This window comes from Tamandua tetradactyla, chromosome 1 (assembly GCF_023851605.1).
Source record: "Tamandua tetradactyla isolate mTamTet1 chromosome 1, mTamTet1.pri, whole genome shotgun sequence".
Lineage (NCBI taxonomy): Eukaryota > Metazoa > Chordata > Mammalia > Pilosa > Myrmecophagidae > Tamandua > Tamandua tetradactyla.
Genome location: NC_135327.1, coordinates 58,557,076 through 58,628,725, shown reverse-complemented (window position 1 = coordinate 58,628,725; position 71,650 = coordinate 58,557,076). Strand labels below are relative to the sequence as shown.

At 47.7% G+C, this 71,650-nt stretch overlaps 2 long non-coding RNA genes across 2 annotated transcripts; one reads left to right on the top strand and one right to left on the bottom strand.

Moving 5' to 3' along the window:
* Positions 1-14,978: 14,978 nt before the first annotated feature.
* On the bottom strand, positions 14,979-40,325 carry LOC143647198 (uncharacterized). Its single transcript, XR_013157909.1, has 3 exons — positions 39,211-40,325; positions 38,032-38,419; positions 14,979-15,236 (listed from the first exon to the last, which is right to left on the bottom strand). It is a non-coding gene; the product is annotated as an uncharacterized LOC143647198 (long non-coding RNA).
* Positions 40,326-47,115: 6,790 nt separating this feature from the next.
* Positions 47,116-53,331, top strand: LOC143684491 (uncharacterized). The gene is made up of 5 exons (XR_013176048.1): positions 47,116-48,255; positions 48,397-48,497; positions 48,614-48,717; positions 51,560-51,716; positions 52,450-53,331. It is a non-coding gene; the product is annotated as an uncharacterized LOC143684491 (long non-coding RNA).
* The last annotated feature ends 18,319 nt before the right edge of the window (positions 53,332-71,650 follow it).

Here is a 71,650-nt window from a genome sequence, read left to right as displayed (position 1 = left end):
CTGGCCCCTCGCTCCCAGGTGGCCCCTTGGGGAGATGATGGATGGCTCCATGATGGGCCCACTTGGGTCCCCAGCCATCTCCCCACGAGCAGCAGCGGCTGAGCTGGCCTGGGGTCCATGGCCTGCGGTGGGCAAGCGAGAAGCACGTCTGGAGAATAGCCGGGCGCATAGAGGCTTGTCTATGGTTTTGAAATTTGTTGATTCTGAACAAGGATTACCAAGCTGGGATTGTGGATTTTGGGGCCAAACAAGTTATCTGTCCCCAGCTTTTCATGGTGAGCTCACAGCAGGTTCCAATCTCTCGATGGCAAGCCCCATGGCACTGAGTTGACAGTGAGACTGTTTTTATTTACTTGAAAAATTTGACTTTTTTTCTGATTTTGAAAATCACTTGTGTTTATAGAAATTTTGGGAAATGCAGGAAATTATTGAGAAGAAATTAAAATCTCCTGTGATGCCAGTGCCCCCGTCCGCCCCCTCTCAGCTTCTCCTGCCACCTAAGTTGCGTAAGTGTGCACATACATCACACATTTCTTCACAATTTCACCTCTGCTTTGTTCTTCTGCTCATATGCCATGAGCGTTTCCAACATCCGCAAAACACCTTTGAGAATGAACTTCTTAGCAGTTCATGTCCCATCAGGGGGTGGTTGCATAGTTTTTGATAACTGGCTCTTTTTGTAGAACATTTCAGCTGCTTTAAAATTCTCACACTAACCAACGACACTGTAATGAGTGTCCTTGTCCATGATGCTCTGGATAGGGCCAGTAACGGGTCACGTGGGGCCACACTGGCGGCGACTCCAGGCTCAGACTGGGAGGGGGGGACACCACTGAACTCCACATTAGGGCAGATGTCACTGCCCTTGTAGGTAGGCTCTGATCCCTGGTAAAGCTGGACGGAGAAGAAAGGCCTCCAAGAGCCCAGGCTACCTGGAATAGTATCTGAGAGCCCCAGCCTGCCTGGAAGGGCATCTGAGAAGCTCACCCTGCCTGGAAGGGCATCTGAGAAGTTCACCCTGCCTGGAAGGGCATCTGAGAGGCCCAGCCTGCTTTTGGTTTCTGACAGTCCCAACAGGATGAGTATGATGCTGGCGTCCACATTAACAGAAGCTTCTTCACAGATGTAAAAACTTAGAACAGGTTAAGGGTGGCACTGTCAATTTTTAAGTAAAAGGCAAAAAGGTGACCCAAAATAAGAAGCATGTCATTCGAAAGATGAGAACTTTTTCTTCACTCTTTGCAGTGTGTCTAGCTTTCAGGGTCACTTAATTTCCATCCTGAAAGGGTTCATGGTACGGCCAAGCTCCAGGGCAGACCACGGAGCCTGTGCAGAGTGAGAGGTAGCCAGACCTGCCAATCCAGCCACAGGAAAACCAGCAGTTTTCAAGTCAAACAAGACACTGCACCAAGGCAGAAGTTGAGTCCTTGCTCAAGAACAGAGTTCTGGGTGGAGTGGGCTTGGTGGAGAGGTTCTGGGGACCCAACGTTGGCAAGGTTGCCAGGTGGGTGTGGGCAGAGGCTCGGCAAGAAGGAGTGCCTGGGACAAGGGCCTAGGAACAAAGGGCCTCGGGAGTGCAAGGACAAGAAGAGAGCAGCGCCTTGTTAGGTGGCAGGGCCAGGGGAGCTCAGGGCCTCGAGACCAGTTAGGACTCCCCGAGGCTCTCCCTTGCCCTGCCACCAGGTGAAGTTACCTGCAGGGACTCCTTCTGGCTCAGTCACCTGTGCTCCTGAGAGACCCACAGAGGGGCTTACCTGACTGGGGCATGCCTCAGGCTTCCAGCCCCCAGCAGGGTCCACCCCTGTGCCCACTCATGGGTGCCCAGGCCAGGCCTGGATGCCACCATCCACTCCTCTTTACCTCTTCCTACTTTAAGAAAAGCTTAACTTGCATCAGGCATGAGAGTCACTTATGGGGCTTGGATTTGGTCCACCACTGGGGCTTCCTTTCGGTCTCCTAAAAAAATTGCATCAAAGTGGGGATAAAGTACAGACCGTGGGCAACACGAGCTTTGCAGACACCCCAGAATCATCTGAGTTGCCACGGCCACAGTGACCAAGACTTTTAGTTACGGCTCTTGCCAAGTGAAGAGTTGCCATGGCTTCTCTTGGAGCTGTGCCCACTGAGGCTGTCCCACCTGCACCCTGCCCACCTCCCCACCTTCGGGCCCTCCACTTGTGATAGCCTGTTGGAAGGAACATGTTGTTGTATTCGGATGCTGGTTACACAAAAGCTATCATTAAGTGTGATTGAAAATCAAACTGCTATTTCATTAATGGACCCATTATCAGGAACTACAGTGGCATTCAAATGCCTGCATGCGGTGGCCATAGATGCTTCTCTCTCACTGCCACTTCAAAACAAATAGTCAGCCGAGCTCTCCCAGCTTTGTGCAGCGGTGAGTGTTCTTTGATGGAAATAATTACATTAGGTGTGCTGGATGATCTTTATTTGAATGCTCTGAATTGATGAAAAGATGTTGTAAATGCAAATTGTAGAGAAAAATAAACCCACATGTAATTTATATCCTACCAGGTATTACTTTTCCTTAAAAAATATCTTATAATCAACCGGTACGGTATCAGTCCCTGATTCATGGAATAATTGTGTAATTCTCATTTGGAATGAGTTACATGGGGAACCTTTCCCTCAGCTTCTCCATAAACACCAGAGAGTCACAATAATCTGAAATGGGCAGCCAGTGTTAGGAGGGGCCATGGAGAAGTGGGGACCTACCAAGGCAGGTGGTAAAATAAGAACAAAAAGCCTAAAACAAGACGCTGCCCCTCCACAGAGCCAGACTGATGTGAAATATTTGTGGAATTCCTTCTCAATGTTCTCTTTTTGAGTCCACAGGAAATAAGCATCGCAAGGGGGACTGTAAGGCAGGTCCCAGCAAAGCAGGTCCCCAAAGGGCCGGCTTCACAGGGCCTCTCACTCGCGCCCTGTGTCAGGTACACGGCCAACGGCAGTGGGGAAAGGCAGGCAGAGAGTCACTCTTGCTCTTTGTTTTGAAGTCAGAGCCACGTGGCCCAAAAGGTAGTGGTTCTTCAGCCCAGGCGAGCCCCCAAAGGGCAGCAGGTTGCCCCAACGTGGCAATGGGCGGCCAGGCCCTAACCGGGTCTCGCAGAAAAGGGGTGGTCACCTCGCATCTCCTGGGGAAGACTTCCCAGTGGAGCCCCCTGTCAGGGCTGCAGGTGAGCTCGCACGTCCACCCTTGGAGGCTTGGACGAGAACGCTGGCTGCCAAGCATGCGCCAGCACATGCCTTTGGGACTACGATGAAGTCTGAAAGTCCTATTTGGGGCATTTTCTTCAAGCAGGCAGTGTGCTGGTTCACACAGACAGCAACATTTGAACCCAATGGCAGACTGAGTCAGGACAGAGCCAAAGGTCTGGCCTGTGCATGAAGACGCCGAGGGGCTCTGGCTGAGGAGGGGGCACCCAGGCCCACATCCTTGGCAGCGGACGTGTCCTCAGAGTGGTCGGGCCCGGGCGCGTCAGCCCTCAGCCTCGTCAGCCCTGCAACCCTTTCTGGGTCTCAGGCCCAGCAGGCGCTAGGGAGAAGGCCCATCCCTGTCTCCACAGTCTGCTCACAACCGGGCCTGGAAGTCATGCAACTCAGCAGCTCCAGTGCTGTGGCCTTGGCCTATGGCTGTCCTGCACAAGGACCCACCCCACACCTCCGTGCAGGGGCAGCAGTGTCTATTCCGAGGCGAGGCGGCCCTCCTGCACGGCCCGGCCCTCAGGCCGCAGCGTGGAAGTGGTCACAGCATCCGTGTGTGGGTGTGGCTGACAAAACCAGGGCAGACCATGTCGCTGACCCCTATTGTGGGCAGCCATGCAGGTCATCAGTTTGAAACTTCCCTCCCTGGCGTTCAATAAGACTTTTACTTTTGCATTTTGAATGGCAACGAGGGAGACTTCCCCCACCCCCGAAATTTCTCCCTGTGCCTGCCAGATACCAAAGTGGCTGCTAGTGCAGCCACAGCCCCTCTCATACCCACACGTGACTGGACCCTCTGACCACCTAGTTAACACACACCTAGCGAGTGCCCTGCTCTGTGGGGCGCGCACCAGGCTCCGAGGCTGTGGTAGCCAGCAGGGCAACGTGGCTCTCACTATGCGCCACTTTAGAGAGGGTCAGGGGAAGTCCCTGCTGGAAGGGGCAGCCGAGCAGACGCTGAGACGAAGTGAAGATGTGAGTTCTGAGCCTGCATGGACACAGCAGGGCTGGGGCAAGTTAACTCTCTCACCAAGTGCAAAATCAGTGTCTCCCCAAACAGAGGGGGTGCAGGAGCAGGGGCACGCATTGCTTCCGGCTACCAGGGCGCTCGGCTCTGCACGAGCCTCTGTTCTTCCTGGAGCCTGGTTGTTCAGCTTTTCCCTTCCACTCTCTGAGTCACCATGTCACCTGCCGTGCATTCCATCGCTATCATAATCTGGATTCCAGCAGGCAGAGCCCATGGCTGGGATTTGCTTTGCAGCCCCAGGGCCCCATGGTACCGAGGCTGAACATCAAAAATATTTTTCACACGTGCTGCACCCGGCGCATAGCATCTGCTCACTCAATGCCTTCACAAGGACTGATAATTATTAAATATAGACTATCAGGAGCAGCAGAAAGAATAAAATGAAGTATTCCAAAATCCAGAGCTCCTGGGATAGCAAAGTGCCACTTTTTTTCCTTTTTATGAGCTCTTCCAGTAGGTTGCCCGCACCCTGGCTTGATTCCTGGGGTGAAGGTGCTTGCACGCCAATCCTGGGGCTGCTGCCTGCGGGTCACCGTTTATTCCCCACTGACAACTTAGGGGAGCTGTTTTGTGAAACTCATGAACTAACTACCAATTTCCAGGCAGACCACCTCTGGGGTGTAAACTGGGGTGGCTCTCTGATGGATGCATCAGAAAGGAGCAGGGACAAGTCTCTTTCGACATGCTTTACGGGAAGGGCTGGTTTGAGCTTCTGCAGGATAGACCTGCTGAGGACAGAAGTCATATGCTTTAGTCTGGAAGCTGCCGGAACGTGATATACCAGAAATGGAACAGGTTTTAAAAAGGGAATTTATTAAGCAGCAAGTTTACAGTTCTAAAGCCATGAAAATGTCCAATTAAGGCATCTAGAGAAAGATATCTTAACTCCAAAGAAAGGGCCAGCGACGTTCGGGGTTTCTTTCCTAGCTGGGAGGGCACATGGCGAAGCTGCTAGCTTTCTTCCTCATTTCATAAGGCTTTCCTAGGGGCATTTTCCTTCTTCATCTTCAAAGGTCTCTGTCTGCGTGGGCTCTAAGCTTTTTCCTAAATGGCTCCCTCTTCCAGGGTTCCAGTGAGCAGCCCCACCTTCAATGGGTGGAGACACATCTCCACAGAAAACAACTAATCAACAGTTACCACCCACAATTGGGTGGGTCACATCTCCATGGGAACAATCAATATGTTCCCACCCAGCCATATTGAATGAGGATTAAAGAACTTGGCTTTTCTGGAGTACATGACAATTTCAAACTGGTACACCTTGTTTGACTCTCAGAAATCACCAAATCGCCAGGCCTGGGGCAGCTCCAGGTTGCTTTTGAAAGTAAGGCTGGGGTTGGGGAGGCGAATGTGGCATGGAATGAGGTGGGGGCTGCCTTGGAGATGCCGAAGGCAGGGATGCTGGATGCTGGGTCCGTGGCTCAGACTCAGCATCAGAAGGTAGTTTCTTGAGGAAGTGGGGAAAGACTTCTGGTCACATCTTCTACCAGCTTGGGACAGCGTGGGGTACTGGGGAGAAGGTGGATGCATGGGATTCTGCAGACCTTACCAAGCCAAATCCATGGCCGGGGCTGGCTGCTGGCCTTATCTGTCTCCTGCCCACCACGTGCTGGGTTCTGTCATCGCAAGTCCAGGCTAGTGTATTTCCCAGCTCTGCAGCAGCCTGGTCTTCCCTCTTCCGTGCCTACCTCTCCACAGTCCCACTGCCATTCCTAGCTCAGACATTCTTCCTAAGTTGCTGAAACCGACCACTCATCTATCTGGTCAACCCTAAACCTAGAATCATCTTCCAAAGGCTGTCGACTGGGCCATGACATGCCCTCACTTAAAACTTCCCACTGGGACCCCTGGTTGGCCAAATGCCCCAGCCCCTGTCTCTTCCAGGTTACCACCTAGCATCTTCTCTCCCCTTCCTCTGCTTTTACCTTTGCCTGAGTGAGTCCACACCCCTGCAGTTTCCTGCATCAGCCTCCTCTGTCTGCCCTCTAGCCCCTGGCAACATCCCCTTCTCTCCTGCTCTGGGTAGCTCTGCCTCATTTTCCCTGGCTTAGGATGAGGGAGGAGCCCCTGCTCTGCATTCCCATTATGCCCCCCAAACCCGGGTCCACTGTGGTGATGGTGACAGATGCTGCAGCCGTACCCCTCCATGCCGGGCACAGTGGTGGTTGACACCTCTTCCTCGGTGGGCTTTCTCTGTCCTTCAGTCCTACTGCAGGCCACAGAGCCAGGAAATTCATGCCACCCAGCAGCACCCGCCATCAATGGGCCTTGGGAGTCGGGGTATCAATACCTCATCTCCCTCTCTCGGGGCAGGACGGCACCACGGTGCCTGATCCACCCTGGCCTCTGGAGTTCCTCAGCATGAATGAGCTTCAGTTGCCAGCGTGGTAGCTGGTTACTTCCCCTTTCCCGTACAGGTGGGTCCTGGGACCCCTCCCAGTGCACACTCCCATTTGAAGCTTTGTCTGAGAATTTGCTTCTGGGGGGCCACAGATTAAGACACTGATCTTTTCACTCCATTGTGGTCCCCACTCTAAGCCCATGGGTGGATGGGCTCTACGAAGGCATGGGGCCCCGAACACAGTGCTGAGCTGATACACCCATTCCACAGCAGGCACATGGCGAGGCCTCTGTAAATAGGGCGTGCAGGAAGGAAGGAGCACGTGACATTCTCATTTCAGTGTCCTGTCAGCCCAAAGAGAGAAGGGTGTTTTTTTGCCTCCGGGGTCCATAAGTTATGGGGTCCAAATGTGCCTGATTGTTTGAGTCCCACAGAAACAGTGGGCAGTCTTTGCTGAAGACGCTGTGTGTTTTCTTTTTCCTTCCTTTCCGTTGTGGGTTTTGCACCAAACCTTTCACAGGATTTGCAAAGTGGAGGCGGCTGGCTGGGGACAGAGGTGGGTACTTGTTAAAACCCATGGGTGAGCTCTACTCTTCTCTCGTTAGAGAAATTCACAAGCTCCTTGGCATTTGGGATTGCTGCCAGGAATACAGCCCCGTGGCCAGTTATTCTGACTTTAATTAAATTGAGAATGATATTTCACCTCAAGGTAAGCCTGAAACAAAAAATTAAGACCACAAGAAGTCTTTTTCTTGCATCTTTCTGCTTTAGATCTCTATTGCGAGCATTTTAAAAATGGATTTTATTTATTGACTGAAATCACTAGCACAACTTCCTCCATTTATTAATAATTATTTCTTATTACTACAGAAAAGGCGCCCAAGCTAACAGAAATTATCCATAATTTTCCATTGTCAAAGTTCACTCATAAGATTGGACTGCTGAAGTGAATCCCCAGGAATACTTGAAAAATTATATAATTATCTACAAAGTGTGCTGACACCGCGAAAGTAAATGGTTTTCCATTGCACTTGTCAGTCTTGACCTCTGAGCACAAGTAATTGTGGAGAAGGAGGCGGCAGCCACTTCCTCTCTAATGGCAGGGGTAGCTGCTGCGAGACTGGAGGGCGCTTCTGCTAATTCCAGATGATTAATTCTCTGAAACAGAAGAAGGACTAGCACGTGGAGAGATGGGTCAACAGACAACACCGCAACGGAAAGAGGACACGGGACAGTCCGCGCTGGGCTTGAGGCAGTGGTGGCGGGGGCAGCGTGCAGAGCACCCCAGGGCCGCTATTTGCACCACTCCCCTTCCGTTGCCTTGGAATTGGGCTGTGGGAATTGGAGAGGAAGGTCCCTCTGCCAGAAGGCTGGCGCAGGGGGTGTCTGAGGGTCCCTGAAGGCCCTGTGGCTGGAAGATGGTGGGATGTGATGGAACCCAGCAAACATCAACAAGCAAAGGGACACACTTAGGGGTAAGCCTAGGGAGAAGAGGTTTGGTAGGCATAAGCAAAGAGGGGAGAATTCATATACGTTTATCTATTTTTTTAAAGACAGAACTTAGTAAACTTTTATTTAAAAACACCTTTCCACTCATGACGACATCTGCAACTCACACTGAGTTCAGTAATTTCCATGGTCAGTTGGGTGATTATAATGTTCCAGAAACTGAGGGCTAACGAGCGCCATTCTACACCATTAATAATAATGAGAAGGAAAACAATAACCACTGTGGATGTACAGCTGCACAGTTCACAGGGCACTTTTATGTTAGGTCTATCATTTGAGTCACAATAATCAGTGAAGAAAATCAGTTTAGAAATGAGGAAATGGTATGAGTTGCTAAAGGTCAGTGCAGACTTTAATCAAATCGATCACATTTGGTTTTTTACTATTAAGACCTAGAAAGTTTCCTTTCACCTCACACAATGCCTTTTTAGAAAAACCATTTTGAAATAATTTCATGCTTACAGTAAGTTAAAAAAAAAATAAGATTAAACCAATACAGAGAACTCCAATCTCCCCCTACCCACTTACCCAGATTTATCAACTTCTAACATTTTGCCACATTTGTTATATCATCCAGTCTATATTTATCTGTCATTTATCTACTTATCCATCTAATTTCTAAACATCTGAGAGTAGGTGGCATACAGCATGCTGCCTGAACAGTTAGTACTTTCACGTACATTTCTAAGAATAAGGATATTCACTTCTGGAACTTTACGAAGTGCAGTTACCAAATTCAAGTGCTTTAAAATTGATATAAAGCAACCAGCCTACACTCCATTTTTTCCCAATTCTCCCAGTAATGTCCTTTTGGGCTTTTCCTCTTCCATTATTAGATCCAGTCCAGATTCTGTACTGCATTCAATTGTCCTTGTCTCTTTGTCTGCGCAGGCATATACTCCACCTAGCCTTGCCCCTCCCCACCCCTCCTGGGCACCTAACAGGGACAGAGAGGCTGCACCCCTCCAAGGGCTCACTGCAGAGCCTGGGGGAGGGAGGGGCCCCATAGGCAGCAGACACCAGAGCCCAGGCTTAGGCAGGAACACCCCCCACGTGGACTATGGAGAGCCTCACCATGCTTTTATTAATGTCATTTATAAATTTATAAACTTTTTGGATTATTTGTCAAATTTGGGAAGTCTTTTATTGAGTTGCTTTCATATACGAGCGGTAAGATTAGGAGGAATTTTCCACAGGCTGGCTTCTGGATGCTTGTGTTTCCCCTCCAGTAGCCCTGCACTTCTGGTGTTGGCATCATGGCAGATGTCGGTTGTCACCCAATCAGCTCTGGCTTTGCCATGCTGTGTCCTAGTGATGTGTGAGCTGGTGTAGTCAACCAGGGTGAGGGGCTGGACATGGGGAGTATTCCTGGAGGCGACTCCTAGGCTGGCATGTCAGCAGTCATTTCACTGGAGGGGAAGTTGGGGTGGAAAGATAGAACAGTCTTAATCAATGCCAGTCAAATTTTAGGAAATTTTAGGAAATTTCTTGGGGATTTTAGGAAAATGTTTGTCCAGATGAACACATGGGGAGTAATCTTCACAAGGTCTTGGAAGAGGCCCATGTAAGTAAGTGTGATTAAAGCTTCCCCTGTAAGATCCACTGGAAATCCATCTAGGTCATAAAGGAATGGTACTGAAGAGAGTGGCAAATGACATGGGGAGGTGGGTCTTTGCCTTTGACCCAAACAAGGTATACTTTTTCTTCTTAAATAGAAGTAGGATCCAAAGAAAACAACAGAAAAGCAAATGCTTTATTGGTCCCTGTTTTAAAAGTGGCAGCAATTCTTGGCAGTCCATATAAACACAGATGCACCTGGGCCTGTCCCCAAGTATATGCACATGAACTCTCTGCAACGTTCTTTCTTTCTTTTTATTGTAAGAACTTGAGGAGACACCTAGGGCTGGGAAAGCCTGCAAGTGGGCATGAGGGCTCTTTCCAGGGCTGATGGAAATGTTCTAAAGTTGGATTATGCTGATGGTTGCACAACTCTGTAAATTTATTAACAATCATTGAACACTTAAATGGGTGAATTTTATGATGTGAAAGTTACACCTCAATAAAGCTCAGTAAAGCTGTTAATTGAGGAGATGGTTATTCCAATGCCACCATTCAGCGCTTCTCTTAGTGTAGCTCAGGAACCCCAGGGGCTGACATGTGGAAACGCAGTTCCCATGGTCCTCCTGCCTTGCTGAACCAGACCCCCAGCAGGCACGGCTCCAAGGGCCCCAGGAGCCCCTCCACATGCCTACACATGCACTAGCATCTGAGAACTGGCTGTGTCTTGGCTAGTTGGCCAAGGTGGCTGCCAACCAGCAGGCCCGGGGCTGCGTTTGGCACCAAGGTCATTCCAGCATCTTGGTCCCCATCCGATTCCCAGACTTTTATGGGAGCAGTGCTAGAACGAGGCAAACCAGGTGCCTGCCCCCACAGGTAAGGAGGTGTTCCTTTTGCTGGTGAGTGGGAGGCTCCTTAAATTTTGCATGAGAGGCAGTCGCTCTTGCTGGTCTTCAGCCCTCGGTTGTGTCTGCACAGCCGTGTTCCCACTGCACCTACCCTCCTTCATGGCTATCCTGATAGGGCCTGGTCAAGAGCTAAATGCTTCCTGGGCAATGTGGGTCTGCCACAGGAGGCACAAACAAGGACCTGTCCTATTATTATTATTTTTTTTTTGTATGCTATATAGCAGGGTCACATTTCATTATTTTTCCAGGTGAGTATCTCATTATTGTAGCATCACTTATTGAATTTGTTTTTTGCTTGTTTTGCTTATTTGTTTTGTTTTTGGGGAAGTGCATGGACTGGGAATCGAATTCCGGTCTCCGGCATGGCAGGCGAGAATTCTACCACTGAACTACCCCTGCACCCCCGGAGCCATCGCATTTTAATTACTATTACCAATTTACCAACATTTGCCTTTCAAAATTAGAAAGGAGGAAGAGGAGCCAATCCCGTTGGGAAGAGTTTCAGGGCATCCAGCACTTTCTCCCAGACTCTGGAGGCTGCTGGCCCCTGCCAAGCTGACACTGTCAGCTCCAATTGACTGAATAGTTTACAATAAAGAGTTTGGACAAGACGGAGGGGAAGTTAATTTATCCTCTTGCTGGAACATTTCATTAGATCAGGGGTCTCCTTTTCTCTCACCCTGCCAAGAAACTGAAGTGAGTTGGCCATGACAGGAGGAGACCTCTAGTGGGCCAGATGCCATCAGCCTCTCTGCACCCAGGGTGGCAGGAGACAGGTGGCCAGACAGGTCCTGCCGGCCTGCCCCCCTCCCCCACCACCTCTGCCCACAGCTCCCCTGATAGCCAGGCACGTCTGTGCTATCGCCCCTGTCTTTGCTGGCTTGGAACTCTAAGGTACTCAGTGGACGAAGTGCAGCTTGGGGAGCGTTAGATGAAACAGGGAATGGGGTGGGACAAGGGAGGGGGAGTGCATTTACTTCTCCCTGGGAGCCTCGGCAGCTGCTCCCTCTGCATCCTGATGAAGCCACTGGCCGCCGGCTAAAGTCCCTGTGGCAAAGGCTCTGACGTCCTCAGACGCGGGTTCAAAGCCCCCCGCCCATGGCATGGGTGGCCCCTGAGAACACCGTGGAGTGAAATAAGTCAGACAGGGAAGGGCAGATGCTGTGTGAGCTCACTGATATGAACTAGCTGCAATGTGTAAACTCACAGACATATAATCTAGAATACAGGCTACCAGGATATAGAATGAGGCTAAAGAATGGGGAGTGGTCACTTAATGTGTGCCGAATGTTTAACGAGGGTGAACTTGACCGTTTGGCAATGGGCGGAAGTGATGGCTGCAGGTGATTGTGAGAATAATGAACAGTGCTGAGCGGTGGGTGCGTGCAGTGGAAGGGGGCTCAGAGTCATGCATGTTGCAGAAAAGCTGGAGGCTGAGACATGGGAATGGATAACACGGTGAATCGTGTGGTTGGCGACGCCCGTGGTCAACTGTACAAGTATGAAAAGCTCTTTCATGATCTAACACAAGTGTATGACACTATTAGGGGTTAATAATAGAAGGGCGTATGGGACAAAATTGCCCATTGCCAACTATGGACTATAGTTAACTAATATCTTCATTTTCTCTCAACAGTAACCAATGTGCCACCCCAATGCTATGCGTCAACAATAGTGGGGGATAAGGGGCATGGGAAGATTTGGGTTTTCTTTTTATGTTTTTCAGAAGTAAAGTTCCTAAAATTGATCCTGGGGATGTCTGCACAACCTTGTGACGACACCGTGAGTCAATGACTATATACTTCAGATGGTTTGTGGGGTGTGTGACTATATCTCAATAAAATAGCCAAATAACCCCTTCTGCCACCAGTGGTGAGCAGTGACCTCAGGCTGGCTCTCCTGCTGAGCAGGGTGGAACCCGCTGCCCCTTGCTCAGGTGAGCCTCTGCGAAGCATGTAAAAGGTCTCGTCCCTGGGGACAGAGGGCCCAGGCGGGGGCCGCGTCCTCTCCTTCAGGTTTGGGTGTGATCTGGGGGGTGGCTTGGCCTCTCGGGTCCCTGGTGTAAGGCAGGGACAGTGACTCCCAGTCGGCTGGCCGATCAGCAAGAGGACACATGCGGCCACCCAGGGGTCTCCTTCCGAGTCCCTGCCCAGGGATGTAGGCACAGGCTTGGCTGTGAAGTCAGAAACCCGTGGACTGGAATTTCATCTCTGGCTGTCACTGGCAGCGCTGCCTGCTGCCTGTCATTTAAACTCCCCAGCCTTCCTCTTCCCGCCAGACACACGGGGAGGCACCGTGACAGCACAGTCAGGCAGCACCCACTGGGCAGCAGGGGCGATAAACGGCCTAAGTCGTGAGTTTTCTTTGTGTTGCCACCACTACTCCTGCATTCCCGTTCTGAGTGGGCGCTGAGGCCTCGGCGTGCACCAGCAATACCGTCATTAGCAATGATGAGTTCTCTGTGCCGCACACACGCAGACAAGGGCACAGAGGTGAGGACCCCGTGTTCCAAGGAGACACAGGGACCACACCACCAGGGCACCCCTGCGAAACGCAGACCTCACTCCAGACCCTGAACCAGGAGCGCAGGGCAGGGTCCAGTGTCTGGAGACTGGACATCCCCCAGGGCCTAGCCCCCTGCTCCGCCTGCCTCTCTGCCTCTGGCACATGATGCACAGGCGCCCGGGGATCACGGGAGAGTCGGGTGATGTGCTGACCAGCGTGTGCCCGGCTCCCAGGGAGGGAGGACCAGCCTGCATGGTAGAAGTGGCACCTTCAGCTATATAAAGACCAGTTAGGACCCTGCAGGAGATGGACAGAATGGAAGGGAGAGGAGGGGAAGGGGAAGGAGGAGGAGTAGGAGAAGGGGAAAGGGGAGGGGGGAAGAGAAGGAGAAAGAGAAGGAGAAGGAGAAAGAGAAAGAGAAGGAGAAGGAGAAGGAGAAGACAAGGGGAAGGATGAGAAGAAGGAGGGGGAGGAGGAGAGCTTCTCTGCCTCACCCCAGTGTTCAGTGAAATGCGAGCACACAGAGGTCCCCCTGCCCTGGCGGTGCAGCAGCATTCCCGAAGGTGAGGCGAGGTGCCAGCCGAGCACTGGAAAACCACCATGGGGTCTCCATGTAGGAACCACAGATGCACCTCTTGCCTTTTTTGCCCTTTCTTTCATTCATTTTTTTCTTCTGCCAGCAGGTGAATGTCTGAGATTGTTAATAACAGAGAAATAATGGGAAAAGCCAAAATATTCAACATTAGGGGAATAAATAAACTCTGGATAGCAATTAATACGAACAGACTAGATCTATATATAGAAATACAGATGAACCTCAAAAACTTAACAGTTTACTGAATAAATCAAGGTACAGATGGCTTCAGGCAGCATAATAGAATTTGTGTAAATTACAACACACACACACACACACAACAATACCAAATAAAAATCATGGTTTGGAAACACATCAAAATTATTATACCAGCTTCCACTGCAGAGGGAGGGTGGAAAAAGAAAATAAGATCTAGCAATAAAAAGAACTTAACCTTGACATATTTGCAATGTTTTGTTTTATTAAAAATCTTTGAAGCTTGTCTTGCTCTGATCAAGATGGCGGGGTGAAATGCTTCAGGGCTCCGTCCCCCACGGAAGTTTTGAACAACTAGCAACAACTAGCAGAAACATCTTTCTCAAAGTCCCAGAAAACAGTTAAAGGCCTGCAGTCACAGGGTGGACACCAAATCAAGTAAAAGGCTACCTAAAAGTGGTAGGATCTCAGGGCACCCTGGCTGGTCCCATCCATAGTTCAGTGCAGAGCTGGCCCCATCCCAGAACAGATCCCTGGTCCCAATTCAGAGAGATTAGAGCAACCCTGTGCACATACTGGGAACGAGTATGTCTTGCTGATCTTCTGGGGGAGGTCTGAGGGATTCACCATCCTGAATTTATCACTGCATATAGAAGGGTCACGGACCTCTCCTACAGAACACTGTTGGGGAGCAGTCAAATTGTGTTGCCTGGGGCAAGATGTTTCCAACTATGGGACATACAGCGCAGTGCCCAGGATCATGAGGAAGCTGTTTCCTAAGGAAAAGTGAACACTCTTATCTCAGTAAACGGAAGAATTTTCTAGGCAACACGTGCATCCCCAAGGCAAGACAGATATGCAGAAAGGATCAGGGAAGCTCCTATGCTTTGGCCTGGAGCCATTCTATAAACTCATTGTATGGATAAGCCCTGAAAGAGAGCTCACATAGGTCAGTCTGCAAGGACTGGGAAAAGTGTTTTTGTTTTTGCTTGTTTGTTGTGACATTCAAGTAAAGCCCTGTCACCACAGTGGGTTTACTTGATGCAAGATTAAGGGATAGAAGCCTAAGAGTCTAAATTCCAGCAATAACATATTAAAATACCAAAATGTCCAGGTTTCAACAAAAGAATATAAAACATGAAAAGAAACAGGAAATTATGGCCCAGGCAAAAGAGAACTGAGTTTGTCACCACTAGACTGGCCCTACAAAAGAGGCTAAAGAGAGTCCTGCGGATTGAAAAGAAAGGACAATATACAATAGATCAAAGCTGCCTGAAGAAATAAAGATTTCTGGTAAGTGTAGCATAGGGGTAAGTGTAGATGCAAGTACTGTATTTTTTGTTTGCAATTCCACTTTTTTACTTCCTGCAGGACCTAAAAGGCAATACATAAAATATAATGATAAATCAGTGGTTTTAGACTCACAATGTATAAAGATGTAATTTGTGACAAGAACTATTTGACGGTTGGGGGGGTGGGATAATAGGGGTAAAAGAATATTGTGTACACTGCTGAAATTAACTTGGTATCAAAGCAAACAGGAATGTTACATATTCAGGATGCTAAATTTAAGCCCCATGGTAAATACAAAGAAAATATTAGAGAATATGCAAACTTAGAGCGACAGATATGAGAGTACAGGCTACCAAGGGGGAATGGGGAGTTAGGGCAAAACGGGTTTCAGCTGCAGAGATGGGGAAGTCTTAGTAATGGAAGGTGGTGAGGGGACTGCTCCCCTGACTGTGATTAATCCCTGAATGCACAGGCTTGAGTGTGCCTGAGACAGAAAGGTTCAGGTTGTTCACATGTCCCTACAATAACAAATAGAAAGTGCAAGTAAAGAGATAATCGTAATTAAAAGCAGGACATGATCCTGCACGGGTTCTAACAAGGAAGGAGAGAAGGCTCAAAAGGACATTACGAGACAACTGTGACATGGACTATAAGCTTTATATCAATGTTAAATTTCTTGAGCTTGATAATTTCATTTAAGGTTACTACATAAATGAATACATTTGTCCTTAGACTTTTGCACGGCAGTGTTAAGTGTTCAAAGAGCATGATGCATACGACCTACACGCAGGTATTCAGAAAGTGGACTGATAAATAAATAAACAGATAGATGGCTGCTTAGGTAGATGGACTGATGCAGTGATGCACAGATAGAATGAGAGGGCAAATGTGTCAAAATTCAAAATTGGTGGATCTGGGTATGAGGGGGACAGGAGTACGTTGGAGTTCTCTGTATGTCATTTGTATTATTTTCTAAATTGTCCGGTAGGTTTGATAAGTATTTCAAATGAACAACTTTGATGCTAACTAAGTAAATGACACAGCTATGACAAAGGCTGAGTTTTGTGCTCCCATTTTTACTATAACAGGTACTATTATAGAAGTGAGAAGTTACTTTAATTGGATGATAACCACTGCAGGGCAGTGCCATTCATTTTCCAACCATGCAGTATTCTTTTACTGAGAGAAAGAAAGATGCTCTTTTATATTTGCTTAAAGGAAATACTATTTAAAAATCTATGTGTTTCGAAATTCAATTTTCAAAGCATTATCCAACTTTCTAAAACCAAGTTAAATCAGTAGGTATTTCTAACTTCATTCCTTGATACATGTTCTGACGCCCTCTCCTTCCAAGATTCTGCAAGCAGCACTTCAGTCAGTATCATTTTATTTCAGAATTTAAAAATATGTGCATTTTGCATTATCAATGCAGCTTAATTTATCTAATATCAAAAGTTACAATTTTTCTAGGATCTTGGATGTATCTAAGGAGTTTCATGTAGGATGATAAATACCATACTTACTATTATCCAAACATGGAATATTAAAAAAAAATTCTCTAATGATAAAACAAAAATGCAATAATAAAATAACAAAAGAGAGAAGTTTGCAGAATTATATATTCTTTCCTTATAACTGGTATTTGCATGGTATATATTTTCTATCCTTTGAGTTTTAACCTGTCCGTGTGTCTTTAAGTTTAAACTGCATCTCTTACAAACATCTGGTTTGGCTTTTGGCTTTTGAATCTAGTCCAAAAACCTCTTGCTTTTAATTTGGAATGCTTTGTCTGTTTGTATTTAATATAGTTATTCATATGGTTGGGCTTGAGTGCACTATCTCACTTTTTGTTTCCTATTTCCTTCATCTGATCTGTTCCTATTTTATCATTTCCTGCATTCTTTCAAATTTTCTGCATATTTTATTAAGATATCTTCACATACCACATATTCATCCGAAGTATACAATGTCTCACAGTATCATCACCTAGTTGTGCAGTCATTGCACTCAATTTTAGACCATTTTCCTTGCTCCAAAGAGACAAGTAATAGATAAATACACCAAAAGAAAACCCAAAACATCCCGAATCCCTTACCCCCCCCCCCCCCCAACTCCTAGTATTGGTGTGGTTCACCTGTTACTGTTGAAAGAATGTTAAGGGATTACTGTTAACTATGGTCTGTAGCTTGCAACACATAATTCCAGCCATACTCCCCTCCACCAACATATCACTCTGCTATTAACTCTTTGTATAAGGGTTGTACCTTTGAAGTAGTTCATGAAGTAAATTATTTATATTTGCATTGTTAATCAGTGACATGCATGATTTTAAGTGACCCCTTGCAACCAAATTCAGCCACTATATGGCACCATTACTTATAATCCCAATAATGAGCTGCCATCACCTCTATCCATTTCCAAACTTAAATAAGTTCAACCATGTTAACAAAGCTGCATGTATTAGGTAACCACTCCCACTTCTCTAGCTTCTGCCTATCTCTAGGTACCGTATATTCTATGTTTTAAAACTTTAAGTTTACATATTCTAGTTAGCTCATATTAGTGAAATCATACGATATCTGTCCTTTTGTATCTGACTCAGTTCACTTGGCATTATGTCCTGAGTTCACCCGTGTTTTCTCATGCTTCAGGATTTCATTCCTTCTTTCTGCTGCATTCTGTATTCCATTGTATATATGTACCACATTTTGTTTATGCAGTCATCTGTTGATGGGCACTTGAATTGGTTCCATCTGTTGGCAATTGTGGAAAATGCTGCTATGAACATTAGTGTGCAAATGTCTGTTCATGTCCTGCTTTCAGATCTACTGGGTATACGATGAGTAGCAGTATTGCCAGGTTGTAGGGCAACTCAGTATTTAGTTTTCGGAGGAACTGCCAAACTGTCTTCCATAGCAGCTGTACCATTTTACATTTCTATCAGCAGTAAATAAGTGTTGTATTTCATCACATCCTCTCCAACATTTGTAGTTTCCGGTTTGTATAATGGCAGTCTTTCTTATAGGCATGAGATGATTGCTTTGTCTCATTGTGGTTTTGATTTGCATTTCCCTAATTGCTAATGAAGATGAACATCTTTTCATGTGCTTGTTAACTATTTGTATTTCCTCTTTAGAAAAAAAAGTCTTCATATCTTTTGCCCATTCTAAATTGGGTTGTTTGTCCTTTTATTTATGAGTTGTAGGATTTCTTTATATATACCAGGTATCAAACCCTTATCAGATATATGGTTATCAAATATTCTCTCCCATTGAGTTGGCAAATGTTCAATCTTGAGGAATTCCTATTTATCTTATTTTTTTCTTTTGCTGCTTGTGCTTTGGATGTAAGGTCCAAGAAGTAACCTCCTATCACTAGGTCTTGAAGATATGTCCCTATATTTTTTTCTAGGATTTTATGATATTGGCTCTTGTACTTAGGTCTTTAGTCCCCTTTGAGTTAATTTTTGTATAGTGTGTGAGGTAGGGGGTCCTCTTCCATTCCTTTGGATATGGATATTCAGTTCTCTCATTTATAGAAGAGACTATTCTGTCCCAGTTTAGTGGATTTGGGGGCCTTGTCAAAAATCAATTGGTTATAGATCCTAGGGTCTATTTCTGAACTCTTAACTTGATTCCATTGGTCAATATGTCTATCTTTGTGCCAAACCAAGCTGTTTTGATCACTATGGCTTTAATATGCATTGAAGTCAGAAAGCGTAAGTCCTTCCACTATGTTTTTCTTTTCTTAGGATATTTTTTGCTATTTGAGGACCCTTTCCTTTTCAAATAAATTTGATAACTAACTTCACCAAGTCTGCAAAGTAAGTTGTTGGAATTTTGATTAGTGTATTGCATTGAATCCATAGATCAATTTGGGTAGAATTTACATCTTAACATTCAGCTTTCTTACCTTTTTTTCTTGCCTAAACTACACAGAACTTTTAGCACAATGTTGAATAACAGTGGTGACAGTGGACATACTTGTCTCATTCTTGGTCTTAGGGGGATGACTTTCAGTCTCAATATTAGCTATGGATTTTTTACCTTTGCCCCTAATCATATTGAGAAAGTTTTCTTTGATTCCTACCTTTTGAAGTGTTTTTATCAAGAAAGAATAAATTGAAAATAAATTTTCAAATGACTTTTCAGCATTTTTCTCTTTCTATTTGTTGATGTGTTGTATTACATTAATTGATTTTCTTGTGTTGAACCACACTTGCATGCTTAGAACAAACCCCAACAAATCCTGATCTTGTTGTATAATTCTTTTAATAGGCTGATTAATCTGATCTGCAAGAATTCAGAATTTTACATCTATATTCATTAAGGAGATTGGCCTGCAGTTTTCCTTTCTTGTATCTTTATCGGTTTTGGTATTAGAGTGTTGTAATCATCTTAGAATGAGTTAGGTAGTGTTCCCTTGTCTTTAATTTTTTTGAAAAGTCTGAAAAGGATCGCTGTTTGATTGTTTTGGAATTTCTGATAAAATTCCCCTGTGAAGCCATCTGGCTCTTGGGTTTTCATTGCAGGGAGGTTTTTAATTACTGATTGAATCTCTTTACTTGAGATGGGTTTGTTGAGGTCTTCTATATCTTCTCAAGTCAGTATTGGTTGTTCCTGTGTTTCTAGGAAATAATCCATTTCATCTAAAATGTCTAGTGTGTTGGCATACAGTTGCTCATAGTATTCTCTTATGACTTTTTCTCTTTCTTTGGGGTCAATGGTAATGATCCCCTCTCGTTTCTGATTTGTGACTTTTCTCTTTTTGACTTTAGCTAAGGATTTGTTAATCTTGTTGATCTTCTCAAAGAATCAACTTTTGGTTTTATTATCTTTCTATTTTTTTTGTTGTTATCCTTTTCCAATTCATTTATTTCCACCTTAATCTTTGTTATTTCTTTTCTTCTACTTGCTTTAGGGTTAGTTTACTGCTTTTTCTATAATTTCTTCAGTTGCTCAGTTAGGTCTTTGGTTTTAGCTTTTTCTTCCTTTTAATGTAGGTGCTTATAGCTATAAATTCCCCTCTCAGCATCACCTTTGCTGCATCCCATAGGTTTTGATATGTTATATTCTTGTTTTTAGTCATCTCCAGATATTTACTGACTTCTCTTGAAATTTCTTCTTTGACCCACTGATCATTTAATACCATGTTGTTTAGCCTTAAAATATTTTTGAAAGTTCCAGTTCTTTAGTGGTTATTGATTTCCAGCTTCATTCCATTATGATTAGAGAAAGTGCTTTGAATAATTTAAAAAATTATTAAAACCTGTTTTGAACCCCAGAATATGGTCTATCCTGGAGAACTTTCCATGAGCACTTGGAAAGAATGTATTTCCTAGTGTTCTGGGGTACGATAATCTATATATGTCTATTAGGTCTAATTCATTTATCATATCATTTAGGTTCTCTATTTCCTTATTGATCATCTGTATGGTTGTTTCATCTAATGTAGAGAGCAGTGTGTTAATGTTTCCCTCTATTATTGCAGGTACATCTATTGCTCCTCTCAGTTTGGCCAGCATTTGCCACATGCACTTTGGAGCACCTTGATTGGGTGCATAAACATTTATGCTTGTTATTTCTTCTTGGTGAATCACCCTTTTATTAATATCTAGTGTTCTTGCCTCTTAAGACATCTTTTCATTTAAAGTCTGTTTTCTTTCAATATTATTATGGCTACTTAGCTTTCTTATGTTACCACTTGCATGGAAACTCTTTTTCCAGCCTTTTAGTTTCAACCTATTTGTATCTTTGGATCTAAGATGAATCTCTTGTAAACAGCAAAGAGATGTATTATATTTTTAAGTCCATTCTGCCAATTTATGTCTTTTAACTGGGGAGTTTAGTGTGAAAATATTCAAAGTTATTACTGTACAGGTAGTTCATGATTCAATAATCTTATCCTTTGGTTTTTATTTGTCAAATCTATTTTTTTCTCTCTCTCCTTTTATTCTTTAAGTAACCTTTACTGATACTCTTCGATTCTGTACCCTACTCCAGACCTCCCTCCTGTCTTTTTTCAGCTCCCTTTAGTATTTCTTGCAGGGCAGGTCTCTTGTTAACAAGTTCTGTCAATGTTTGTTTATCTATGAAAATTTTAAACTCTACATTTTTGAAGGACAGCTTTGCTGGGTGAAGATTTTTGGCTGACAATTTTTCTCTTTCAGAATCTTAAATATATTGTACCACTGCCTTATCACCTGCATGGTGCCTGATGAGTAGTCAGAGGTTAGTCCCCTTATATGTCGTGAATAGCTTTTCTCTTGCTGCTTTCAGGACTCTCTCCTTTTCTTCAGCATTTGACAATCAGAATAGTATGTGTCTTGGAGTAGATCTATTTGGATTTTTCTATTCGGAGGTCATTGGGCTTCTTTGATTGGTATTGCTACATCTTTTTAATGGTTGGGAGGTTATCCAAAATTATCTTCTTAAATAATTTTCATAGCCCTTTACTATTCTCTTCTCCTTCTGGGACATTAGTGATTTTTATATGTGTGAGCTTTGTGTTGTCAGTCATTTCCCTGAGATCCAATTCAACTTTCCCAACATTTGTTCTTTTGCATGCTCAAATTCAGTTGCTCTATCCTCTAGTTCACTTATTCTTTCTTCTGCCTCTTCGAATCTAATCTGCCATAGCTCTCATTTTCTGTAAGATTGGCTATTTTTCTATTTATCCTTTCAAATTCTTCTTTATGCTGTTCTAGTGTCTTCTTGATGTCCTGTATCTTTTTAGTCAACTCATCGAAGTTATTCAAGAGATTTGTGTGAATGTCTTTCATTAGTTGCTCCAAATTCTGTGTCTCCTCTGGGTTTTTAATTTGGTTACTTGGATGGTCATTTATTTTTGCTACTTTATATGCTTGGTGACTTCTTTCTTTCTTTCATTTTTTTGGTTCCTTCACATTTGATTATATTTATGTGGTCATTATGGAAGTTGATTTCTCTAGCTTGTCTAAGATTTTGTAGTTTCTTGGGTTTGTATTGTAGGTCTCCTTTCACACTTGGTTTGTCAGTAATTCCCAGCTAAAGGCCTAATGCAAGGAGGGTACAGCCCTTTTTTGGAAAGGTGCTAGTGGCTAGGCAGAAAAGCAGCTTGCCAGACACTTTCCCAGTCTTCCCAGCAGACAGCATTCTTGGGCCATCTCTTCCCCACAAGCCTGCTTCTACCCAACTGTGGCAGTTTGCAGGGCTGGGACTCAGATCAGGCAACAATCCAGTCAAGGCCAGAGGCATCCATGCACACTGGAAGTCACTGGCTCCTGGGGTAGGGGGGCAGGCACTGTGTATCTCAGCTGAGAACTCGCCTGGGGAACAAAGGGTCTGGAGATTCTTAGGTTCCCACATGGACAGACTTTGGGCTGCAGGACTGAGAGGTTCAACTGGTCCAGCCTGCAGCTGGCCCAGGAGTGCTCTGCTTTTCACTGCTTGCATGACCCAGGCTGGTGCGTACCCACGGGCCTCGGGGGTGAGGGAAGGGCAGCTGGCATTGCAATGCAGCTCCCTCATCCTTTCTTCTCTGCTTGTGCAAGCAGTGAGCACCCCAGGCATGCATGGAGAAAGGAGGGGGACAGTGGGGCCCACAGTGTCTCTCTCGCTAGCCAACTATCAGATTGGCACTGCTTTGTGACTTCTCTGCCCCCAAGAGGAGGGTCCCTATTCTCCCCCAAACCAGGTACCCACAGTGACCTGCCTCAGAGATGGAGGGGGGGTAGGCACTAGGCATTGCAATAAGGTCTCTGGTTGTGGGTAAAATGAGTCTACCGGCTCCTGGATTCCTATGCAGGCACTCCAGGCTGTCGGACTGAGAAGGTTGGCTTCCCCAGCTGGCCGCAGATGTGGGAGTGTGCTCACTCTTCTGCCATCCAATCCAGCCAGTGTGCAGAGGTGGGCTCCAGGAGTGGTCCTGATTGCTCACCCTCACCCTGACCTCCCAGGTGTAGACTCTCTGCTTTTTCAACCAGGACCTCTGTATATAATGCAGTAGTCCCTCTCTGGTCACTTGAAGGCTCAAACTACTGCCCCAGTCATTCTCCGCTTTTTCTTCAGTTGCTCTATAGTGGAGGAGTGAGCTCTGCCTTTCCTTTTCTGCCATCTTCCTGCTCCTACTTTTTTTTACCATAAGATATTTTTTAGTATTCCATTGTAATTCTCCATTAGCTTGTCAGCTATAATTCATCGTCTTATCACCTTATCCTATCTCATCATCTTTTCTTACTTTAGTGGAGTTTAGTCTGTGGATTACAATGTCCATCATAACTCATCACAGTGTACCTTTAATTAATATTATATTACTTAACATAAAATGTGAGAAATGGACACGAATATACTTCCATTCACTTCCCTCCTACCCTTTATGATATTGTTATCATACATTTTACATCTTTGTTATAAACTCCACAATACATTGTTGTAATTTTTATTTAAGCAGTCAGTTGTCTATATCAAAAGTCAAGAAATGAAAAAAAAATCATTTGTATTTACTCACATAGTTACAAATCTGTTGTTCTCAATTCATCTTGTTTATATCAAAATTTACATCTAGTGTCACTTCAGTCCAGCCTGAAGAGCATCCCCGAATGTTTACTGTGGAGTAGTTCTTCCGGACAACAATCCTTCATCACTTAACTTATCTCAAAATATATTTATTCTGCCTTCACTTTTGAAGGATAGTTTGGCTAGATACAGAATTCTAAGATGATTCTTATTTTTTCTCCAGTATTTAAAAATGTCCTTCTGTCTTCTGTTTTGCATTGTATTTGATGAGAAATCAGTGGAAAGTGTTATAGTTTTTCTTCTATTATCTGATGTGTCTTTTTTTCCTGGATGCGACTAAAATTGCCTCTTTATCTCTGCTTTTTGACAATTTGCCTATCACAATACTCAGTCGTTCTTGTGTGATGTGAGTGGGTATGTGTGCGTGTGTGTGCTTATCATGCCTGGGGCTCACTGAAGTTCTTGGATCTATAGTTTATTTTTCCTTAAATCTGGAAAAAAATGGACTGCCATTTCTTTTAATTAATTAATTAATTACTGATATACATTAAATATTCATATACCATATAATCATCCAAAACACAACCAATGGTTCACAATCATCATATAGCTGTACATTTATCATCACAATTGATTTTTTCTTTCTTGTGAAAAATAACATATATATAAAAAAGCAATAAATTTCAAAGCACATTGCAACAATTAGCTGTAGAACAGATTTCAGAATCTGGTATGGGTTACAATTCCACATTTTTAGGTTTTTACTACTAGATGCTCCAAGACACTGGAGAGTAAAAGAAATATCAATATGATACCATAATCATACTCATTTGTTTAACTCGACCTTCTATGAATAATTCCACCATCACCTTTGATCTTTTTCCCCCCCTCTTTAGGGGTATTTAGGTTATGCCCATTCTAACTTTTTTCATGTTGGAAGGGGCTGCCGATAATATGGGATAGGGGGATGGCACCAGCTGAAGTTCTTGAGAGGCTGGCCCTCTGCATTTCAGGACTTATCTGGTCTAGGGACCCATTGATTATTATTTCTTGAAAAGTTTTTTCTCATCAAATTTCTCTCCTTTTGGGATTCCATTTAGATATGTTGGATCATTTAATATTGTCCCATGAGACAGTGTCTCTGTTTACATTTTCCAGTCTTTTTCCCTCTGTGCTTTTGATTGTTATTTCTTTGTCTTCTGAAATCATTGATTTTTCTTCCTTCTGCAGTGCCCATTCTGCTGCTAAGTACACCCACTGAGTATTTCATTTTCAGATATTGTATTTTTAAGTTATAGCATTACCATTTTTCCACTTTGTAATTTCCATTTCTCCACTGAGAAGTTTCATTTGTATGCTTGTTATTTTCACCTTTACTTTAAATACTTGAACATATATATAGCACCTATTTTAAACTCTTCATTTAGTAATGCTAGCATCTGTGTCATCTTTAAGTCTACATCGAATTTTATTCTGTGTACAGGTCACATTTTCCTGTTTTTCTATATGTATAGCAAATTTTTTATTGTAGATTGGACACTCGAATATATTGTAAGTGGTCTAGTTTATGTGGTCTTCCTTCACAGAGAGTGAGTTTTGGTCTGGTAGGCAGTTTATTGGTCGATAAGTTTTATCCTGCAGAGTTTCGATTTTAGACTTTGTTAAGAAGGATCAAGGGTAACTTTAACTCTAGGGACCGAGTAGCTTTACTCTGAAGGCACTGCTGTTCTGGGTCTCAATTTACTGTTTTTGGTGGTCAGTGATGTCTCTACCCTGGCTGGGAGAACTCCAGTGTCCCACAGGCGTAGAAGATACGACTTCTGCTCAGAAAGATTCTCTGCCAGAAATCGCAGCCTCTTCCTCTGTGCACCTGCAGCCTGGCCTTCATCTAAACCTTCCACAAGACCTAGGCAGATAGCCATGAGTTTCTTCTACCCAGTTTCCTCCTTCCTTTCTGGGATCCTGCTCCACAAATCCCAGGCATGTCGGCATTCCCAGATGACTTCTCTTTCCTCCACCCAGGGAGGCCACTGTTCTGGGTTTGTGCTCTTAATTCCCTGTGCTGTATTTTGGAGGGTGCTCTAAGAGAGAACGCCTTGGTCAATTTGAATCTCACCTCATTTGCTTTCCTTTTCTCAGGATTATGTCTGTTATGCAATGCCTGAAAGCAGGTGGGGATGGGTGGAGGGTTAGCCTAATATCTGTCACCCTGATGTGGCCAGACCTGAAAGTCTGGCCTATTTCTGAAACTCATTTCCTGGAAGCTGCTGGAACCTCACGTCTGCTCTCTGCTCACAAGTCTATCTCCAACTACCATTAGAATCATGTAACACTGACACTTGTCATGCATCATGAGGCCAGGGTAAAGTTCCTTATAGTCAGTTACTGGGCACATGATACATCACTTCTTAGACCAAAAAAAAAAAAAAACACATTACATTAAGAACGTATTTATCATTTAACAAATACTTACTGAGAATCTATTATTTTCCAGGAACTATTTTGGCCCTATGGACATAATGGAAATTCAGACAGATAAGATGGAAGACAGATGATAAGTAAGTGTAAAATAAACTAGAATAGTTCAGAGTGATGAAGGCTATAAATAAAACACAGTAGACTGGTGGGAGATGGTTATTTTTGAATGAGTGGTTATTAAAAGCCTCTTTGTGGGGGGTGCTTGAGCTAGATAAGGGGCTTTGACCAGAGGCATTTTTCCCCACCCACCAAGGGACATTCGGCAATGTCTGGAGACAGTTTTGATTACAGTAAATGAGTGCTCCTGGTACCTCGTGGGTGAAGGCCAGGGATGCTGCTCAATATCCTACAATGCCAGGGCAGGTCTCCACAACAGAGAAGTACTGAGCCCAAAATGTGAGCAGTGCTGAGGCTGGAAAACAGGGAAAGAGCCTCCCAAATAATGCTGGTACTTCTGATCATTTTAGCATGCGTGAAGTCTGTTTCCACGTAATATTGCTACAGACAGTGTTCTGATGAACTCTGGGTTTAAAGGAAAAAACAAAACAAAACTGGGCATATCCAGGTTTTTCTGAAATCTTGGCTTGAATGTCATACATCCCATTCAATACTAACGGATTGAAATTAACCAAGTTGTTACATAACGTGTAAGAATTATCCAGTCATCAAATAGGTGAAATATTAATTAAGAATTGTCTATGGGCCCAAGACATTTCCTGGGTTTTATAGTGAAACAAGTACTCCATACAGCATTGCTGTCCTCAGGGAACGCACAGTTGAGCCCGTGACATTCGCTCCCGAGTCAGCTCATCAGAGGCGGAGCTTTTTCTTGTTTGGAACGACAATGAATAAGGAGAAACGGCTCTGGGGGTGGCTTCTTGGAGGAAGTGGGGCATAAAAACACTCTTTCTCCTGGGCTCTGATCTGGTTACAGAATCACTGCTTTTCCTGTTCGCCCCAAACTCCCAAGCCAAGAGGAAGTCAAAAGGCAGTTAGAAAGAACCTTTTCTCTTTAGCGCCTGCCATTCCTTCTGTGAAGAGGCTCAGAGGCAAGGGCTGTGGAATTAGTGTTGACACAAAGCCTGGCTTCAAGTAGAGTGGGAACCGATTTAAATAATAATAAAATACTAACTGAATAGGAAGATCCATTTGTGCACTGGTTTCTGAAATGAAAGAAGCGGTCTGCCTTCCCTGTAATTGCTGTCAGGTTTTAAGCAATCCTCTTTTCAGACCTCTCCTTTTAATGCAGCCGTGAAAATTGTTACCAGGCAACAAGCGGGTCTTGAGTGGTAAGAATCCAAGAGTGACTGACGTGGAGACTTTTCATCCAGAGGATGCGGCGGCTCCCCCGGCACCAGCAGTGCACGGTAAATCAGCGGGTGGGGCTGCCGGGCAGCAGGAGGTGGCTTCAGGAGGGGCGAGACCACAAAATTAGGAATAAAAACCGGCAGCGTCCTCATACCAAAGAGCAGCATTTTATGGATTCTTCTTGCTGCAAAATGACGCACGGAAGGGTGGATGTTCCTCTGCCATCTGAAGCAACAGAAAAGTCCTTCCTTGGTACTGCACTGTGGTGTTGGAATATGGGGCTCTACCACCCAATGATGCACTGACCACAGAGTGTCTTACACCCCACTACACCTGCTTCAGTGGCGTCTGGAAAGCAAACTGACAACATTCTCATCAGTACTTCCTTGCCCTCATCTCAACTTGCCAGATCTACCTTGACCTTCCTACATCTTCAAGGTCACAGGAAGGGTGATCCATCTCCTGTCCAGCACTTGCTTTAGTTTTTGGATATTTATGGGCTGCTTTCTATTATTCCTCAAACTCATACTTCCTGTCAGCTGGAAATTCTGCTCTGATTGAGGGACTTTATGGGTTCAATTCTTGACCACCAGGAGCCTCCTTTGGGGACACCTTTTGCTCTGACTTGAGTTCCTCATCTATTGAGCCATGGTTTTCACCAGGTCCAGGCACTACCATTAACACCACTTCAAACAAATTAATTTACTTTTCAAAACCTCAAATACATGTGTAAGGAAGGTGAACTACCCAGGAATTAAAAAGAATGAACTTCTGAGCATTGCAATGACATGGTTACATCTAAAGAAAGTTGAGCCAAAGAAGTCAGATGAGAAGGAGCACATACTGTGTCACTCCTTTGGTATGAAGGTCAAGAACAGGCAATGGCAATCTGGGGTGACAAGAGTCCAAACAGTCAGGCACTGCAAGGGCAGGAACATAAAGGAGCCTTCTAGGTTCCTGGAAATGCTGTGTATCTTGACGTGGGTGGCAATTACATGGTGCATATTCAGAATTCTTCATTGAGTTGAAATCTTAAGATCTATGCACTTTATTCTCTGTAAGTTATACCTCAATTAAAAAATGGAGACCGACTATCATTTGCCTACAAATGATAGTCGGATGAGTATCATTTGATACTCATCCGGAAGCAGATGAGTAACCGATTTAGGTCCTTGCACAAATCAGAGGGTGAATTGTAAGTCCTGAAATTAAGATGCAATATTGAAGTGTGTCTTGCCATTTTTGAGCCTGAAGGGGCCCCAAATGCCCAACTGCAAGTTCCCCTGCTCTTTCTAGGTATGTGCTCCCCACCCAATCCAGTGGAAAAAACTCCCCCCAGGCTAGTGCCCCTTACAGCTTGGCCAGGTGTACCCCACCCAGTCCTCAACCTAACTGGTTTCACCCATCTGACAGTCTACTGAATTGTCCAAACAGCCAATTACATCCTCCTGCAGGAACCAGGAGTCACCCCACCCCATGTCACTGCAAGCTCTGTCTCCTCTGGCCCCTGCAGGTCCACTCTGCTCCCAACTAGAACCCTGGGAGGCCCTGTATGGGGTACACTGTCCTCTTCCCCAGACTCTGAGTTCATATGAGTAATAAACTGCTGTCCACCTCATCAGTCCAGAATTGGGAGTCAGGTAGTATTATTTAGGGAGGGGGACACCTCCATCACTGACTGGGTGATTAGGAGATGGTCCAAACAGAGAACCCCCTTCTCTAGGCTAAGACTAATTTTCTTTCTTTTAGGGGAGTCACATGGCAGAATACTCAGGCTATCCAGAGACCTAAACCAGTTCAAGGACAATTCCATTGCTCTAGGCCCCAAACAGCACAGAGTCATGTTCAGCTCCTCCCCACACAGAAGTTTGCTCTTTAGTTTATGGAGTGTGCTACTGAATTTGTTCCATACCCCAGAAAAGCCCTATTCTTTAATCCTCATTCAACATTGCTGGGTGGGATCTCTTGGATTGTTTCTATGGAGATGTGACCGACCAATTGTGAATGGTAATTTTTGACTGGGTGGTTTTCATGGAGATGTCTCCACCCGTTCAATGTGGGATTGCTTACTGGAGCCCTTTTAAAGGGAACTATTTTGGAAAAAGCTTTAGAGCTGAGAGAGCCACACAGCCAGAGATCTTTGGAGATGCAGAAAGAGGACACTCCCTGGGGAATCCTTATGAAATGAGAAGCCAGGAGAAAAAGCCAGCAGACACTGCCATGTGCCTTTCCAGCTGACAGAGGGGTTCTGGACCCACTGGCCTTTCTTGAATCAAGTATCTTTCCCTGGATATCTTAGTTTGGTATTTTCATGGCCTTCTATAAACCTGCAACTTAGTAAATTTCCTTTTTAAAAAGCTATTCTGTTTCTGGTACACTGCATTCCAACAGCTTTTACAAACTAAAACAAGGAGTTCTTTTCAAATGTACAAGTGGTTTGATTGTCCCTTTTTATTTGAAGGGGTAGTATGCACAGTTTCTAAGGCCGTTCCATGGGTGCTGCAAAGGGAGGAAAGAGTGTTGGACCATTTTATTGCCTTCCCTGGGGCAAACATGAATCACAGAAATTGCCAATCATAACTCAACACCCTCAAGGTAGACTAACTCAGAGAGACACAGCAAAGCACAGTCAGCTTCCCCAGGAGCCAAAACGCCTCCTTAGGAACTTCAGTTCCGTGTCATACATGACAGCTAGTCTTCTGGGAAAGGTTTCGGGAGAGACTACTCAGAGTTTGTTAATTCCATAACTACTTGCCCACAGATGTAAAATCACCACTTGTAGGGCCAGACCCCTTTGGGGGACTTCAAAGGGGAACCTGATACTTTCCCATCAATGTCTAGTCAAAGAATTGTATGTTTTATCCTAGTACACATTCACATTCATACCTCAAAATACGTATCCATTTCTTCAGTGGAACTACTGCATATAACTCATGGTATGCAGTAATTTATTTAAAAATTGTATCAACCAGGCATTGTTTGGAATCTATTGACATACCAGGCATGGCTCTAGGAACTTGGGAGACAGTCTGTGTCTCTACCTAAGTTTAAGTTGGGAAAGAGACCCTACACCAAGCAGTGGAAGGGGCCCAGAAGATGCATGAGGCAAGCTAAGGCACTGGCTGTGAGAGGGCCCATGTGGAGACCTCTGATCCAGTGCTTAGGAGGGGCAGGCATCTCGGACAGACCAGACTGCAGTGAGGGATACGGGTGGGAAAAGTTCTTTTCTGAGGGAACAGCAAGTGCAAAGGTCCTGGAGGTGACAGAATGGTTGGTGTCCTTGTGAGCAGCAGAGAGGCAGGTGTGGTCAGACTGGAGTGGGCTGTGGAACAGAGAGATAGGGAACAGCACCAAAGCAGTCCCCTAACTAAGGCCAGGGCCCCTTAGTTATGCAGAGACTTTGACGTTGATCATGAACCTGGTGGAAGCCACTGGAGGGTTTTGAGCAGAGGAGTGAATGGCATGTTTGTGCAAAGGACTGCTATTTCCAGAGGATCACATGGGCTTCATAAGGGGCACATATGATGGCTTGTGTGCGGGGCAGAACCAGGTGGCCATGGGGGTAGCCCCTGCAGAGGGGTTGGCTTCTCTCTTAGACACAGTGGATACAGTGGCTCAGACTGGACTCTTAGGAGCCTGTGAGGACATTGAAATTTACTTTGAAATCAAAAGAAACATAAGGATAGAGCTCATCCTGGATTATGTTGTCCTTATGCCAATGCACTCATGAAAATATGACCTCCATACAAGTATGTATATGTGTGTGTCTCTGGGTCCTTATATCTATATTTATATAATGGAGGGAGCATTCACAAAGGTAAAAGGGATTAATTTGGGCCCAGGAAGGTTCTAAAGCTGTCTGGGTTAATAACACAAGCAGCAGTAATGAAAACCAAGGACTGTTCAGACTCTGATATAGTTCGCAGCTAGTCTGACCAGATTTGCTACTAAATCGGATTTGGGGTGTGAGGGACAGAAAGTGTCAGTTATGATTTTGGGGGGCTTCATTCTGCAATAAATACATGTTTCTTCTTATCAAGCATCACATGCCAGTTTGCCTCAGACTCCAAACCCTGCTGATCACAGCCCCTTCACAGATGGAGTCAGATTTCCAGAAAACCCAGAACCAGGCATGTGGAACCAGCAACGGGCGATGAGGAAGCCAGCCCACATGCCTGGGAGGAGCTGTTACAAGGCAAGCTGTCCCTTAGGGGCATAGTCTGGGCTCCCTGCATGCTGCTAGTATGTACAGTGGCCCTTTGACAACAGTTCTCTGTGGCCTCCACCAGGAGGGATCAGGGGCCTGCCCAGCAAAGACAAGGCTTCTTTTCCTGGGTTTTGGCTTCTGGGGCATGTTAACACATACGTTCCTTTGTAGTTCTCCTCAGCCAGAGATCAAAGCCCCCTGCCACCCAGAGCCCAGTTCCCTCCTGCCGCTTTCAATGAATTCCCATCCCTGGCATCTTCAGATAAGCACCTTCCTCTCTCTGGCTGGCCCAGTGTGGAGAGGCTCAGAGGAGTCACTTGAGCAGCTTTCCCTCCTGAGCATGGCCCCCACTTGTGTCTCCTCCTTTCCCAGCTCCTGCTTCTCCCACTGCCCCCAATGCACCTCATCTCCCTGCCCTTCCTAAGAAGCTCTAGAAGCAGCTACGATGGGAGCAATTAGCTTCTGCGCCTAATTAGGCTCCTCTATTGGCACTGGGTGCAGGGCTCCGGGACACGACAGGAGATTTTTATTTCAAGACCATTTCGTGTCTTTTTCTCCGTGTCCAAATCAGATGGTAAGGTGTTCAAAAAACCCAGTGACACTGCACTAGCTTAAAAAAATGTTCGTGAGAAATTTCGATGCATTTGTTAGCATGGACTTTCAAAGTGAATCTCTTTCCCATTTTTGTTATTTGCCATTTTGCCTGATCATTAGCTTAAGGACTCCTGTGCCAGCAGTAGCCTCCCTTCGTGGAAGAGGCTCAGAGGCAGCCGGCCCAGGGCCCAGGCCTTCCGTACCTAGCAGGTATGCTCTGCAACACTCAGCAAGGCTGGAGATGAAGTCAGTCACCTTTGAATGAGTTCCCACTCACTGGTCACCTGAACAAGGCTGGAAAAGGGGTGGTAGACACCTCTAGAAGGGGCACAGGGGACCCCACAACATCTGGTGAGATGCTGCTTCACTCATACATGCTCCTTACCAGGTGGGCATGTGACTACTCAGCTTTGCCTGGTCACCTCCGGAGAAGGAGGGCTTAATACTCTTGGAGCAGGCACCCTCAGGGAGTTGAGTCATGGGGCAACCCCCTCATCACTGCCTCCCAGCCATTCCCACTCACTGGTCCCCAGAACACAGGCTAAGAATAAATTATCTGCAGAGTGTGCATATTTTGAAGTGCTTGAAGGTAACTGGACTATTTTGGGAAGGCTTCTGATTGGTAGCCGCACATCCCTGGGCTTGACACAATATCTTTTTCACATCTGTGTCCTCCATTGTGGGTGGGGCTGCCTTCAGCCAATACAGTGTCTTTGTGCAAAACAGAGAAAAGTACCTGTGCAGGTGGGTGAATAAGGAAAGGCACTCCTCCAGGTGAGCCCAGACACTGGACATGGGGCGGAGCAGAGGATGGCATCTCTAAAAGAGGAAGGAGGAGGCCATTCTAGGAGGGGGCATTCGGAGCTGGGCACAGGCTGGGTGAGTGGGCATGGGGTCTTTCAAGCCCTGCTTGTCCCCTGACCGAGGGGCTTCAGGCCCTGCCTTGGTCTTGCAAGCATGGACCCCAACGTCTTTGGAAAATTCACAAATGGAAGAACTGTTCTCACACAGCCACACCTTATCCGCTGGACAATCAAGCATACATCGTGGGAATGAACATTAGAGAATAACAAGAAGTAAAACCATTTTCACCTTGTGGTTCATGTTTGTAGAAGCTGGAGGGATTAAGTGTGGCATAGTTCATGAAGTCACAAGAGCAATAAACCGCAGGATGTGCCATGATGTGCAGGCAAGTTCTAAAGCTGGTGTAGAGATTGGATGGGGTCCTGGCTCCACCATTGGCTGACTTGCCAGTGCACCTACTGCCTACAGAACAGGGTGAGTGCACCCACTTCAGGGAGCTTTTGTGAGGTGTGAAAGAAGTGATTTCTGGAGGAGAGCTTGCTAAACTACAAAGTCCCATATGCACTTGAGGTAGGATTATGTAGTCGAATTCATGTTTGGCCAAGATTCAAAGTATCTTGAATTTGCACGGAGGAGAAGCACTTAGGTACATGGTGAGAAAATTGAAGGGCTTTCTTCGCTTTCCAGGAAATGATCCAGATGCAGATGGATCAGTTGGGTTCCGTGCGGGAAACGGAAACTACTCAAGGTGTTTTCACAGGAAGTGCCCCAACAGGGAAGAAGGAGCTCACAGAATAGTTGGAGGGGAAGGAGAACTGGGCTGTAGAGATCTGCAGACCTGCCAGCTTACCGAGAGAGCTCATTCTGCAGAAATGACCTGCCAGGCAGCTACCACCTTTTCCAACATCAAAAAGTAGGGCACCAGGGACTGCCACCAAACTACTGATCCTAGTGACACATGGAAATTGTTAGAAAACTGGGCTCAGGACTCTGCTGTCACTGCCACAACTATGAAGAAGCACAGACAGCTTCCTGGCTGCTTCTGTCATTGGGATGGCCTCTCTGCACCTGGGGAGCTGGTGGCCTGACAAGACCCTGGCAGAAAGCAGCCAGAGGAAGCCAGAGAATGGCCTCCCTTCTGTCTTCCATGTCACAGGTGAGAGCATTTGGTTTGCAGAACTAAATCTCATCTGGAACTCTAGACACATCATCTATTGCTGTGTAACAACTGGCCACAAACGTAGTGCATTCCTGCTACCTCATAATTTCCATGGGTCGAGGCCATATGGGCCGGGCTGGAATCTCTGCTTTAGGGTCTTCCCCAAGGCTGCAACCAAGGCACTCTCTGGGGTTGGGATCCTACCTGAGAGCTCAATGGGGGAAAGATCTGTTTCCTCAAGGGCTGCTTTGCCCAGGCTGGTTCCCAGCTGTTTAGTACCTCACCATGTAGGTCTCTCCCACGTGGCTGCTTACTTGATTAACGTGCAGCTGAGAGGGCAGCAGAGTCTGCCAGCAAGGTGGAGGCTGCAACCTCTTGAAGCCTTAGAGGAAGCAATGTCTCATTACCTCGGCCATGTCCTGTTGGTTGGAAGGCAGTCACTGGGATAACCCACACCCAAGGAGGTGGGGGCTTCCCAAGGTGTGAATGCCAGGAGGTGAGGTCATCTCAGCAGCCTGCCCCACCCAGGATTTTGGGAAATAATAGCTTCTAGCTTTTCAACTTCAGAAGTTCAGGACACTCTAGGAGGAGGTGGGAATGTTAAATGTTAACTGACCATACCCAGTGGACAAGTTGAAATTAAAATCAAAGCGCAAAACAAGGAAAATTCTGGGTGTAATAAAGTGAGGCTCCCTACATGAATGCCTGATGAGAGAGACAGGCTTTGTGGGGCAGGAGGTAGGTTAGATGCTACTTTCTCCAGATGCCATGGAAGGTGGGAGGTCTACGGTGAACAGTCTGTGAAATGATGGATGTCAAAGGGAGAGCCATCGAATCCTAGAGCTGGCAGGCATTTTCTACTCACAGACCCAAGGGAGATCCGGCCCCTTCACTTTTGCTCTGGGTTCCCCAGAGATGCACAGACTTCAGCTTTCTGGGCCCAACATGCTGCTCTGATTAACAGACTAACAACAATCGCTAAGTTGTACAATTGTGAAGGGTTGTTATATGTCTTTTAAATAATGCAGCATTTAGCACATTTCCCTAACATCATAAGCACTGAAAAATGTGGGTTATTTTCATTTTTGCAGCCCAACAACCTCCTTCCATGGAGGTGGAAGCCGAGGACAAGAGGAAGAACCTGAGTCAGGGCTCGTTGGTGGCAAAATGGTGCCACAGGCAGCATGTGGCAGAGCTGCACCTACAGGTCAGGTCTCTTGACACTCAAACATCTTTTCCTTGTACCTCAATGGAGATATTGCCAGAACGACAGGCAATCCATGCCCAGGGATCAGGTTAAAGCATGGAACTGCTGTTTTTTTGTCGTGTACAATACTTGCACATTGACAATTCCGTGTGGCTCGACAGAGAAGCCCACACGTCCAGCCTGATGGCCCAAGGCACAAGAACGGGTGGCCCTGCTGCTCTGATCGCGCTTACCAGACACCTTGGTGGCGTCTCTAGCCTCTTAGTCAAGGACACTCCCATTGGTCAAGGACGCTGTTGTCTCTGCCTCAGTCGCGAGCATTTCAGAGTCAGGCTGATTTCACATTGTGACTCTGCACTAAAAAAACCACCAATTCTTCTCTTCCCTGATTTACATGAAGTTGATTATACTTCACATCAGGGCTTGGCTTGGTCTCTCTGCCTTGCTCACTAGTGTTGATCTGACACATAAAAGCTGCTGTGAGTTGGATGCTTCATTAACTGGGCTGAAAGGGACAACATTAATAATCCACGTCCTGTCAAAGTCAGATAAGTCCTCCCAGCTGTGGGCTTACGCAGAGATTAAGAGGCCTGCGGCTTTCCAATGGGTGGCGAGGCCGGGCCCCAGGCTCTCCTGCTGGGCATCTGCCTCATGTTTCAGGGTGGATGACCCCAGTACCCTGGAGGCAAACTCTGGTGGGCCAGTGGGGACCTCGTCCGTGTGTCAGTCCCAGCTGAGAGATGGCCGGGAAGCCCATCCCAAGCATGCTCAATGGCCCCAGCTAGGGCCCGCCCTGCAGGCCCTCAGAGCTGGAATGGTGGCACAGAGGACACAAATCCCTGCAGCCCTCTGCAGCAGGGGTACAGGATGGGCGGGCTTTACGGCACAGGAAGCTTTTCTGAACCCTCTTCTGCGAATACTGCACAGGTGCTCTGGGGACACGACTTCAGATTATGTGCATTAGAAGGGAGCCGGATAAAACTCTGCATTTAACTCAGAGTTGGCAGGGAGAGATGTCAACCCTGGCTACACCCAAGGTTCTCCTAGAGAGTGTAAATAGAAAATCTCTCCCCAGGCCCAGCCCAGAGAGTCTGTTTCATTGGTCCAGGTGTGGCCTGAGCATCTGTATTATTTCAGAATCCCCCAGGTAACTCTATAGGTAGCTACAGCTGCAAAGCACTGTTATAAACAAACTAAGTTGTGCTGGGGCCATTATGGGTCGAAAAAATTCCCTGTATACCTGTCTTAAGATATCCAGTGACACATCTGTCTGGATCCTATTTGAGACCATGCCTGATGCGAAGAATTTGGTGGTAAAGACAACAGATGAGCGACTGGCCCTGGTATGGGCTTTGTGGCAGAGGCACAGGAGGGGACACGGTGGAATGAGGGTCCCCGCACCTGGCTAAAAACGGCGGTCTTCACCCAGGGGGATATTCAGAAGGGAAGGAGCTAGAGGAGCTGCATCCATCACAGGTATGTCCCATTTATGCCAGAAGGTGACGGCTCAGCCATGAGACCTGCTGCAGAGTGATGCCACTCTCCCAACCCTGGGACCCGGGACCTGAGGATGAGCCATGGGATTAGGCGTTCAGCCTGTGCAGGCTGCTGATAGTGACCCCATCACAAAACATACTGGGACAAAGGGCTAGGGAACAAAACACCATCGCACAGCTGCAAGTGGGAGCTCTAAGCCCATCTGTCTATTTTTAGACATTAAAGTTGCATTCCGTTCATACAGGATCTCTGGTGGAAAACAACATGACAAATACACCATCCAGAGGCAGGCTCAGAGGCTGTTGAGCCTTTCGCCGGCCAACATAACTCTGCTGGTATTCAAATGGATGGCGACTCAATGACCTATTTATGTTTGGAGGGAGTGTCAAAGCCAGGGATTCGGGGACAACGTTGAGGCAGGTGGCTTGGGGAAATAGGAGAGCCTTTGGTGACAGACTACTCTGAGCTCAAACTCAGCTTCTTGTGCTTATTAAACTCTATTTATGTAAGGCACATACCCTTATGGTAAAAATGGGAATAACAAAATAATAATTATACCTTGGCACCATGCCCAGCACATCACAGGTGCTTCCTGAACACTGAGGCTTACTGTGTTTGTATCTGCTACCCTTACAATCATGCTGTGTAACAAACCAACCTGCCGCACAGTGGCTTAAAGAAGCTACCTTTTTTGGATGTTCTCACCAATTTATGAGCGGGCTGAGCAGCTCTGCTGCTCTGAGCCAGGCTCAGCTGCCCTGACTGGGTGGGCTCGTCCTGTCCACAGTCAGCTGGCAGCTGCTGGCCAAGGATGGCTTGTGCTGGCTTGCCTCTCTTCTCCTACAGTTGTCACTCTTATTTGTCTGACGGGGTACCCTGAGCCTGTCCTCATGGTGTGGTAGCAGACAAAGAGGGTGAGTGAGAATACTGAGTGCTTTTTCCAGTCTCTGCTTCCATCACTTTTGCTAACATTCCACTGGTTAAAGAATTTACCTGTTGAGCCCAGAGCCAGACTGGGAGGGACACAAAGTCCCAGGACAGAGGGCAAAGAGAGGGGTACAGGGAGGCCACTGATCAGGATATCAATGCACCCACCTGACCCCAACATTACTGGGAAGAAGACCTACCAAGTGGGAGCCATGCCAGACACTTCACCTGTCCTTTCAGGTCATCCCCATCTCTGGTGCCCCTGGTTGGCCGAGGGTGGCGTGAGGGCCTGCAGAGCTGGCTGCAGGTGCTGCTGCTGGGCACCAGTCTGGCTTCCTTCCCCAGAGTCTGGAAAGGTAGAAACACTGGTCTAATTCTGAAGACAATAGGTGATGATTCAAAAACAAAGAGGACATGCCTTGGAAACTGCAGACAAACTTCATTTTTATAAGCCCTTTCCAACATATCCCTTGAATGTGCATTTTCCTGCAGTTTCTCAACAGTAAACACTGAAATAGTTGAGGGTTTGCCATTCAGAGATGCCTCTTTGTGTGATAAACGCCTTTCAGTCTTGAATTTGGGGCAAACCTAAATAAAAATGGTCACACATGATTAATTCTGCACACTGCCAAGATGTTAATTGCTTCGCTTTCCTTCATTTCACAGTCTGAAAAACTGTCTTCATGGGCAGCAGCCCCTCCCTACAACTGGCAATTAAGGGAACAAGGCCTTGGTGTTTTACTATGTTATTAATGTTATGTTATGTTATTACTGTATAATGTATATACATATATTATATATATAATATAATGGTGACATTAATAACAGAATCTTGAAGAAAGGTGCAGGAGAGACTCCTCCTCAGAGCTCACCTGGCCTCAGCTCTGGGGACCCCCACCCTCCCATCATCCATGCCCCTCGTCCCCACTCCCAGGGAGCTGTGAACCTGTGGGTCATTTTCAGGGACAACATATCTGTCTCTGCCCATAAATCAGCCCCACCATCACCTCAGGAAGTGGTGGCACTTCACTGTGACACGCTGCTGCCTCTGACTGAAAACTGCTAGATTCAGCCAACTTGGGACCTGCTTCCTTCATCTTTATTTTTAACCTCTCTGGGGATATCCTCATTAGTATTTACTTTCACTTAAAAAAGAGAATTTCTTCAGTTGAAATCAAAAGTTTCCTCTGTGTGCCAAGCGTCTCCTACGATATTAAACATTTAGATAAAAAATGCTATAAATGTACATGAAGTACTGACGGGGCGCTTCTGCATGGTGAGGGGCTGTGGGAAGCACTGTTGAAGCAGCTCCCACCTTAGCCCTGGGTCCTACATGGGGTTGAGCGTGGGACCCCCGCAGTCGCAGGAGGGGGTGGTACCTGCACAGCCTCACACCGCTGGTACCCATGATCTTTGCCACTGTGGTCCCCACGGAAAGGAGAAGAGAGACATTGTCGACGGGGGGAAGTCTTGTTGCAGTCAGTGGGATGGTAAAAGGGATTGTGCCCCCATTCCCTCACCAATGATCCTTTCCGCATGGCACAGGGGCTGCCCGGCCCTCAGGTGTGGCTGGACTGTCCGGCCGGCGCACAGTGCCTGAACTCGGCAGCCTAGCTGTGCGGGCAACCTCTGCCACGTCGAGCCGTGGGACCGGGAGCACTGTGGAGACCCCTGAAGGTCGGTCTGGCGGCGGTGCAGCAGGCAGGCGATCTCACCTGCACCCACTGGCCAGGGCCTGGAGAGCACTCATGCCCCACTCCACTGGGCCCACCCACCACCCACCCACCACCGTCTCTGCTCTGGGACTTCTTTTACTGGCCTTGCCAATCCACCACACAGTTCAGCCCTGCCCATAAAGACGATAATTTCCAGTCTTTACAGAGGCACAGACTGAGGATCCAACTGAGTGAGGGACTCATCACAGGTCTGAAGCAGAAGCTGGAACCCAGCCCGGCCTAATGCCAGAGCTTGGACTTGTGGCTCCCAAACCGTCATCTGCTGAGGCCTGATGGGCTGCACTCTCTTCTCTTTTCTGGCCTTTGATTGGGATCAGCTGTCGTATCGGCACGTCCCTGGCTTCTCATCGCCCCGCTAGCCCACATTTAGGGGGAGCCGCTGGCCATAGGATCTCCGCTGCTGCCCATCAGCAGCCAAGGACTCCTTCACCCATGGTTTAAAAGCCACACCCTGCCAGGGGAGGGCCAGGGGAGGCACAGGAGGACAGGGCAAAACAAAATGACCCGGACTGGAAAGCTGCCTGCTTCACTGGGTGCGTGTGTGTTCAATGCCGATGGATCAGAACGCCATTCAGATTTCACAATTATTTTCCCCAACTCCTTGTTCTCAGCTTGGGAACTAGGCACGAAGCCCTTGGCGCCTCTCGCACGTGGTGATACCAAGTGGAGTCAACAGGGACACCTGGTGCTTAAGGAATGGGTTAGAGATGCAAATCCGGGGCCCTTCAAGTCCACATCCTGTTTGTGACATTGCCTCCGGTTGCTATGGCAATGATTATGTTATCAGAAGATTATGGTCTCCTGGGAAGAACAGGCAGGGAGAGGAGACCAACCCTGATGAAACAAAAGACCTTGTTCATAAACAATCATTCTAAATAATTAAAAGAAAACCTAAGAAACAACCCATAAGCCAACAAATGTGGGACATTACAGATGATCTTATTCCAAATAAAGTGGTTCTCAGGACTGTAAATTCAAAGCTTGTTCTAGGGGGAAAAAAAAGCCAGAATAACAAAGGAACAAAAAGGGGGATTTAATGAGAAACATGACAGAAGAGAAAAAGAGCAGAGAAAATCCAAATGTTGAAATATAGCAGATAGTGCAGAAAATATTAAATGACTTTTAATGAAAGGATTACCCTGAACGAAATACAACTGGGAGACCAGAAATATTTTAATTATTTTATTACAAGGAGAAAGCAGATTAGCTGTCACCCATAAACAAAATCAATCCATACACTAGAGCTAATTTTAGGAACAAAGTCCTTAGTGGAGGCCGACTGGAACAGAAGGCCTGGGCTGTCAATGGATTTACATGTCAGTGGGACATTTTCCCACAATGACATAAGAGACCGCCAGGACAGGAACAAGCTCACATGCATTAGACATAAACGGACACCTTAAAAAAAAGTTAAGAAAATTTGAGAAGTGCATTTTTGGAGATCATGCTGTATTATTCTAAATACCTCACACAAACCTTTGTTCTATCTTTGTCCAATATGAAATTCAAATTTCCCTTGAAATCTTGCTGAGCTCTCTGGAGCATTGGCTGCCAGGTGGAATGAAGAAATCTAGTATGGACTGCATGAGGTGTTGTTTTTCTGGGCCATGGAATCCTCTATCAATGCTATCTTTTAGAAACAGTGCCCATTTGTCATTTGATGCTTCTGCTATTGCCATCAACACTTACACCCACCCACAACAGTCAGCCTCTGCTATAGTAATGCTGTGTAACAAACATTTCCATCACCCACAGGCTTCAAACACCAAGCACTGACTTCCCACTCAGCAGCTATTTGCCTGGCTCCCTGGCTGGGCCAGGTTGGACTCTGGTCTCCCTACCCTGACTCCAGGCTGCAGAGGCTGAGCTGAGATCTTCTCCACATGCCCCTCGTCACCGCTGAGCCAGCGGCTGCCAAGGAATAGTTTTGGTGGCAATAGCAGAAGCACCAAGGGCTCTAAAGGAGCATTTGTTGCCTCTCAGGCTTGGCTCGGTCAGCACAAGTTACATGTCCAAACCCAACGTCCAGGGGATTTGGCAATCTACCCAGCCCCACAGGCGAATGGGAGAGACAGTTTCCTAAATCATAACCCAGCGTCTTGTACCCTCTGGACCCTGATGAGGCAGCATCTTGCAGCAGTCAACGTCCTGGAGAGAAAGCTGTGGGATTTTGGTGCTGCTTGGCCACTTCTCAGCCTCAGGACCTGGAGTAAGGCGCAGAGCCTCCGTCCCTTCTGCAAAGGCGGTGGTTGCAGGGCATTTGGGAGCATGACCTGCAGAGCCAGACTGACTGGATCTGTATTCTGGGGGTTGTCACCTGCTGCTCGTATACTCTCTGACCCCCAGTTTCTTTTTCTGTTAGGAAACTAAATTTTTAAATTTTAAAGAAGCTAAATCTTCCTCCCTTCTGTGACAAGTCCAGCACAACTCCTGGTGGAGGGAAGGCAGCAAGGAGGCCACTGAGTCAGATGAGTGAATACTTGGCACACTGCCTGGCATGAGGCCGGTGCTTTTTGGAAGGTAGTGTTTTTATCAGTTCTACACAGAGCAAGCTGCACAGTGGCCCCCGAACACCTGGCCACGTTCTAACCCCATACCTGTGAATGTGGCCTTGCTCAGCTGCATGAAGCCATGCCTCTTGCCGGCGTTTGCAAGGAGAGAGCCTTGTTTTGAGGGAATCTCGGCCTTCCCAGCCAGCCACAGTGCCCCCCATGCAGGGCCTGGTCCAGGGAACATTCAGTGGCAAGTCCAAGACACCTCCCATGTGAAGGTGGCCAGGTGGACACACCCTGAGGCACCAAGTGGATGCCTAGCTGACAGTGCACTCTGCTGGTCCGGCGACGAGGTCACCATCACGGGCTGCCTACAAGGGCTGAGCAGGAGCCATGGGACCATGAGGTGTGTGCCTACTCCTGCCAAGGGGTCTCAACGGTTTCCATTATATAGAATCACAAGTGCAGAATTCTTTTCAGTCTGGTGACTCCCCACCCCAACATCCCACCAGCCCCAAATCCTGACTTTACAACAGGACACAGGATGTCAATAGGACTTGCATCGTAAGCCTCAGAGAGTCTCACTGCATAGGCTTTGGGCAGAGGACACTTGGAGGCGGGTTCACATCCCAACACGCATTATTCAGAACTTCACTGTTTAAAGGGAAAGTGGAAAAGAAGAGGGATTTGGAGGAGTCTGACAACAGTGACGGGGGGATTTAAAACCAGATAAATGGGGGCTGCTTAAACAAACTGGACATGTGTCAGTCAGAGGAGAGGAGACTAAGGGAAGGACAGTGACTGGCCAGGAAGGCCGAGATTGCCTCAAAAGGAGGCTGACTCTCCTCGTAAACACTGGCAAGGGGCAGGCTTCGTGCAGCCAAACAAGGCCATGTTCGCAGGTATGGGGTTAGAATGTGGCCAGGTGTTCGGGGGCCACTGTGCAGCCCGCTCTGTGTGGAACTGATAAAAACACTAACTTCCAAAAAGCCCTTTAGTGCCTCGGATCAGCAGAAGATGACACTTAAGTTCATGTTACATGCATGACTGGCTGATTTTTTTTGTTTTGCTTTAGAGGCAAGAACTTCCAGAAAATGAGTTCAGTGATATGGGGTAGGTTTACCTGAATAGATGTCAACAGCTTCAATTTTTGTCCACAGTGCTTAAGTACTGAGTGTTCCATCTCTGGAGAAGATCAAGAAGAAGCTAAAGACCAGGTGCTTTTGTTTTCTTAAATGAAGAGAATTCCATGGCAGTTGGCGCACATAAATTAAAAGTCTAGTGAGGTCTGACTTCAGATGAGGATTGATCCAGAGGCTCAAACAGCTGCCTCCAAAGACTGATTTCTCGTTATCTCTCCTCCCCTCCTTTTCCATGGTCAGCTTCATGTGCAGCTCCCCCCGCCTCCACTGCAACTGTAGCAGACTCAGATGCTTCCTTGCTGATGATGCAAAAGTGGCTGCATCAATATATCCACATCATACTCTCAGCAGCAGGAGAAAGTTTCCCTTTCCCAGCAACTCCTCCAAATGCCCTCCATGCTTCTCTGGCTCTGATGGAATTTGATCCCATCTTTAACCAAATCATCTCAGCTGGAGGTTTGGGATCTGCTGATTGGCACAAGTCAACCAAGGCCCATACCCCGTGGCTGAGATGGGGACAGCTGGTTTCCCAGGGACATGCGGGCAGAGTGCCTGGAGGCCAGAGGAGGCTGCTGAACAGCAGAGAGCACACATCACCATGGCCCTCTGGGAGAGGGAAGCCAGAGAGGAGTTGCCTAGGGAGCGAGAGCCAACAAGTACAAGAGTGGACATTGACTAAGACCTAGCCATGTTCCAGGGCAGCCACAGGGAGCCTCACATTCCACACCAATGCCCTGGCTGGGCACCATCCCCACCACTGCTCTACAGGTGAGACAGAGGCAGCTCAGGAGGATCTCCAAACCTGCCCAAAGTCATCCAGCAAGGACGGCAGAGGCACGAGGCACTGAGCCAGAGCCACCTGACTCTCAGTGCTGGCTCTCCTGCACAGGCCAATGCTGGCAGGTGCCAGGCTGACAAACCACAAGAAAAGGGTCCTGCTGTCAGGACGCCATGTCTTCATCCCTGGAACCCGGGAGTTCATCAGGCTGCATGGCAAAGGGAAGGAGAACTGCAGACAGTAAGGCAGCTAGCAGCTAATCAGCTGACCTGGAAGAGGCCTCTTCTCCTGGGTTATCTGGATAGCCGATGCAACTGCATGGACTCTTAAAGGTGGAAGAGGGAAGCACGAGAGAAAGAGAGAGAGAGAGAGACAGAGAGAGAGAGAGAGAGAGAGAGAGAGAGACAGAGACAGAGAGAGAGAGACAGAGAGAGAGAGAGAGAGAGAGAGAGAGAGAGAGAGAGAGAGATTGAGAGACAACACAGGGAGGACCTGGCTCAGCATTGCTGGCTTTGAAGATAAAGGAAGGAGGCCCAGAGCCAAGGAATGCAGGCAGCCTCTAGAAGGAAAAAAAATAAACAAGGAGACAGATCATCCCCAGAACCTCCAGCAGAAACCAACCTGACAACACCAGCCCACTAAGACCCATTTAGGACTCCCAGAGCTGTAAGATAACAAATGTGCATAGTTTAAGCCACTAGATTTGTAGCAAGATGTTACAGCAGCTACAGGAAACAAATACAGTCCTTGAACCTACCCCAGAAGAGCTTGTAGTCCTGTTGCAGAGACCCACAAGTGTGATTCGGGAGGCAATCATGCCCACCTGGTGGGATGGGAGGGCTCCAGGAGGCCCCAAAGGTCAATGACTTTCCAAGAGAACCATCAGAACTTCAAGGACAAGCCTGCCTGCTCCCTCTCTGAACTTCTCAGCCTTTTCAATGCTCCCTTCATGCTTGTCAGGCAAGACGCAGGGGTTCCCTCCTTGCTATTTCCAGGACCCACTGCAACAGAGGGTGGTAAACTTCTGTCAGCATCGGCATTCCCTGCTAAAGATGCTGAACTCAGGCTCTTTGGGGGGGAGGGGCTGCTGGGGGCCCAACAATGTGCATTTCTAACAATTGCCAGGGCTGTTGCCACCACCACTGCTTACCTTCCTAGAAGGAGTTACCTGAGCCTCTCGTGGCTCTGCAATTCCTACTTTGCATCATACCCACTGGTATGATCATTCCCACTGCATCATACCCACCTACAAACTGAGTTTAATATACTGAGCAGCTACCATGCTACCAGGCACAAGGCACTGTCCTGGGCTTTCCTTCAAATCTTCACAAGCCAGGAGGGAATGGATTATCCCTATCGCCATTTCACAGCTGGGAAAACCAAGGTTTGGAGACATTAAATGACTTGCCCAGATTCAGGGACAGCAAGCCTAATTCCAGTGCCTACTCCTGTATCCACTACTCCAGGTCACTCTCGGTCAGGCACACAGGGCTCCTGGGGCCCACAGACCCCCTGCAGCTCTGTGCAGAGAGCAGGTGCACAGCAAGCTTATGGAAGAAGAGAATGAATTCTGCACGATGTTTCTGTAGAGTCTCCATACTGTTTCAAGTGAGTATTCCTAGAAGACAGGATGGAGTTACATCCGAGGGTAACCAGGGAAACACAGTCCAAGTAGAAATAATTTGGGGGAGTAACCTGAAACGGAGTCTTTGTCCTCTATCTTCTGCTTACCCAACACGTGAGTGTTTGACTGCCTGTCCTTGCTCCAGGGCCCAGAAAACTCGATCACACAAACCGAGAGAAATGTGTAAGGTTATGGAACCTACTCCACGACCTGTCTTTGCTAAAACCATGTGGGACCAGCCACCTCTTCTCTCCTTGTCCTTCCTTCCTCCCAAGGACACAAAGGACAACAGTGTTCAGAAACCAGGCTCCTGTGGGAGTGCCTGGCAGAGAGGGCTCTTTTCCTGGCCAGTCTAATTCCTACAGCAAGCTGCTTGGGGCCGTGCTGGGTCTCTCATCCTTTGCTCCAAAGTCTCCCCGCCTCCAGGAACTAAATCTTCCAGAACTAACCTGCCTGTGATTTTCACACTGAAGGGAGGTCTCTTCAGGTACACTGTGAAAGTCATTTTGTTCTTCATCTAACTGACTGTAATTAATTGGGGGTGGGTGGGTGGGGGACTGGCCCAGAAGAAGAAATATAAGGGAAAGGAAGATAGATTGTTAAATCGAGTGCTGCAAGGAGGCAGTGGAAGTATCATATTTTCCTTTTCTAATAACCTTAGTTAATATGCAGTGATCAATCATCTCATCACTGGCATTTTTAGCTTACCAACTTATCAATATTAGGTAGTTTAACGTCGATGGTTCTGACATGTTTCCGATACAGAACAGAAAGGCAATGGGTGAATATTCATCTCTAAATGACTGGGACCCTGATGGCTGATCAATGTGAGTCAAAATATCCTTATCCTCTTGGAAACCACACTCTGATGACAGTAATTAAGCTGTGAGAGTTGGGCTGGCTGAAGCCAGAACTATTCTGCTGTGAACAATTGCTTCATTGATCAAACATTTTATTTTTAATATTCATGGATTACCTACATTCCAAAAACACTCCATTACTATATGCATTGAAATGAGCTCTTCACCAACATGCAAAGAATTCGCTTCCTGGGTCAACCACTAGGAGCAAAAAAGAGTGTTCTGGGGCTGCTAGAAAAGCCAGGAGAGAAGCCCACGCGGCCCGTGTCCTACCCAGGCCAGAGATCAGGAGGGGCTCTCCTTCCCTCCTGCGGAGGCGGAAGCCTGGCTGTGGCTCCCACGCTGCCCGCTTCCATGAGACCGTCACTCTGCCCGAAAGGCGGCCACCCTGCCCTCCCGAACCCTGCCCTATGCAGTCAGGCTGCACCCTGTGGGCGCTTACGGAGACTCACCGCTGCCTCTCCCCCGCGGAGCTCCAAGTCTGGGTGTCCTCCCGGGTTCTCACGCACGCGCATCTCTGGGAGCCCGTGGTCATGTGACACAGGCCCTGCCTGCAGCCTCCCACCCTCTGACCGCTGATTGGTCAGGGCTGACCATGTGATCTTGTCAGAGCCAATGAGGCACAACTGGAGTTTTGCGTGGGCTGGCCGATGGGATCCACCTGCTGGGGATGTCTAGGGCCTTCTCAGTGGGACTTTTCCTGGGCCGTTGGGGCACTGTGCTGCCCGGCCAAGCAGGGAGCCAGGAAAGAAGCCATGGCCAAAAGGGAGAGACCACCATATCTGTGACATTGTTTGAGACCAGAGAACCCCTTGATGACTTGAACCTACAGTCCCCGCCTCCCCTAACTTAAGCAGCTGGTGCCCCCTTTTCTTTTCATTGGCAGCCAAGTGAGCCCACAGTCAGATCCATGCTGTGCTGAGCAGGAGGGTCCTGAAGGTCGGGAGTTTCATTGGGTGAACAAGCAGGGACCCCACCTTCCAGGAGTCCCCAGCACATGTTGGTGCTCAGGGGACACTGGGATGGGCCAGGGGCACCCATGGGGTCGTCTCCTGCAGCCTTAAGGCCGTGGCCATCCCTGGAGGGCCCAGCCAGGCTGCCTCCTAATGGGCTCCCAGTCTCAAGGCCTGGCTGGATCCTGGGACACCTTTCAGTTCTTCATGAGCTGTGGGAGGAACTTGTGACAAGGTATCACTTCCTTCCCAGGAGCACTGCTGTCCTTTGTGTTCAGGATGTTTCTGCATTGTCTGGGATGTTTGGATGGGCAGGCTTTAGCTGGTGCTGTGGGATCTGAGGGCAGAGAGATGTGGCTTCTGCTCCTGGTCCTGCTGAGTGACTCTGGTCAAGCTTCTTAACCTTTCTGATTCCCATCTCCTGTCTGTAGATCTGAAAGCATCACAGCCCCATCTCAGAGCATTTTAGGGAGTCTTCATCTGGGCTGTGAGCACAGTCTAACTGTCCAGTGGGCTGCACTTGCCCCCATCATCACCCATTGTCCCCACTGGCTTCCCTCACCCTCCATCTTTAGGAGCAGTTTGCCAAGGCTGAGAAGTACTTCTGAGCCCAGTTGTATGGATTCTCCAATCAGTAAGCTTCTGGGGGTGGGTAGGTGGCTACCTGGGGAATGGTGACCAGAATTCCCTCCGTCAGTACTTCAAGGGCCAGGGAGAGGGGAGAGAGAAGGGCTTTGGGGCAGATGGAGGGAACTGGCCCCTGGGCAGCAGGGCTCCCAGCCCCAGCAGATTTCCGTGCCTCCGAGGGCCTGTGCCAGGCAGCAAGGAGCAGTGCAGAGGTGAGTAAAAGAGGTGGGATGACTGCCCTACATGGGTGAGGTGGTGGGATTCAGAGGGCCCTACCCTACAGAGACATGGGAAGTGGGAAGCTTGGGGGTGATATGAAGCCCCCCCATCAGCAATCATTTGACTTTGTGAAGATCTCTGGGACCTCTGCGTGGCTCTGGCTAAGGGTGCAGGGAGCCGACCTTCCTGATTCTATTCCTGCTGCTTCCAGGTGGAAAGAGCCACTTGCACCAAGGTACCTCTCTTAAGGAAAAGCCCCCAGCTTGCACCTTTTCCTCGTGGCAGATGACCTTGGCTACTCCAATCAAGTCACCTTATTCCAACTTAATACAGAGTATTTGTCTTCTGTAGATGCCCACCCTGGACTTAGGAGAGAGCCCAGTCCTTGTAGCCCAGCCTCATCAACATGAAACAGGGGAACCGTGAGCCTGAGGCTGCCACTGATTTGGGTGCAGGTATAGAGATGTGCTGTCCTGGTTTTTGAGTGCCTACCTGCCAGGCTGTCTCTGTCACATGCCCCAGCCCGCCTCCTCTCCAAGCCCCCAGCACCTTCATCTCGCCAAGGAGTGTGACTGAGGCCCTTCCAAATACATCCATTTTCCAAAACCTGGAATGCACAGACACCTAGGGCCTGCCCTCTTGGGAAATTTTAAATTGCATTCTTGTATTCAGATATTAGAAATGAGTAGTCTTTCTACATCTTATTTGTTAAGAACTGCCTGGTCACCTGAGATTTATTACCAAAATCTCAGTTGGAAAAATTAGGGAGATTATTTCTGGGGGAAATATTACACATTACAACATGAGAGCATTTTATTTCAAAGCAATGCTTCTCTCTCTCTTGATCTGACTTTAAAGTACACCCCATGACACACCCGGAATCATTTTTGACAATTCTCTCATCTATTAGGTTTCCTCCAGTGATGCACAGAGATATTGTGCTAGCACACACCATAAATCACGCTGCAGGTCGGAGAGATGGTGGGTGGCTGCAGAGAAAGATGGTTTCCTTCTTATTCAAATGGAAGTGTAGAATTCGGGCATGGCCTTGTAAGCTTATGTGTGTGTGTGTGTGTGTGTGTGTGTGTGTGTGTGTAGGGACATGGGAAGTGTGGGTCAGTGCATACAAAAGATGGTGCAAAATGAGTTTGGGGGTACAGGAGAATTTCCTGAGCTCTCTATCTGGTTCCTTCCTGTGATCCCCGAATCCTTCCTGCCTCCAGCAGCCAAAAGCAGCCATCAGCAGCCTGGCGTCATGTAAAGAGCTGGGGTTTGGAGCCAGACTGTCTGTGTCCTGGCACTGCCCCTTCCGGGGTCTGTGGGGTGGGACCAGGGGTTCGACCCCCCTGCTCCTTAGTGCTCCCGAATAGTAAGGAGCTCAGCATCCTACCCAGCGTTCTGCAAGGATTTCAGGAAAGGCTACATGTGAGATTTTAAGTTATTGGTACTGCTGACGAGGAGGTTCTACCTGGAGTTGCCCTGGTTTGTGCATAGTTATTAGCAGTGCTGACTTTCCTGGAGAGAGTCCTGGTCCAGGCAGTAACTTGGATCATCACACTGCTCAGAAGCTACTGTCTGGTAGAGGGACCTGCGAGGCGGAGGAGAAAACAGAGACCAGCCTGGTTCCGGAATCTTGGGAGATGCCGAGATTGGATGGTGGCCCATTGCCCTCATGCAACGCCCCAAGCCACCTGCTTTCTGCAGCACCAGTTCCTTTTTTCCTGGATGCCTGCATCTCCAGCCACCGAGCCCAACGCTGAAGTTCAGCATGTCTCAGCCTTCGGGAACAAGGCTGGCCTGTTGTCATAGCTTTTCTCCATCTCCACTTAGTTCCTGGTTCCCTCTCACCTTAGCTCCTGCACCTGCTGCTCCGTGGCCACCCTTCTTTCCCTTTCTCATTCATTCTTGAAACCCTAACTATGTCAGGAGGGTCTGGGACGGGTGAGGGTAGAGTTGGGAGAGTGCAGTCCCAGCCTGGTCCACGCCACCAGTGCCGTTCTCAGGTCGTCTTCCCCACCCCAAGCACTTCCCACCCTCCTCTCCCTTAAGGCTCTTCCTGCCGCTGTGGGGTGGGACTGACCTTCACCTTCTCTCTCAAGTTTTTCCAGCATCTTCTCCTTTTCTTAGTTCTGGAACGCCCTACTCATTTCTTCTAGGCTGCCTTTGGTATCTGAAAATGTGCATTACTTTTAAACAGAGCAATTAACTTTTGTCTCGACCTCTCCCATTGAGACATCCCTGGGCCCTTTCCTTTCATAGTCCAAAGGTCCAGTTACAATTTTTCCTAAATTAAAAAAAAAAAATCTGCAGCTGAAATGAATTTGACCACTTTCCTAAAATGAATAAGCAGATGTAATCACTTTTATTTACTTTTAAATAACAATTTTTTCTTCTCATCAGGCAGGCAGGCAGCTCTCTTAAGGTCAACTCAATCTGGCAAAAGCTTATGCAGGTTAGAACAAAACAGAAAAAGAATTTTCCCCACTGCAACCTTTTCAGAATGGTCTCCCAGAGCCGGGCTTCTCATTGCCATGACAACTCCAGTTCCAGGCTCTGGGCAGGTGCTGGCTGCATCATCAGAGGGTGCACCGCCCTGGAACGTTCTCTCCCAATTTGGAGTGTGTCTGGTAGTCTCATCCATGCTTTTGTCCTCTTCTTGTGGCCTCTCAATGTCTTCTGACTTAGCACCTGCTTTGACACTGTAGAAGTTTCCAGATGCATTCAAGTGGTTCTTTTCACTGAAACAGATTTTATGGGGATCTACAGGTGTCATCTCCAGAGTGTAAGCACAGACCAGATGAGTAATTTCAGAAAGCCACCAAATGAGTTTGGTAAAGGGTGAAGGCTAAGCTCTGAGTTAGAAGAGAATTGAGGTCATCATCAGGATTTTATTTCTGGATGATAGAAGGTGATGAGAAGGTCAGAGCTGGAGGACATTTGAACGGACACTTCACATAACACAGAAGGTATATAGATGGCAAAAAAGCACATGGCAAGATGCCCATAGGGAAATGCAAGTGAAAACCATGATGAGGTGCCATTTACACCTTTAGAATGGAAACACTGAAAAATCCTGATCATGTCAAGCACTGGCGAGGATGGGGGGCTGGCTGCAGGGATCCTCAGTTATTGTAGGTGGGAATGCGCGATGATACAACCACTCTGGAAAGTGGTTGACAGTTTCTTAAAAACCTTAAACATATGATTTACCCTATAACCCAGGTACCAACTGCTAGGTATTTCCCTAGAGAGATGAAGATTTAAGTTACCGTGAAATCTGTGCATTAATGTTTCTAGCAGTATTATCCATTCTCACCCAAACTGGAAATCACCCAAATTCCTCCAAGAAGTAACTGGATCACCATGGTACATCCAGAGTGGACCCTGCTCAGCAATTAAAAGGACGACTGTTGATACACGCTCAACTGCACGGAGGCATTTCAAGTGCAGCCCAGTAAGTGGAAAGAAGCAGCGGCAAAAGGCTGCATATTGGAAATCCCGCAGAGATGACAGTCTTGAAAGAGCAAAGAAATAGGGATAGAACCTGAGAATGCCATAGATAACTGGGTGCAAATGGGAGCACTCGGGAGTTAGAATTGTTTTGCATCTTGGATGTGAGGGTGGCAGTTAGAATCTGTGCCTGTTTATAAACCCACAGAAATGTACACCCACAAGAGTGAACTTTACTGTGTGTAATTTTTTTTTTTTAATTTGAAACTGGAGGGCAAAGGGGAAAGAAATATTATTTATGGCTGGTTGGATTTCCCCAGAGTTACCAAGACAGGCCACCTATCTTTGGTAAGAGGGACCTGGCACATATGGCCAGCTGCAACCGTACTGCCGTGTGTATGCAGAGTTTCCAGAACTTTCCAGTCCAAGGTAGTTCCCACCTTTTGATGATGCGTAGGTCTGGGCACTTGGAAGTGTGCACACAAGATCCAGGTATGACACTTAATAGGAGCCTCCAGGAATAGGAAAAAGAGATTAAGACAGATGTGGGCTAAGACAGGGTGGGAGAGCACCTGCAGGTTACAGGTCATGGCTGCCAAATTCTCCCAGAAATAAAAAGAACAAAACACACTGAAATGTAAATTAAAGTTATGACTAGACAGTGCCAGACCCCTTAGATTATTCCATTCACCAGATTGTTTTTTCTCTTTTTTTATGTACTGCCCTCTACTTGGAAGCTACACAGCAGTGGGAGTTCTGCATATCAGTTAAGATTTCCATTTTAAGTCACAGAAAGACTAACCTCACAACTTCAACCAAGATGGAAAATGCTGGAGATACCGGGATTTCTCACCTAGGGATCAATGCTATATGGGGGACAAAGCAGTTCCATTTCTCTGTTCTGCCTGCCCCTGGCGTCATGTCCCAGACCTGCCCCTCATAGTCACAGGTGGCCGCCACAGCTCACAGCATGGCATCTTTAGGCGTGGTGCCCCATGGCAGGGAGAAAGAGGCAAAGCCTTTCCAGGAGCCACTCAGCCACTTCTCCTTACACCTCAACCCCACCTATGTGGCAGCATGCCATTTGTCTTAGGAACTCCTAGATGGATAAATACTACAGGGCTCAGTTTAATCAGGTTGCATTACCCCCTCGGAGGGGCCATTTTCCAGCCCCTCTAAGTCATCTGATGAACAGGCAGTATCGGTGCTGGTTCTCCAAGGAGGAGGAAGGAGGAGGGGACAGGTTGGGATAGGCAATATCTGCCATTACTTTTGTGGTTTTTTAAAAGTTAATTTTATAGAATGTCCTGGCCTTTGATTTGGCACGTGCTCCCCCACATTCTAAAAGCTTTAGATGAAAGTGGAAGAGTGAGCTGTTGACCTAAACTTGCAGGGGAGGTGTAAGTGACTGCGCATTGAGCCCTTTAAGAGAAGACGTTTAGAGGTGGGCACAGAAGTGCCCGAGGGGGTGGGGACAGCTGGAAGTCGCCTGTGAAATGGAAATCCTATGATAGTTCCCAGCCATCAAGGACAAGTTAAATGTGCTCGTTATACTACTCTTCCTAAGACAGACGGGCACTTCTATATTTAGAAATTCATCCAACAATGAAGGTTTTCATAGCAACCAGAAAAAGTGTTTACTGATTACTGCTCCAGTAACTTCACTCGTTCGTTCATTCAGCTAGCTGGAACATCTTCCCCAAACTTGACAGTTAATTGAGACTTCCTTTGTGGTTTCTTGCAAAGCAAAGGAAGAAAGAGAGGAAAGGAGAGAGGCGGAAGGAAGGCCACGCAGTCGGAAAAGAAATGAGGCTGCCAAGAACTAGGGGTAGGCAGCAACTCCAGGGGCTAATGGAAGTCAGATTCAGTCTCCCAGCAAATGCTTTTGAGTTGCTTCCTCGCTAAGGCCTCTGTGCTGGGTGTTTCTGGGAGCTGGAGGGGTGAGGAGCCAGCCCTGTGTTTAAAAATCTTCGAATCCAGCAGGGGAGATGATGCAAGTTCATGTGAAACTATAATGCACAGTTCTGGGGACAGGCGTGTAAAGGAGAGTAGGAAGAGATGGTCCCGACCCTGGGAACTGGGCGGCGTCCCTGACCAGGGGCCTACGAAGGTTTGGGGTGTGGGGAGTGCCTTTGGTCAGCGCTGCTGTCCTGCCAGGGCCATGCGGAGGAATATGTGGGGCTGAGGATGCGTGCGGAGCTGGCTGAGCCAGATTCCCCCAAGGCCTGGGCGTGGCTGGCCATCTTTATAGCTCAGGGTGGGCTCTGGAATTAAATAAGCCATTTGCAAAGTCTGTTGAGAGCTGACCACCAGCCAGTCCTCACAAGCACCCACTCCCAAGCCCCTGCACGTGCACACACACGTGCACACAAGCACATGCACACACACACACACACTTCGAGTTCACCTGAGCTCATGTCTTACAGGTGATTCAAGAGACTATTCTAATGCTGTCTTTGGACTCTGAGGTCACAGGGAAGGCAAGACTTGTAAAGGGAGCTGTGATGATGGAGCGAGTTTCCCAGGCAGGCACTTGTTATCCTCTTGCAACATTCTTTGGCCACTGCCTGGGGTACTTGCTCGAGCCCCCACGAAAGAAGGAGCTGGTCCCAGGCAACCCAGGAATCCGCGGGGCAGCAGGAGCGTCCGTTCACTGGCTGATCCCACCCAGCATGCCCCTGACCCCTCCCAGTGGCCGGCCACATAAAGTGCCCACATTCTGGAATGTTCACTCTGTATTTAATTAAAAGCACCAAGGTCATTCACTGACTGTTTCAGCTAGTTCCAAGGCCTGTTTGGTTTTTATGGGATCCCATTAAAGTTCACTGCAGATATGTTAAAAACTTTAAATGCTTTACAGAAAGAATTAAACTACTTTATGTGACTTTTGCCCAGATCAAGGGCATCCATGCAAGATCCCCTGCACACCCGCGGGTGAGAGCCAAGGTAAGAGCAGAGCTGACTCGGGCCTTCCCACTGCGCAGCCCTGTCCTGGGCCCTTTGTGCGGTGCCTCGCAGGCAGGGCCAGCCCCTCTCCTGGCTGGCCCCACCCAGCATACGGCCTTGGGCCCCTGAGACGCAGCTGGTCTGAATTAAGATATGCTGTAAGTGTGACGTGCACCCGGACGTTAAAGACTAAGTCCAAAAAAATGAATATGTATCCAGTGTTTTTTATATTGATGACATGCTGAAGTGATAGTATTTTGGGTATACTGGGTTGATAAAATGTCATGAAAATGAATTTCACCTCTTTCTTTTTATCTATTTTACTGTGGCTATCAGGAAATTTAAGGTACACATGCGGCTGGCATTTCAGTTGTTCTAGAGACTGCTGGTCTAGACTTTCAGCCCTTCCCCACCTGCAGCCACAGAGACATTTGTCCTGGACTTCCCTGTCCCCTTACGCGTAGACTTTTGGGGTAAAAAAACAAAACCAAACAGAAAACACCCCCAGCCCCACCTGTTTTCTGCCTCTTCCCAGGCCACGTTCAGCAAAGCCCTTCAGCTGCTCAAGCAGTGGACATGGCAGAGCCTCCATGAAGGAAAAACTCGGTCAGCATCCTGCCCCTGTCTTGCAGCAGCACCCACCACTGCAGAAGTAACCACCCTTGCAGCAGCACCCACCACTGCAGCAGCACCCACCACTGCAGCAGCGCCCACCCTTGCAGCAGTGCCTACCCTTGCAGCAGCGCCCGCCACTGCAGCAGCACACACCGTTGCAGCAGTGCCCACCATTGCAGTAGCACGCACCATTGCACCTATTTCACTGATGAAAACATGGAGGCTCCAAAATTGAAGTAGCTCACATATAGTTCTCAGAGCCAATAGGAGGTTGAGCTTAGAGGCCTGCCTGACCCCAAAGCCTGGTCTTTCTTGGTTTTTAAAAAAGTGATATTATTTGCCTCATTGACCAACCCACTTCATTTGTATTTCTGTTGCGTTCTCAAAAATTCTAAGCTACCTGGGGTCAGGACCAAGCCACTGGCAGATGAAAGAAGCTTGTGCTGTTCCTGCTTGCACTCTTCCTCTGTCCCTCTCTTCCTTTTTCTTCTGTCTGTCTGTCTTTTGAAGAGGCAAGTGACGCAGCACCCTCAGTGTCCCAGATCTCTTCTGTCCAGTGACCGCGGGGCAGCCAAATCCCCACCCGGTGCAATGCTAACTCCCGACTCCTGGGTGGCTGTGCCTGGGCGCGGGCTGAACTCCAGGTCACGTTGGGCTGCTCCTGGCCTGAGTTTCTCTCTGTCCTCTGCAACCATCCGGGCAGCCTTCCAGGTCCTCCTGCGCCAAGGGGGACAGCTGTGCTGCCCACGCTCCGTGCCCACGGCACACAGAGCCCCTCCCTTTCCAGTGAGGTGGCTGTCAGGGACCCCCCCATCCTCCCATGACCTGCCCGGGTGGCTCCGGGGGTTTCTGCAGGCGGCTGTGCCCTGCCCCGTGCGTGCGTTGGGGAGGGGGCCCAGCTCCCCTTCTGCCTGGTTTCCACCATGGGAGGTGGTGCCGGGGACGACTGCGGGGAGCCCCCCCCCCAACCTCCAGCAACATCTCAAGGGCCTTGGGTGTGCCGGGATGGTTGGGAGGGTCCTTGCCGTCATGGTTTCTTACCTGAAAATGCAGGAGATCTTCTCTTTCAGGCTCAGGGCTTAGGCTCAGCTGCACATCTGGGAAGTGACAGTGCAGCGGGGCTGAGAGCAGGGCTTGAGGGAGCACAGCCAGCCAATCCCGGGTCCGCCTGACCGCCCCGGGCCCTCGTGTGACCTCCCAGCCTCCCCTTCCTCAGCTGTGGGCAGGTGAGAGCGCTCGCCCTGGGGAGCCCTGGGCTCAGGCCTGCAGGCACAGCGCAGAGGCCCAGGCCCGGCCCAGGACAGCCACAGCCCGTGGCAAGCGCCTGGCGGTGACCGCAGCCCCCGAGTGGTGAGCGCGGGAAGCTGGTGTGGGAGCCGCCTTCTGGAGCAGCGGCCTCGCCTGGGGATGTCTGCTTGGCTCACGCAGGCGGACGGATACTTCTGTTGGGGGCTACGAGGCCAGCCTAGGAGCACACCCCAGCGTGTGGGCCTCCCCATTGCAACCCATGGGGCTACGTGCTTGAACCCTCCAGGGCTTCCCGCCCTCCCTGCCACTGGCATCCGGGGCTGGGAGGAGGAGGGTGACTGCCCCATGCACAGTAGGATGTTGGCAGTGACCTGGTCTCTGCCCACCAGATGCCGGGAACGCTGTCCCCCCCACCCCAGTTGTGATGATCTAAAATGTCCCCAGGCGTCGCCACGTGACCTCTGGAGGGCTGGATGGCCGCTGAGGACACTCAGCATTCACCTTTACGGCGGCGGTGCCGGGGGATCCCTGCTTTCCCCGCTCTGTAGAACTGGGTCTCGGCACAGTTAACCGTATCACCCAGAGTCAGGGACTCGGGGTTTGGGGAGTGCCGTGTCCACGCCTCACTGACCTCCCGATCTGGGCAAATTCAGAGGGGTTAGGCAAGACCCCTGCCCACCCTCCCCTCCCTGTTTCTTCTTCCCGCTCTGCACTTAGCTCCCTGCTGCAGGAGGCAGTCTCCTCGTGTTCCGGTGAGTGCCTGTATTGACTGCTGTTCGCCCCGAAGCCTACACAGAGATGCAGCAGCGCCGAGCTGGGGCCTCCCCACCTGCACTGTGGGTTTGGGTTCAGGGCCCCCGGGAGCCGGGGAAGGGAGCACAAGGGGAAGTTGAGGCCATACCATCCCGGTCGGCTCCTCACAGCTTTCCCAATGCTGGTCCCATCTGGATCTGCTTTTAATTCCATTTCAGTCTGGGGGCCAAAGTAAAACATTTTGCTTCCCTAAAAATAACTAAGGCTTGGTAATACTGAAAAGAGCCATTTGCATGTTTACTCTTGGAACCACATGGAAATTAAAGTTCTATCAATTATAACACAGAAACTCTCCTTGAATGTAAACACCCACATGCAATTTACTCTGTTTGAATGTGTGTACACAGAACTGATACCAAACAGTATTAAATGATCATTAGTAACAAACCACCAAGACTTTCTGGTTGGTGCCTCTTTAGGCTGAGGATGCTGCGGAACTGTCAAAATATCTGGCACTGTTTCTTGTGCTAATTTTCCCTGTGGTTTCTGGATATGTGCTGTGCTGTTAAAGCTGTTGCTGGCCATGGAGTGGAGTGCCAAGCTAGGGGTGGGGGGGTCATGTACCCCGCCTCCACTACAGTGACGCAGGGTAAATCAGTGAAGGAGCCCCTACCCCTGCCCTCCAGGCAGAGGAGAGTGGACAAAGCGCGGGAATGGGAGGCACTTGCCTCGGGAAGCTTCAGGCCTTCCTCCCCTAGTGTTTCCTTCCACTTCTGGAACTGCTCCGCCAACATCCTGCACACATCCCCAGGTCAGGTGCGTTCTGTCTCTGTCCCCAGGGACTCTGATGATGTCTTGGAATTCACTTTTGTCCCATATATGATATTTACTGGTTTTGGTATTTTACTCCCAGCTGCACCTACAGCATGCGATCTGATGTAGGGTCAGTATTCTTCACGCAAGCATGCATTCATTCACTCATTCATTAATACATTGGTCATTCATTCATCCATTCATTCGTTCAACCAATGCTTTGGAACACCTGTTATTGATCTGCCTTGTCCCTCATTCATGAAAATGGAAATCTAATGATTCTGACAGTCAGTAAGCAAATGGAAAGTGAATGTATTTGTGAAGTGTGCCCTGAACTAGGAGAAAGGGGTGCAGCAGGACCGGCTCCCTTTGAGGGGTGGGGCTCAGCTGCCTAACTTGGGAGGGGTGGTGCTGGCCTCAGAGCCGCAGACTTCATTCCAGGCTGCAGGACCTGCTGGCAGCATGAGTGGCTTCTTTAGCCCTGGGGGCCTGCACGGCTAGAGGAGCTCTGTATACTCCATCTCTTTTAATTGCCATCACTGAAATTAGGGATTTTTCCATCCTCTAATTAGGTAAGAGAGCTCGAGGAAGTTACAGAAATCCAGTGAGCATGTAGGAGCTGAGGTCTCAAACCAGAACTGTCTCATTCTGAAGTCTGAGCTTGGTGGGGCAGGAGACCTGAGGGCTTGACCCAGATTTCTCCTTGAAAACTGCAGCATCCTGTGATGTCCTGGGATGAAGAAACGGACTGCATGCCATGCCCACGTGCCCTCTGGTGCAGCCCACCATGTCCACTGGCAAGAGGGGAGAAGAGGTTTTCCAGTGTGAATTGTGGTCTTGATCTTCTCATGTGTCATATGGGGCTGTGATATCACCGCATGGAATTTGTTTGCAGATTCAACGGGATAATGATTCCTGGAGTCACACCCAAGCTAGGGTACAGGGTGCTGCTTCCGAAGGCCGCTGTCTTGTTTTCGTTTGGCCACCTCTAGAGGGACCCGCTCCTCTTGTGCAGACCGCCCGTGGGCTTAAATAAACCTCAGCTTCTCCAGGTGACGGCACGAACCTTGTCCACCTCTTCCCTCTCGGCACCTGAGATGCCCCTGTCCTGCCTTCAGAGGCCACCTTCCTTTCTTTGAGCATTATTTTGATAACAACACAAAAACAATAAAAAGGCCCTTCCCGACAGGCAGTTCCCTTGTTTATTGATTTGCCCTGCCAGGTTCTTTTAGGAAGACATGCATTTTATGATAAAATTTCAGTCTTGCCTTTTATGACACTAAATAATGCATTGTGCTTTCGGAGTGTTTCAGTGTCCATGGGGCAGCCTGGCCCCAGGAGACATTTCCTCCAAATTGCACACTTGCAGAATCACGGTCAAAGTTCTCTCCATCGACGCTGGTACCACGAGACGGCCGGCTGGAAACCACTGTCTCTAATTGGCAATTAAATTCTTCATTGTGCTTTTTTATATTATATTTCCTCTTGGCGTAAGGGTCCCTGTCAGTGGATGAAAGAATGGCCGGTGCCTTGACCAGAAATTCCCACACTATGGCACCCTTGAAATCCCCCTCCCTGCCGTGCGAGAACCTACAAGAGCTCCTGTTGTCCTTGAAGTCAAATCACGACTGAGAAGATGAGCGCACATCCACACGGTGGTGCAGGGCACTGGGTGTTTTTGGTTTCGTCACCCCGAGCCCGAGCAATACCGCAGACCCACATCCCGTCTCCACTGTTTCCTGGGGCTTTGAGTTCCTTGACTTGGAGGCAAGGACAGCCAGCTTCCAGCTCCATTGGAAAGTAGCAGAGTTTGACAGCATTCGAGGAGATGGCCTGCCCCTTGGGATGCATGCAGAAGCACTTTCGGGGAGTGGCGGCTTTGGGGTGGGAACCAGGCCGCTCTGGAAGGGGTGACAGCGGAGGATGAGCGGGGAATAGGAAAAACTGGATTGGACAGCTTTGCTGAGCCCCCTTCCACGCGAGTGCATTCACATTTACCATGAGGGATCATAAAGCCTAAATTCATCTCCATTAAGGCCAAACACTAGGGCCAGAGGGGCGGGTTTGCCTCATTAGTGTCCGGCTGGGAGTTGCTGTGCTCCCACCGCATGCTCAGGCTCCTGCAGAGTCGTGGCTACAGCCTCACCCAAAGCAAGGGAGACCGCCCGGGCCCCACTGCATGGTGGGGTCTGCACGGAGCTGAGCAGTCTCCCGAGGACGCGGCTGCTTTGTCCTTAAGTGGAAAATGCAAGTTTTCTGGCAATAATTGCAAACTTTAGTGACTCCCTGGATGAACCAATTGCTTCCTGTGGCAGTAAAATGAACAATTCATTGTAGATTATTTAAAAGCAAATCACTTTAAGCGTAAGAAATAAAAAGACAAATTGGCAATTGAGTTTTGTGGGAGAATGTAAGAGGGTGATTTGCATTGGCAGGTATCAGTGAAGGACTTAAATGTAGGAGGGAAAAAAAAAACCAAAATGGGGTCAGCCTTACACACTGTCATTTCAGAATTTCCGAACAAAGCCCTGGCAGGCAGTCATGTCCAGGTGCAGGGTTTCTGTGCAGAGCTCTTTGCACCTCTGTTTGCCGCCGAGAGAGTGACCAGGCTTTGTAATGAAGAATTAGCCCACCAGGGCCGGGACGGCATTGTCAGCAATGTAACTGATTTTTATACTACGCTTTTTAATGGGACAAATATTGATGTTGTCCAGAATAAGTCTTTCTTGGATTACATCCAGTTCCCCAGAGTCCCCATGATGGAGTCTGTGGCTCTGTTAGTTCCAATTTTGCAGGGTGAGCCCGAGAAGCAATTGCCTCTTTAAATTGCCTGGGTCCTCCTGGGACCCAGCACAGCACGCCGGAGCGTTGCTGGAAAAGATTCACACAGAGCCATGCCCTTACCTTGGTAAAGCCTCTTTTCTAGAATATTCTCCCATATGGAAAGGAGGCTTTGGCAATCTCTTTGATGGAATTCCTACCAATCTCACTCACAGGTTGGGTGGGGGCGTGAACATATAAAGAATCATCCCTGAAGCTGGTAATTCTGCAACCTTCCAAGCAGCCAGCAAGGCACTAAACCCCCTCCTGCCTCTTCTTATTTCCTTCTTTCTTAAACAAACCTTTAAAAAAATATCATCTATAGCCCATGTATCCTGCTTGGTGTGGAGGTTGAGCCATGTGCTCCAACCTCCTAGAGTTTATGGTTGAGTGGGAGAGATGCAATTATTTTCTCTCCACCACCTTTGGGTTCTTTTCCCAAATGGGAATGCAGCAGACAGACCTAGAAGAGGGCTGAGACATCTGCTTTGCAGCGGGCTGGCCAGTTTACTCTAAGGGTGGCAAGAGCCCAGTCGGGGCCTTTCCACATTGAGAAGGGCATTTTAATGCCCTCCGCCCCCCACCAAACCCTGAACTGATGCATAAAACTGTAAATACCGTGTCCCAAATGGATACTACCATCACTGTGCTGGGAGATATCATCAGAGCTCCTGGCATAAAGAGGGTTCAGTCAATATTTGGGGCAGCTGAATTAACTGGTAGCTGGGTGTCTCCTGCAGGACTTCTCAGGGCCTTGCTCAAGCTTGCACGTGCAGTGCAGGTCTCCATTGATGGCACAATCGTGAAGGAATCATAAACAAATATACATACGTATTGTGCCAGGGCCTGGGTGTTTTCCATGCTGTTACAAAGATTGCTGGCTGCCTGACCCAAACTCCACTGTCTCTTCCTTGAAGTAATAACACTGTAATTTTTTTAATTGAGCAAATTGCCCCCTGTAATACAAGACCATCTTTCTCAAACTCCCACAACTTGAAATGTGCCATGTGACTAAGTCTCGCCCAATGAGATGCCTTGAGGCTGCTGTCTTTTTGCCCTTCCTCCTTCTTCCTGTCTGCAAAGGAGATCTGATGGCTGGGACTCCAGCAGCCTTCTTGGACTTTGAGGTAAATCATGTGTTATGGTGGATCTTTTAGTTTGTAAGCTGCTGGAATGCAATAGACCAGAAGTGGAACAGCTTTTAAAAAAGGAATTTATTAAGTTGCAAGTTTACAGTTCTAAGACCATGAAATGTCCAAATTAAGGCACCAATAAGAGGTTACCATCACTCAAAAAAGGCTGATGCTATCCAGAACCCCTCTGTCAGCAAGGAAGGTACATGGCTGTCATCTGCTGGGGTCTCTGGCTTCAGGACATCTCTCTCAGCTGGGATGGCACATAGTGACATCTGCTAGCTTTCTCTCCTTGTTTCATAAGGCTTCCCTGGGGGTGTTTTCCTTCTTCATCTCCAAAGGTCTTTGGCTGTGTGGGCTCTGTTAGCTCTGAGCTTTTTCCAAAATGGCTCCCTTTTAAAGGGCTCCAGTGAGCATTCCCACCTTGAATAGGTAGAAACACATCTCCATGAAAACCACCTAATCAAAAAGCTACCATTGACAACTGGGTGGGTCACATCTCCTTGGAAACAATAAAAAATATCCCACTCAGCAGTATTAAATGAGAATTAAAGAGCATGGTTGTTCTGGGGTACATGACAGCTTCAAACCAGCACAGTGGCCAACCAGAAAGACGGACACCTGGACCTTTGATGAACTTCAAGAGAAGTTCAGTGTAGCTGAGTGACAGAGAGCTGGGCAGTGTGGTGGGAGATGGGGTTAGAAGCTGGCCAGCAGAGACAAGACTAAACTCATTTACTGAGGGGTAGGATGTGGCCAATCCAAGCACAGGCATGGGGGCAGGAGTGGGTGGGAGGAGGCCCCTGCTGGGGCTATCCTTTGGTTGCTGGAGCGTCAGAAGGTCCGGGGAGACCCATGTGCTGGGGAAGGGGGTTGAACAGTGGCTTTTCACCAACCCATGTGGTTGTGCTAAGCACACACAATGCATGAAGGGGCCATACCGGGCAGGGGCTCCCAGGCGCCTTGCCCAAGGATACCTGCTTCTACCTGCCCTAATTCCTCAAAGGATTTTGTGAAATCCCTTTATGACACCCAAAGAATCAGGGCTAAGCCATGTTCTGGGCACTTGGAAACACTTAGACCAGGGGAGGGTCCTTTAAATGCCCAGCCATGTGATTTGCAGTGGCAGAGGAGGGCAGCAGTGCTGGAGCAGCTCCCCGGAGCTGGGTCTGCATGGAAGCTGCTCCTGGGTGCTTTGCTTCCTCCAGGTCTTCTCACCTCTCAGGCCTTGCAGGAGGGAGCCTTTTGATCCCATCAGTGGGTGAGGGTCACGCGGAAGGGAGGGGGAGCCAGGCTGCCTGGGGTCCTTCCAGCATCCGGCCGTCAGGGAGCTTGTATTGGGTGCAAACTCCATGAATCCCTTGTCAGCCTCAGCATGGCCTAGCAGTGAAACTTTCCAAAGGAAGAGAAATGGGGTATCCTGGACAGGGTCCTCTTTTTCATTATGGGGTGACCTAACATGCAGTCTCCAAAGGAGCATCTACTTTGTTTTCAAATGCAAATAAATAAATAAATAAAACCAAATGCTTTTATTGGACGGGGTGGATTGCAGAGCGAGCAGGATAACACAGGTCTCTTTGAACCAGTTTTACGATAAAGCTTCACTTCTCAGCAGCTGCCCCGCCCTCCATCCCTGGAATCTCGGGGAGATAGCGGTTTCTCCCTGACATTGTCCAATTGTAGTGGTCTGTGGGGTGCTGGTCAGTCTCAAGACAAAGCCAGCAGCCTGAGGCAGCCAATGGTCGGCACGCTCACTGCTGGACTGAGGGGCCGAACTTAAAGGCATGCAAGGGGAACTCGACCAACACGTGTGCAGTGAATGAATGCAACTGATACATGCAGAGAATGTAGGTAGTGAATGCACAGGAGGTGCTGGCCGTCAACACCTGCTCGCTGCCTGTGCCTGTGCCACGATTACTTTATACGGTGGACACCCACCTCCGCCGCTAATAGCAGCACCACCAACTTAGGGTGTGATCTGCAGGCCACTCCCCCTCCTCCACTTCTGAAAGGACTTGAGCAGAGAGCAAAATGGAACAGAAGCTGCCAGGGGAGGCAGGAGGAGAGGAGGCACATGGCCACCTGATCTCAACAGATGACTACTGCGAGAACAAAAGTGCCCCAAGTCTTCTGGCAGCTACCATACATATAGTTTTTGTTTTCAGACATGAGGAAGCATTTGTGGAGACTAAGTATTCCAGGGAACTAAACTCAAACAAGATGGGTTTCTTCTGTTTGCACAGGGTTAGTACAGTATTGAAAAACCAGCATTGCTGATGGCAGCATCTGGCTACAGGATGACACCAGAAATAACAGCTCAGCCCCACACATCTGGAAGGAGCCTGCCCAGAAGTGGTCCATGCGTTTCAAAAGTAGTTTTGTCAGCTTTATGCACAGCAGTAGGTACTTCTGGTGCCTGAAACAGGACTTGGCATTTGCTAGGTAGCCAGTAAATATTTATCAAATGAATAAAAATCAATAGATCCATAATAACAAGGGGTGAGTCCCGTGGCTTTCAGAGCTTACCACAGGGCTTTGTCCAGAGTGGATGGTCAGTAAATATGTAATGATGGGTGTAATTAATTAATATGGATAATGCTAGTGGCTGTGACCCATTGAGAGAAAATTCTGTTCCAGTCCTGGTCCTAAGTGCCTGTGCTAGTTTGAAATTGTTATGTACCCAGAAATCCATGCTCCTCTAATCCTGATTCAAGACTGTAGGGTGGAAACCTCTGATTAGATAGTTTCTACAGAAACTGACCCATTCAATTGTGAGTGTGATCTTTTGATTAGATGGAGAAGTGACTCTACCCATTCAAGGTGGATCTTGATTAGTTTACTAGAGTCCTTTAAAAGAGGAAACATCTTGGAGAAAGCTCAGAGGCGACAGCAAAGCAGATATCTGGAGATGCTTGGAGTGCCAACAAAGAGAGCTGATGCGTAGACAGGGACATTTGGAGGTGCGGAGCCCAGCAGACATCCCCATGTGCCTTCCTGTGAGATGCTAAGCAAGCCAGAACCCAAAGCGGTGTCCCAGAGGAGCTGACTGAAGGACCCAGACTCATAGAGAAGGAACCACTTGTGTCAGAAGCTGAAAGCAATGGAACCAGGAACAAGAACTGGCAGATGACAGCCACATGCCTTCCTATGTGACAGACATTGACCTTTCTTGAATCAACGTGTCTTTCCCTGGATGTCTTAGTCCGGAGATTTTTTTTTTTTTAATTTTTTTTATTAATCAAAAAAAAAGAAAAGAAATTAACACAACATTTAGAAATCATTCCATTCTACAAATGCACTCAGTAATTCTTAGTATCATCACATAGATGTATGATCATCATTTCTTAGTACATTTGCATCGATTTAGGAAAAGAACTAGCAAAACAGCAGAAAAAGATATAGAATGTTAATATAGAGAAGAGAATTAAAATAATAATACTAATAAAATATATAAATATATAAAAAGGAAAAAGAAAAAAAACAAAAGAAAAAGATACAAACACACAAACAAACAAACAAAAAACCATATTTCAGGTGCAGCTTCATTCAGTGTTCCAACCTAGTTACATTACACTTAGGTATTATTGTGCTGTCCATTTTTGAGTTTTTGTATCTAGTCCTGTTGCACAGTCTGTATCCCTTCAGCTCCAGTTACCCATTATCTTACCCTGTTTCTAACTCCTGTTGGTCTCTGTTACCAATGATATATTCCAAGCTGATTCTCGAATGTCGGTTCACATCAGTGGGACCTTACAGTATTTGTCCTTTAGTTTTGGGCTAGACTCACTCAGCATAATGTTCTCTAGGTCCATCCATGTTATTACATGCTTCATAAGTTTAGTCTGTCTTAAAGCTGCATAATATTCCATCGTAGGTATACGCCACAGTTTGTTTAGCCACTCGTCTGTTGATGAACATTTTGACTGTTTCCATCTCTTTGCAATTGTAGATAATGCTGCTATAAACACTGGTGTGCAAATGTCCGTCTGTGTCTTTGCCCTTAAGTCCTTTGAGTAGATACCTAGCAGTGGTATTGCTGGGTCGTAATCCATTCTGCCATTCTATGTCTTTTGATTGGGAAATTCAGTCCATTAACTTTTAGTATTATTACTGTTTGGATAATATTTTCCTCTACCATTTTGGCTTTTGTATTGTATATATCATATCTGATTTTCCTTCTTTCTACACTTTACTCCATACCTCTCTCTTCTGTCTTTTCGTATCTGACTCTAGTGCTCCCTTTAGTATTTCTTGCAGAGCTGGTCTCTTGGTCACAAATTCTCTCAGCGACTTTTTGTCTATAAATGTTTTAATTTCTCCTTCATTTTTGAAGGACAATTTTGCTGGTATAGGAGTCTTGGTTGGCAGTTTTTCTCTTTTAGTAATTTAAATATATCATCCCACTGTCTTCTAGCTTCCATGGTTTCTGCTGAGAAATCTACACATAGTCTTATGGGTTTCCCTTGTATGTGACAGATTGTTTTTCTCTTGCTGCTTTCAAGATCCTCTCTTTCTCTTTGACCTCTGACATTCTAACTAGTAAGTGTCTTGGAGAACGCCTATTTGGGTCTATTCTCTTTGGGGTGCGCTGCAATTCTTGGATCTGCAAATTTAGGTCTTTCATAAGAGTTGGGAAATTTTCAGTGATAATTACTTCCATTAGTTTTTCTCCTCCTTTTCCCTTCTCTTCTCCTTCTGGGACACCCACAACACGTATATTTGTGCGCTTCATATTGTCATTCAGTTCCCTGATCCCCTGCTCAAGTTTTTCCATTCTTTTCCCTATAGTTTCTGTTTCTTTTTGGGATTCAGATGTTCCATCCTCCAGTTCACTAATTGTAGCTTCTGTCTCTTTAGATCTACCATTGTAGGTATCCATTGTTTTTTCCATTTTTTCTTCTTTGTCCTTCACTCCCATAAGTTCTGTGATTTGTTTTTTCAGATTTTCTATTTCTTCTTTTTGTTCAGCCCATGTCTTCTTCATGTCCTCCCTCAATTTATTGATTTGGTTTTTGAAGAGGTTTTCCATTTCTGTTCGTATATTCAGCATTAGTTGTCTCAGCTCCTGTATCTCATTTGAACTATTGGTTTGTTCCTTTGACTGGGCCATATCTTCAATTTTCCGAGCATCATCCATTATCTTCTGCTGGTGTCTGGGCATTTGATCAGGTTTCCCTGGGTGTGGGACCCAGCTGGTTGAAAGGTTTTTCTGTGAAATCTCTGGGCTCTGTTTTTCTTTTCCTGCCCAGTAGGTGGTGCTCGTGGTGCTCGTCTGCACGGCAGTCGGCCGGGAAACCGCGCGTGGAGGCGGGGGTCGCTGGCCGCCCCGGCTTGGGAGAGTGCCGGTCCTAATTGCCCAGCTGGCCCGAAATGCCAAGCGTGACGGGAGGGCCCCGCTATCCAACGTTCCCAGTCAGACCAGGGAGCCACGTGCGTGGAGGGGACCCCAGTCGCCAGCCGCCCGGCTGGGAAAATGCGCACCCCTCGGGTATCTCACCGCAGCAGATTCTCCCTGCCCGTTCAGCTGTTCCAGAATGGGGTACGCTGTCTTTTTGGTCTCTATCGTGACTCCGGGAGCTGTTTCGTATTGTTTCTGTTTCTTTAGTTGCTTTTCTGGAGGAGGAACTAAGACCCGCGCGTCTTACTAAGCCGCCATCTTCTCCGGAAGTCGATCCAGTTCGGAGATTTTTATGACCTTAGAGCTGTAACCTTGTAACTTAATAAATTCCCCTTTTAAAAGCCATTCCGTTTCTGGTATATTGGATTCCAGCAGCTTTAGCAAACAAAAAACAGTGTCCTATGCGATCTCCCAACAACACTGAGAGTCAGGTCCTGTTCTGGATGACAGAGCTAAGGTGTGTGAGAGGGCATGTATGTGTGAGTTTGTGCAAACCCAAATGTGCAGTGATCTTTAAAACAGATGCACAGTAAATGCATGCTGAGTGGACCGGCCATTTGCTCAGCAGTTGGACCACTTCCGCACTGCATCATTCCATCCTGAAGATGCTAGGGCCAAGCAGCCCTCCTTAGGCAGGGGGTGCCCACCTAGTTGGGGTGAACTGTGCTGCCTGGCAGGGCAATGACACCTGTGGATGCTGGCTGACAGCCCTGCTGCCTCGTGGTACATTCCCGCGTGTCTTACACGCCTGCCACCAGCATGCAGGGCTGCCGCCAGCTGGGTGATGGTGATGACAGGAAGGATTCTTTTCAGGATAGGTCGAGGCTGCAACGTGCTCAGCACCCGGGGTTGGTGTGGCAGGGACGACCCAGTGCAGAGATATTGAAGCCTGGCTGGCTCTGCCTGGCTGGGCTAAGGCTCGCGCTGAGCCAGGCGGAGGCAGCTGTTGTCATCACCCCCTTCGTCTCTATGTGTGTATATACATTTTATAATTTTGGACTCCAGGTTTGCTTTATCGACCTGGCGCTTGCCAAGCAGCAAGGAATATGTACATACAGATGTGCTGGTTCAGTGAGGGATCTCATTGTCGGGGAATAAATTAACTCTGCTTTGGCCCCGTTCCCGGCCAGGTTTCAATAAACAGTCTTGTGCTCCAATTCCCAGGTCTTCAATGGACAATTCAAAGCTGGAGCTCCGCGAGGGGCTTACAGTCCTGTCGGTGCCTGGGTGGCAACAATCCCTCTGGACTATGGGAGGCATGAGTCCAGGCTTTTCCTAGTCACGGCTGGAGGAAGGGCAGTGGGCTTGAGGCTTGTACTGCTGGAGGGGTGAAGGCTCCTCCTGTGGGGGGCCAAGGGTCTGTGGACAGCGGGGAAATGACTGGCTGCTGGGGAACACCTGGGGGAAGGGCTGGGTTTACACTGTGAGGCCCTGAAGGTCAAAGGCAGACTTTGGGAATATTCCCCCGGACTCTTCAGGGTGGCCGCTGGTCAGCCAGAGGCCACCTCACGGTGTCCTGTGTTGGTGAGGATCAGTAGGTGGCAGCCACATGGCCTGTGTTCTCCTGACCCCTCAGGCTTGGAATGCTCCATTCCATGGTTCTTACAAAAAACCAAAGATAGCACATCCAGTGAAAAGTGCATTTTGGACCAAGCAGGCAGTCTGGCATTTTTTCAGATTGGGGAGGGGATTGTGAGTCATGGGAATGCGGTAGGGGTTGTCACTGTGCACGCCCAGCCTCATGATTTCCATTAGCTTGCTGCAGCCGCAGGCCGAGCCACGGCGCCAGGGCACCCTGGGGACCCTGGGGTTCCTGGAAGACTGGCAGCCTGTCCACCATGTGTCAAAGGTGGACTGGATGGCTGGTGGTTCCCAGTGGCAGCAAGGCCCAGGTGGGGTGTCAGCTCTGCACAAGAGAGGGCAGAGGAGTCAGTGGTACAAGATTTACCCTGGACGTTGGGTTTGGACTCCAGCTTCACAAGCTCTGTGACTTGGGACAGGTCTCCTGCCCTCTCTGTGTCCCAGATCCTCTCTGTCTGAAAGGGGGGCGGGGCAACACGCACATCACCTGGCTGCCAGAGGATGAAATGCATTCATGTGAGCACTTAGAGTGGCACCTGGTATGGAGCAGGCTGCGTGCACTCATCTGTCATTATCCCCGTGTTGAAGCTGCTGTGGCTGACAAACAGTCATGCAGGACTCTTTTTTAAGTTGTTTGCTTTCCTGAGAAAGAGGAAAACAAAATTGACTCAAGCATTCAGAGGAAACAGCCTTACCGGTACCCGTGGTCAGCAACATTGGGGTTAATAATCATGTTTAGAGTGAAGCTTCAGATATACATGAGTGCACATGCACTTATCCTGAGTGCACGTGTGTCTGTGGGTGTGCATGCATGTGTGAGTGTCTGAGTGTTTAAGTGCTTGCATGCGTGTCTGTGTGTGCATGTGTGTGTGAGTGTGTGTATAAGTGCATGCATGCATGTCTGTGGGTATGTATCTCTGTGTGCATGCATGTGTGTGTATATGTGAGTGCATGCATGTATGCATGTCTCTGTGAATATATCTGTGTGCATGTGTGTTTAATGCATCATGCATGCATGTGTCTGTTTTTGTATAAGTGCATGCATGCATGTGAATGTCTGTAGGCATGTTTCTGTGTGTGCATGTGTGTGAGTGTGTGTATAAATGTATGCATGCACGTGTGTGGGGGAGTTGTGTATAAGCGTGTGCATGCATGCATGTGAATGTCTGTGGGTGGGTGTCTGTGTCTCTGTGTGCATGTGTGTGAGTATAAAGTGCTTGCATACATGCATGCATGTGGATATCTGTGGGTGGGTGTCTCTCTGTGTCTCTGTGTGCATGTGTGTGACTGTGTTTAACTGTGTGCATGCATGAGTATGTCTGTGTGTAAGGGTTGTGTATAAGTGTGTGCATGCGCATGAATGTCTGTGGGTGTGTGTCTGGATGTGTCTCTGTGTGCATGTGTGTGTCTGTGGTCTATGTCTATGTGTCTGTGGGTGTGTCTCTGTGCATGGTGGGGACTCTTTCCCCTCTTCCATATCAAGCAGAACATGCAGTGTTGTGTAAGGTGCCTGCTGTGTGGTGCTGGGAGACCCGAGTCCCAGGGTTGGCTGTGCCGCTTGTTGTCTGTTATACTTGCATCCATTCCACACCTCAGAGTCTTGTGTTCCTTGTGTGTGAATTGGAGAGATGTGGTTGAGCCAGTGGTGCCCAAATACAGCTGTGCCAGATTCCCTGTGGAGGTTTTTGGCATTTGGACTCCTGGGATCCACCTCTGGGAAATCTGGAAGAGTTGTCTGGGGCTGGGATTAGGAACCACTGGATTAACAAGGTCATGGAAACTCTCCAGCAACAGCATTTTGTGACAGCAATTCTGGAACCCCAAGCTGGAAGGGTAACAGCTGGTGCTCTCCAAGCACTCATCCTGAGCCCAGTGCTCTTCCCAAGGAGGCTAATTTTATCTGCACCAGAACCTGGGATGCAGGTTCCTCTACTGTCCCTGCTTTGCGTGTGAATAGGAGACTGGGGCTTGCAGAGATTAGTTCTGTGTATTTGGCCAAGGGGATCAGACCATGCCCTGCCCAAGGCACCCTGGGTCTGGGATCTCCTGGGAAGACACATGCTGCTGGCAGAGAACAGCCCAGTGAGTCTGACCTCAGTGGATGGAGGACATTAGGCCAGTGGCTTTCAGTCTGGGCTCACCTTTCAACCAGTGATAGAGCTTTAAACAAAACACAAATGCTGCTACCCAGAGCCTGACCCAGACAACAAAGTCGGAGCCAGGCCTGCTGATCTGGAGATGTGCTTTGTGGAGTGTCCCCAGGCTGGGCAGTGCTGGAAAATCATACCCAAACATGCAGAAAAGTGACACAGCAGGTAGCTGTGTCAAAGCTAAAATCGGTCTGTAGGAAAGAAAATATACCTCTGTGAATCTGCAAATGACTCCTGCCTTACCTGGGTTAAAGCACATGAGTGTTTTGGTTATCAAAGGGTTAAAACAACATCTATTTTCAGAAAGCCACTTAGAGCTCTTCACATCTTGACTTAAAACTTTTAATATTTTCTGTAAGCAAAACTCTGAAATGCAACTCTGTAGGTAAAAAACTGAAATGAAAACGTACTGAATGCCTTTACAGAGAAGCATTTTGCTGGTCTGTGAATGGGGGGTACAACCATTTGATTTCATTTTCAA